The following is a 67,072-nucleotide window of genomic DNA, read 5'->3' on the forward strand; positions in this document are numbered from 1 at the left end:
ATTCCCTCGTCCGCTCAGTATCGTTTTTTATCGAAGGCAATCATTGCATTCAAATCGAATACAGTAAAATACTAAAATTACACTATCCTGTCCGTTGCCCGAAGGGATGATAGACAAACATCCACCACCGAAATGACCTGACCTACTTTTTATTTATTAGATCCTATTAGGCTTTTTTATGTCAACGTTTTATTTTTATTACTTTTTTCGATATGTATAATCCCATTTCATCATGTGGAATATTGCAATAAAAATTATTTCTAAAAAAGTTTTTAAAAAAGTTATTTTATTAAAATAACTTTAAATTAAAGAATTGTATTACTTTATATTAAATTAAATGTAAGTATAATTTTTTGTCACGCCTGCACCGAAAGTTTAGTTTTCAATAACAACTGAAGCATTGGAAAGTAATCTTTTTCCGTTCAGCAGGCTGTAAAGTGGGAATCCTCATAGTGCCAGGTGGTAAAGTGCAAATCTCCAAAAGTGCCGGGGGGTAAAACGGAAATCACCAAAAGTGCTAGGCGCGCACATCACGCGTAATCCTTACACAACCAGACACTGAACTTTATATCACTCTCCTTACAAGACATTAACGTTTGGTTACATCTTATATTAATATTAAAACCTCCTTACATAATGCGCAAACATTTTTTTGTCACGCCTGCACCGAAATATTCAGGTATTGTTTCAATTAAATTGTTTGTAACTCAAAGCTAGCTTTAAAAATTAAATATAATAAAAAAGCCAATGCGATGCTCTAGATAATAATCGCACCTATAAATTCTATAAATGGTCCATTAACTCTAATTTTTAAACCAACTAAGCTAAACGTGATCTGCTTGGCTTGAAATGTGCTGGCCGCTTTCGCACTACGCACATGTGCTATGAATGGAAAGCTATGATGCAGGTCCATAATAAAATAACTGCTTTTAAACAATTCCTTAAATACACACGTATATTCATAAATATTCTTTATAACTGACTGAATAACAACTTAAAGGGTGGCATCCAAATAATAGATCCAATTATTAATTGAAAATATATCATTAGACCTTGTCAACTTTTTGCTTGACAATCTAGAGTTCACATGATTATTTCTGATTTTAAATGAAACTGACGGAATTTACTATGGCAAACTGATTGGTTGGTGGAAGAAAGGAAGTTAGCCTCCTATAAATATTGAATAACTGTTTGAAATAGTATGACGTCTGAATTGATGTCTGGCATGAGAACGTCTATGTTTGGTCGTTACAAAAACAATCTAAATGACATCACAATCACACACACACACACACACACACACACACACACAATTCCGCACGCGTGGTACGATGAAAGACAGTGGTACCATCATACCAGTGCCCCCCTTTTTATATACTGTTATGATTGTACCACTGTCCTTCAACGTGTGTGTGTGTGTGTGTGTCGAGGCTAGGACGCCATTTAGATTGTTATTGTAACGACCAAACATAGCCGTTCTCATGTCAGACATCTGACGTCATACTATTTAAAACGGTTATTCAAAAACGTTGATCTTTTATATTATTAAGGTACTTACATCGTCTCTTTAGAAATTTCGATTCTGTGACAAATGTGTACGACCTTTAATAATATAAAAGATCAACGTTTTTGAATAACCGTTTTAAATAGTATGACGTCAGATGTCTGACATGAGAACGGCTATGTTTGGTCGTTACAATAACAATCTAAATGGCGTCCTAGCCTCGACACACACACACACACACACACGTTGAAGGACAGTGGTACAATCATAACAGTATATAAAAAGGGGGGCACTGGTATGATGGTACCACTGTCTTTCATCGTACCACGCGTGCGGAATTGTGTGTGTGTGTGTGTGTGTGTGTGTGTGTGATTGTGATGTCATTTAGATTGTTTTTGTAACGACCAAACATAGACGTTCTCATGCCAGACATCAATTCAGACGTCATACTATTTCAAACAGTTATTCAAAAACGTTGATCTATTATATTTTTAAAGGTTGTAATAATTTGGCACAGAATCGAAATTTCTAAAGAAGACGATGTAAGTACCTTAATAATATTTATAGGAGGCTAACTTCCTTTCTTCCACATATATTTTCAATAAATAATTGGATCTATTATTCGGATGCCACCCTTTAAGTTATTATTCAGTCAGTTAAAAAAAATATTTATGAATATACGTGTGTATTTCAGGAATTGTTTAAAAGCAGTTATTTTATTATGGACCTGCATCATAGCTTTCCATTCATTAGTGACCGCTTTCGAGATTGAAGGTAAGGACATAAGTGGAGTAGTAGTAAACACTTGTGGAGGATTGCTTAAAACTATTGAAGTAGACTTTGTTTATATACGTATTGAAAAAACCCAGCTACTCTTTGATGAGATCTACAAGACTCCATTAGGTATGTGACAATTTTAGTGTAAAACTAAAAAACCTACATTATACCTATACTTTATTGATTATTATAATGTAATTGAGTATTTTTTAGCTAAAACTGGACCACCTGTACATATAACAATAACTTATGATAAAACGCCGTGTAATGAACAGCATGAAATTCAAAAACTCAAACTCCCCGTAAAGGTATACCTAATTAATATTTTTAATTGTTAATATTAGTAAAATTTAATATTATTGATTTTAATTTTAGACTTGTTTATTTTCATCTAAATTTAACGTAAAAAATATAAAAAGTGAAAAATTGTCCATAAGATATCGATATATTAATATTTTTTTCACATTGTTACAACTTTTTTGGTCTGAATTAAATGTATGTTTTTACCAAGACATTAAACAACCACAAAATAAATAAACAAAAAATGTGGTTTCGGCTTTTCATTTGAACATATATATACTTACAAGACTGTTGGTTCAACCCCCCTCCCAACTAGGAATTCTTTTGGATTATGTACACTTAGAAATAATTAAGTATTTATTTAAAAACTCTAACAATAAAGTTCTACGGTTTTCGATTTTTATAAGTGGGTATTCTTATGCAGGTATAGTAGGTGTCGAGTGTGTACTAGATGTGATAAATTATTAAATTCGATGATTTATCTCTCTGTACGAATAATGATTCTGAAGAATCTATGTTTTTTGATATTGCTTTTAAAGAAACTTATTTTCCCATTAATATTACGAAAGATTGGTTTAAATTTTCCCAAAACCGATGCATTCATTACATATTTGTTTAAAACAATCAAGAATCTTACATGCCTATAAAAAGTTCAAAAATAGTCAATATATTTTGAAAATTTTTTTTTGTATGGAAAATTGTCATATAAACATTTTTTGAAAATTTTAAGTATATACGAATATTTGTTTTTGAGTGAATATAAAATCAAAGCATTTTTACTCCACCAAATGGTGATGAGAAACAGAACAAAAAGACACATCATTATGAAATCACTCCGCTCAGAATCTAAATATATATAACTAAATAACTATGTGGGTTTTTGAGGCTTTCAATTATATTAAGGTACCATCAGAATTATATTATGAGTTTCAATTCAATGTACTATTTGTATTTAAAGATAACATACCTAGATAACTAAATTATTACTATACAAAAATTGATATTGTATGAATTAAATATTTACAGTTCCCAAAATAATGGAGTAATACAGTATCCAGATAGGCGTTAACAGTCAAGCAATTACAATTCAATCAATCACTGCAAGATCACAAAGAAATGTCATGGAAATTATAAAATGTTTAAATAATTATTTACATTAACATATTTATTATGTTCAGTTTTAAACTTCTGTATTGCTAAGTAATATAATATTTGTTTTGGGCTATTTGAAAAATTGAAGTTAAATTACTTTTCTTTTAGGTAAGAGTTGGTATTTTAATATTTGTTTGGTTAGGTCAATAACCGTCCTAATAAGTATAAAAATGTTGCACACTTCCCTCGATGGCTCTCCAACTATCATTTAATATTATTTTACAATTAATATCAAGCTATTAATTAATTCAGATGAGTCAGATCAATATATACTTTACTTAACTTGTACTCTGCAGAGAAATTGTCTATAGATCGTATGGAACAATTTTTAAAAATTAAATGTTATATTATTGTGAACTGTAATTGAAAACTTGAAAATAATTTGCAACGCTGAAAGAATAGTGATTTAAATCAATTGTTTCATTATATCATTTATAGTCATTATAAATAGGATTTTAAATTAATTTTTCTGTTTCAATCTTACATTATTCCTAATATTTTATAGTTTACTTTTATTTGCTTAAATTAATAATTTAAGTACCATTTCACCTTTGTTTTATTGTAAATCTGGTTTCAGTCTGACTTATGTCATTATTAAATACAAAATAATAGGTATGTAAATACTCGTTAGTATTGCATATTTTAACTACTTGATAAAATTCAGGTACCTACTTTACATTAAAAAAACAATTAGGTAATACTTTTGAGATAAAATTTATTAATACAACATATTATAATATTTAACAACAAGGCACTTTGATCTTGAATTTTGGTAGAAATCCATTTTACGTACAAAACGTTTAAAACAACATGACACAATATTATAATTAATTATAACATTAAGAGGTTACTGACACTAATTTAATCATAACAATCTATAAATAGTTTATGATTATAATAGGTATTGATAAAAATACTAGCATTTCTTATAATAGATACAATACTAAATTCCTGATTTTATATATTTTTTTTTTGTGGCTGCCCCAAGTAACCTTTGAAAGAGCGTATCTTGGTGCAGTTATTTAATTTAGATGAAAAACTCATTATAACATACATTACACATACATAACATAACATACACTTACAACATTTAACATAGGAATGTGTCATTAAAATTGTACATAATTTATAACTATGTATTAGGTAAATAGATTAATAGATACAACTAAAAATGCGATTTTATAAATTGTAATTTTGAATATTCAACTTAAAACAAGTACGTAAGGTAATATCAAGTCAAATTAAAAAAATTACGCTATGTACATCTACTACCCTATGAAAATAAACATTGAATTGTCACTTTTAAGTTGGGTAATAGATTTAGTTAACCATATTTGGGATTCATGACTGTTAAATGGTCCTGAAATAAAATACAATTGTTTTTAATACCTGACTATTAAAATTTAGTTAGGAATATTTACCATCATTATTAATATTATTTTTCAAACTGTTAACTTCTGCTATTGAAATGAAATCTGATGTATTATCATTGTTTTTTTAGAGCCTTATAAAATGATGATAATATAAATTACAAGCTAAACAAAATTATCAATTGAAATTCAAAATAATAAAAGTACCTGGTTCAATTTCAAAGGGTAACTGATTAATATCAAGACCAATATCTTCAAATAAATTTGGCGATAATAAAGACAATTGTGGAACATTGAGTTCCGAGTTTTTATATCTTAATAAAATCATATAAATTACTTAACTTAAACATAACTTGCATAAATTAAAAATATATTACTTGAATCCCTTGAGGTACTGAGTAAAGGTGAAATTGAATCATTAAAAGTACCAAGACATTTTTTGATTTTTTGGGATGGTGTACTGACTAATATTGACTCTATAATAGTTAAATATTGAAATTAAATAACTGTAACATCATTAATAACTACTAAATATTGTATGTTACCTAAATTAATTAAACGTTTTTGAGATGAAACAACTGGAGAACATACTTGGTAGGCTGGTTTCTGAATTGATGTATATTTTTTTTTTACCTATGAATAGTTTTGTCATTTCTGTAGTATTATATTATATAAAATTGTTTTTTAAACAAACGCTTTTCCACACAACTATTTATCTGGGTAGATGCATATATTTTTTCTTTTGTTAACCCTAGGTTACGCGCATTAAAAAATAATATTCACGAGATTCCACGCACACGGTGTTTTTGACCGTGTATTGAAATATTTCCATTAAAACTCGATAAATTGAAATAATAATTATTTTATTGATTTTATTTTAAATAAATAAATATTTTCAAATGATTTAATTGATACATAATATAAAAAAATTAAACTTTTATTTAAATTGTATTACATATTAGATTATTAAGTAAAATTATTTAACTTTTTAAAAATCAAATTATTATTTTTATTTGTATGAGTTATGTATACAATTGCCAGGTGGATTTGGAAATGGTGGAATATTATTACTTGGATCAGAATTTTCATAATTTTCACTTTCAGTTGATTTTGCAAACCAAACTTTGCGCATTTTTATTGCAGTACTAGAATCACTTTCAAAATTCGACCTTTACTCGGCTTTACTTAATATTTCCTTAGCTTAAATAAAATCGTCTAGTAATAAAAATATTAAATTTCAGCGCATATTAATAACAATTAAAATATATGAAATGCATGACAGACCTGTTTTTTTTAAATATCTTGTGACATCCCAAGTAGTTGTGGGTGTGTTTGGAATTTCCGTTGATATAACAGCACGGTCATACAATTTGAAATTTTTATAATTAGGAAAGAAACTAGCAATATACAACAGTTATTTTTTGAGTTATTTGATATTAATGTAAATTGACGTCCCGGGAAGAATTTTGCTATGTGGGTGTAACCAGGATTCTGTTTAAGATTCCGTTTTATTTCTTTTATTTAAATAATACATGTAGGGTGCTCTTTATTAACATTCTCACAATGACCTCATTACACAATAAAGTCCAATAAGTACTTAACAAATATAAATAATTTTGATTCATCAATAAAATATACAAAATGCCGTCCCACTTAAGATATCATTAATTCAAGAATGTATAACCATCATTAGATGATAAATATCCTTGAATTAAAATCAAATATACCAGACAATATTGTTATAATATATCAATTGAACAAGCATGATACACTCTGCATTCAGTACTAGGATCAGTCTTAAAATGCAAGCTGTCAACTGTTGTAAATCTATGGTATATTTAATCTATGATTGTTCTGAGTTCTAGACTTCGGACTGGCAATCATACAAATCAATACAATTTATATTAATATTATATAAGCTGTGTAGATGTGCATAATTGGTGTGGTTACATTTTGTACATTAATTGTGACAAATCAACTGTTAAACTAAAATTAAATTAAATAAATAAATAAAAACATATTAAAATAATAAATTAAATTCTGAAAAACGATATACAATTCAATACCATTTGTTCTACAGTAGTCAAGTAAAGTATTTGCTTAAAACTAAATGTATTCAAATACTTTCTCAAAGTATTTATGATCAAATACTAATGTTCAAATACTTATTTTTAGTTTATATTATATTTTCTATTTTAATTTCTATCATGTTAAATAAATATAAAAATTGAGAGCAATGTTATATAATATAATAATATGTTTTTTTAACTGAGTATTCAAATACGCATTTTAAGTACTTTTAAGAATCTATATCTGTATTTAAATACTTTTAAAAAGTATCTTTTACCCTGCACATATTTTACCTGTTCTACTGGCATAATAGACACAGAAAATCACTCATAGTCATCAATCCTATCTCCTTCGGGGATGCAATTTATGGCAATCCATCTACAACACCGTGTGCATGACACCCATTCCACAACACTTTGGTCTCCCTCGCATCGGTGTCTGTTTGATAAGGTGTTGCAGTAAAGGCACATATAGGTAATGTCCTCAGATTTTTATTGATCAGTACATATAGATATGACAGTACGAGCTTTCAGGATAGTTTACCGACCTTACGTTGATAACACACGTGTCTATGGACAATTTTTTACAAGTAATTTAATACAAAATAATCTGTGTCAATTGAAATTAAAATTTAATTTTTATTCCAAAATCGGTAGTTTTTTTTTACACATAATGACTTTATTATAATTTAAAAAACTTAACATCAAACAATTAGTTATTATATTATTAGTATATTATAAGTATTTTGTACTTGATGCATTTAAAGATGTTTTCCTAAAACTTTTATACAACACTCTTTAGGTGAATTCAGCTTATATTATGTAAAACGCAATGTGGTGTACCAATTTTATTTTGCATTTATTGCATTTTTTCAGTAATTTTTGGTTAAAACGTAATTTTTTTGTATTTTTCTACTTTTTGTAGATATAGTTGCAATTTTCCTAATTAAAAGTCACACTTTTTTTACTATACTACACTCAATATCAAAACAAAATTATTTACCGTCCAGAAGCAAATTTTGCATATTAAATAAATTGTTGGAGAAAAACCAAGAACGGAGTACAAGTAACCAAGGCTGGGCATTAGCAATTTAAAAAGTTAAAGTTAAGTTACTTTTAACTAAGTTAGCTACTTTTATGTCCATGTTATTCAGTAATTTATGAGTCAATTTATTGTATCGTCATGTTAAGTTAATTTTATTCCTAAGCCACAGATGAAAAATATATTCAATTTAGTAAAATTATTTTTATATAAAAAAAAAATAATAATAATCTGAATCATTAAATTTATGTATGTATATTTATTAAATTAATAATTAATAATATTTAATATATTGAAATATCGTTCTCAATCTTGTTTTTATATTGCTTTCTGTGGAGCTGTGTAAACAATTAATTATATTCTAATAATGAATTTGATTATTATAATATTAAATATAATTGTGGACCATTACGTAAAAAAATACATTACAAAAACTAATTATTTTGTTTAGATTCAATCATTGATAAATACCTACAGTAATTAATTTTAATACATACATTTATTTAAACATTTTATAACATTTATTGAATTATTACTATGTTATTTGTTGGCTTTAAAAATGTACTTATGTATAGGTACATAACTTTGCCCAGCCTTGTAAGTAACATTATTCATGTAATTGCTAAACCGTCATGCGTCATTATCAACTAATATTCCATTGAAAAAAATACAGAGTGAAACATTTAGAAATTGTCAACTTTAAGAAAATGTCATGTTTTTCAGTGCTACCAGGAAATTATCTACAAAATCAGATCTTACGTAGAAATTATGATTCCCAGAAAATGTAATGGACATTTTTTGAAAATGTTATTTCTAGATCATCAAGTTCCGTGCCTTATTACTAAGCTTAATTAGTTTGGAATTTTCCTCAAACTGTATTTTTATATTTTGGTTTTTTTTACCGATTACTGTTAGAAGGAATGTTAGCAATTAATTTACAATTACAATTAATTTTGTATAAAAAAAACACACACATCATTTTAAAATTTCATACATCCATCGCTTCGCTCAGAATCTAAAAAACAGAACAATTTCGACGGGAGCTTACGTTACCCCGTGATAAACGTGATAAATGTGTATAAACACGCAACACTATACCAATGTGATAAATATAAATATAGTAAATAATAGTATTTCTTTATGGAACCAAATAAGGGGCCGTCGGTCCTGTGGACACGATCGGACAATTACCGACAAAATAATACATATAATATAATAATAATACAGTATTCACAATTTGTGGAAATACTAACAAAAAGCCGGCCTAGGCATACAAATAAACACATACATTGTATATTATCCAATGGAGGTCTACGCGCCTCCCCAGTGTTTCCCCTTAATCTTGCCCGTCGGCGAAGCTCACAGCGGGAGGGATTTCTTGGTGTATGGTATAGACGTATAGTATAAGAAATGTACATTTTATTCAGAATAAAAAAAAAATGTCACACGCAAGATAGAGCACACGGCAATAACAAAATAAAACTTAGCCAGCGTATAGTGGACTACTAATTAAAATATATCATAAGGCTAAAGGCCAAGTGTGCGATCGCATAGTCACGGTAATCCATATACAGTAAAGCGGTGGGAGGTTTCGGATATTGTTCCCAAGTCCGTTTGTGTTCGAGAACACAACACCGGGCAAGTAGATCACGACATCGGTATAATACACACGCTCATAAAAATTTAATTTGACTTTCTTATGGACATTTTCTTTTTTGATAAATGTAGATAACCTTATAAGGAATCTTGTATTACGTTTTAAAATCTTAAATTCAAAAAGAAAATTTTTTAGGAATTTCTAATCAAAATAATTTGCACATTTTCGTGATTTATACGCCTTTTGTCAAAATTTGAACTACAAATGCTTATAAAAACATTGTTAGTATGGATTTTTAATATTTTGCAAATGTCATTGTAACAATATATTAAGTGCCTTGTATTAAACTTCCAAGCTTCTTTATTCAGTAAACAAAATTTTATTGGCGTTAATACAAAAACTAAAAAAGTTGGAAAATGTCAAGTATTTGTTTTAGAATTACACCAAAAACCAAAATCGATTTTGTCAAAAACCGATTTTGCGTAAAATTTCCTGGTTTTCCTTAATTTATTAAAACAATTGAAATAAAAACTAAAAAAAGTGGGTAAGTGGGTGTCACTCTGGCAAGTAGGTGTTAAATTTGAATTCAATGATACAATATTATGTGGAATTATTATTAAATTTGAAATTTGTTAAATTTAGTCAAAATTTTAACTTTAAATGCTTTTAAAAATTTAATTAGACTTTCTTGTAGAATATTTTTTATTTTTGTTTGAAAAAGGTAGACAAACTTATATTCTTACAGACGGTTTTTGTCGATTGAATGTTTTTTTTCTCCAGGAGACAGTTTATTGTCGACGAAGATCGAAAAGATACATCTGTAGTCGGTTTCACTATTAGCCATTTATAGTTTATACTTTATACTTTAAAATTATATAATTATACAAAAATATTATTACTAATTATTAGTACCTACTAAGTATTTACCAAGAAAATTGTTATCAATAATTATCATTATTGTTTATCGTCGACGACGATCGATGACGGTATGAGATATGGATATCCAAATACATATAGCTTTAAATTAATATAATATATCAGCGTTTCTCAAAGTGTGGGTCGTCAGTCAATTTTTGGTGGGTCGCGAACATTTTTTTGAATTATATAGATTCCAAGAAATGTATGTTAAATTAATATTAACTTTATTATTATATTATTAAATATACTTAAATTATTGTAGTAATGTATTATTATTATATAATTATATATTATTCATAAAGTATGCGTGTAAATTACGTGGGTAATAAATACTAATTCGTTGTATATTTATTTATTAATTCATCACTATCGGAAGAATTCCTCGATAAAATACGATAAGTCGCAGCTCGACAACGACGAATATCAGTCGTTGTTGATTCAATATTAGTCATTAAGTTGTACCAGCGCTGGGTAGTTGTTATATTATTTACCGTTAGTGCGTTCGTTTTGGTGCTATTTCTGCGACAAATTAAAAACAAAAATGTGATGATGGATAAATGGTTAACGAATAAGCGAACATTTGAAACCAATGAAGATGAACCTTCAACATCGAGAATTTGAATTTAAAACGAAAAAAAGTGACGAGAAAGTACGATTCAGAATACCTAAAAATTGGTTTTTCTTGGAATGAGGATAATGATGATCCACGACCACAATGTATTATTTGTTATGAAATACTTGCAAACGAGAGTATGCGTCCTAATAAATTGCGTCGACACATTGAGACCAAGCATCTTGATCTGAAAGATAAGCCACTCTAAAAAATTCTTTTTACTATATAGTAAAAAGAATTTTTTTTTTGTATTTAAGATGATCTCAAATACTTCTGAAAAGTATTGAGTATCACTCAAACACTTTACTATTTATAGTAATTGGGTGGTATTTAAATACTTTATTTTAAGAGTATTTGAGTAATTACTTTAAAACGTATTTTTTACAACACTGCAAGTGGGTCAATGTAAAAGGATTGTATCAAACTTAAATTCAATGATATAATATTATCATAGTATAAGATAAACGATTTTGAGCGAAGACGTCAGTCGGCATATTTTATATTGTTATTATTGATTATTATAGTTTGTAAGTTTAATTGATATTATATTATTATTTTTTGTTTGTTTCTATTGTGATATACAATGCTCTAGAAATTAAGATCAAATTTTTATGGGTTTTTCGTAATTTGTCGGTGGTTTTTGCAGTTTTTATTTGTATTATGGTATAAATAGTTATGTTTTTATTTATTTATGTAACCTTTATAAATATTATTTATTTTCAACATGGTTATCATAATATATTCATTTATCTGCAGGATATGGTCAACAAATAACAATATATAAATAGTAATAAAAAAAAAGTGACAATATAGAGCCTATAGAGTTAAATAAAATTAAAACAATTTTATGTATTTATATCATTGTAGTTGATTAAAAATTTATTATTAAGACCATGTACCATATAATATTTTCACAAAAACAAATCAAAGCTCGTATATCAAATAAATTTAAAAAAATAAAGAAGAGCGGAAAATTTTGTTTGCCCGAAGCGGCTTAGTTCTCATTGCGGCCCTGTCTACAGCACTAACAGCAACAGCTGCAGACAGCAGTCAGATAATCTGTATTTAAATAATATATTATTTAATAAAAAAAAGATTATTGTTATTTTTGTGATTTGTCGAGTATTTGAAAAAAATATGTAGGGGAGAGTGGGACAGATTTGAATGCGGAGTACATATGAATTTGACTAATATAATTTGTTACAGATTGTTTACATTAATAAAAATAATAAACTAAGTTGGTGACAATGTTTTGTATACCATATGTGATTATCAGGCATTTTTGAAAAATTTTGTGATAAACAAAAATGATAATGTGATTTTCTGGCTTTTTTAAAAAAAAATTGTTGTTTCCATAAGAACTTTTTAGAAACTAAAATTCAAAATCATAAGTTTATAATTAAACATACCTATTTAAAATAATTTTTAATGTACATACATTATTTATAATTATTACAATTTATATTACGATTATTATTGACTATTTTAGCATGGGGTAGATTTGAATCTTCATTAATAGGGTAGATATTAGGGTATAATATAGGTTCCTCCTTCTTGAAATACCTATCTTATGGATGGAATAGACTATTTTACTGGATTTATGTCACAAAATGTGAATTCATCTATAAGAGAACCTAAAAAACTAAATTTTCACAAGAAAAAAAAAGTTGACAAGAAAAAATTTAAACATAATTATTGTAAAAAATTGTTATTATATTATATTGAGCTATTTTTATTATTAAAATAAATAAAAAGTTTAATTTAATTTAATATTTATTTATGTTCAGCATTCAAATGTGGCCCTTTAATTATATAAGACACATATTTAAATCTACCCCCTGCACGTTCAAATGTACCCCATGGGTGGGGTAAATTTGAATAAAAATATACTTAATTTTATAATGAGAAATTAAATTGGTTATTTAATATATATGGTTGTTATGAGTCAAATAGTATTCACAACCATCTAGACTACAGATTGTAATTATCAAATATAAAATTTGTCAAAAATTAAAAAATTAAAAATATTAAATGTAAATTTCATTCAAATCTACCCTACTCTCCCTTCACTATGGCTTACGTAATATACCTACCTACTTGTAAGGTTTTAATCAATATAAAATTTATGCTTAATCAGTTATGACTTATCATGAATATAAGAGTGTTCAATATTTGAACCTAAGTAAAATGACAGTGAAAATCTTACTCGAGGTAAAACTTTTTATTATTTTAATGTTTATACTTTATTTATATTAAAAATATTAAAACGTTGAGTCATACGTAATTATCTAGCCATATCTTTGAGAGTCACAAATGCTGTTAATGTATGTTATTTTATGTTATATACTGCTATGAAATAGTACTAAGTATTGTATTAACTATTAAGATATTAAAGATGAAATAAAAAACAAATTATTAAATATTGATTGGATCAAAAGATATTCCATTTGTCATGTCTTCCTATACACCCTATTTTCTACACAATACATTACTAATATGAGTGAATTAACATTATGTAGAAAGAAATGGATAATCATGAAAAAATGTTTGAAACATAAACTTTTTATACCAAAATATTATACTGCAATACAAATTACTATTACATACCATACAATATCATAATATACATTAACATAATTTAGGACTTGCAAATAGATCGCTTGATAATAACGGATACAGACAATGCTTGTTTATTATTCTCCGATACATCATGGAAATGTGTATATACTAAAGAATCTACTGGGCTATACCAATTCTTTCAAATTCATTCATTTTTTTGTACTACTCTATAGTATTACACTAATATCTACTCTGAAAATAAATTAACCTTATTTTCACTAGAATATTTAAAGAAAATATGTAGATGATTTAGTTAGAAGTTTACTGAGACGCAATATAATAGTTAACTAAAACCATTTTATTCAAACATTCACAGAATCAAAAAAAATATTATATAAAATACTTAATACATGTTCGTTCATGTATTATATTTTATAAATTAATATGAATATAATATACAGCAACCAAGAATGAAACCATGTAATCTAATCAGTTTTCAAATGTGGTGACCCATCGACGACTACTGAACCATAAATTACCTCAACACTTGTTGACAATGTATCCAAGGTCCACGTGTTGGTTTTGGGGTCGTATATTTCAATAGAGTCCAACCAAACGAGTAGTTCCGTTAAATCCGCCCATAACATACAATAAACCATTAAATGTGACAACTCCTATATTGAAAATTCAATTTAATTTCAATAAGTCTACTAGAAAGATTTATTATAGTTACTTGGATCGGAACGGCACCGTTGCATATCAGCAATTGAAGACCATATTTTAGTAATTGGTGTATAGGCCTCAACACTTTTAAGATACACTGAATTATCATATTCCTGACAGTCACCACCAATAGCGTATATTACATCGCCTAAGATTACTATACCAGGGCCTCGGCGATTTGTAGACTTTTGTGTGACTGGTATCCATATGTTAAGGGTGGGATCATAACATTCAACAGATTTCAAAGCAAATGGGTATTTATAACCACCTACCTACAGAGTTTAAATAAATTAAATGTAAGAATTAAAAACTAATAATTTAAAAAAAAAAATTTTACCACTTATAAAAGATTATTGAGTACTGCAACACCGAGGTTCATTCTCCCAGTAGACATATTGTCGCCATTCTTGAACACTCACGTCAAAAACCTCTGCACTATTCAACTGAGAATCACCAATAATGTCTCCGCCTACCTAGCATTGAATAATAATATTTATTGAAATAACACAAAATTGGTAATGAGTTAGGGAACCTAACCTATTGGTATACTTACAGCATAAATACGATCATCTAATACGCCAACTCCGTAAAAACTTTGATCGACTAACATGTCAACTGTTGGTTTCAATTGAAGTGATTGTGAAGATAAATCAAGCATTTCAATGCATATTAAATTAATGTACTTATTACCCAAGGCAAAAACTAAATGATCCTTTATTAAGACTAGAGCACATAATTCAAACTTCATATTCATTTTTATTGTCTTATGCAATAGTTTGATTGCTGGATCATACCAGCTAGTGTAACTATGTCCTATTCCTGATGAATTACAAATGGCAAGAAGAAACTGCAAAAAAATAAGTAAACAGAATGATATTGAAAAGATAATTTGAAATCTGAATTCAATAATACTTTAAGTCCAGTCAGTCTAGGTGAATTACAAATTGTTTGTGGCATAGTAATGTGCCGATGTTTCTTTACAATATGGAAATTTGAAGCTTCATTGACAAAATCTTTACCTAAAAAATTTATAATTATTATATAATATTATAAATTTACAGTAAAAGCATAATGGCGAAAAAAAAAACATACATTTAGAATTATTTTTAATAAGAGGATTCTCGTCTACTTTTAGTGATATATACTCTTGGGGTAATTAAAGAAAACTTACAAAAAATGTATTTTTATGTATTCTTCAGAACTTGATAACAACTCCATACAGTTATAAAAGTCAGCAAATTCTTTGATTTTATATTGGCATTAGTATAACTGCCTTATATATCATACTGTAGCAGTATAGCCTAGCAATCAGCAATCAAGCTGTAAAATTAAATATTTAATTTAATAAACTGCCAACAACTTATACATAATGCAAAAATGTACAAAATATTTAGGTAAATTATCTACTCAAACGAAAACCCATCTATAATTAGTATTTTTGAATCATTTGATTCTATTATTTTCCTTACAAACAGATAAATAAACTTCCCATATTATATAATTAAATAAAATTATTAATTTTAGTAGCCATACTTTTTCTTCAAACGGAACATTAATGTCATTACAAGAGATTAGATTAATAATTTCTTCAGAAGACAAAGATAGAAACTCATCTGTTTCAATAAATTTTCTGAAAAGCGTGAGTGATCATAATGTATACAATTCACTGATAGTGTAAAATTAAAGAAAACTTACAAAAAATGTGTTTTTATGTATTCTTCAGAACTTGACAACAACTCCATACAGTTATAAAAGTCAGCAAATTCTTTGATACCAAGACAATTTGATAGATTCATTTGTTTTTTTAAAAACTCAACATATACGCCTTTTACATCATCCAACTGTAAGAGCATAGAAGCTGGTAACAAATCCTAAACAAATAAACAATAATAATGAATTTAGATCATTTTTATTATAATCTAAAATAACTAGGGTATCAAGTTTTAAAATTTCTATGTGCTAGGAACATTTGCAACTTTTAAAAATTTTAATGATGTAATGAATATTTTTTTAAAGTGTAAAATAAATTTGTAGAAATTGATTGACATTTTCATGTTATAGAGCGTTTCATTTTTAGACTTAAAGAAGAAAATGAATAGTTCAGTTGGAAATTCATAAACATTATTCTTCAAATTGTAAATAGATAATTTCTTAAAAAAAAGCAGTCACAATTGCATTTAAAAAACGTAGTTTAAGGATTGAAAATTTAAAACACGATTTCTCAGATGTACCCATTTTATTGTGTAAAAAAAAATTAAAAAAATTATATAAAAAGTCTTTTCATAAGATAATTTAAACTCAAACTTAACCGTAATTAGACATATTTTAAACAGAGAACAAAATTTTAATGAATATTTTTTTAAGGTGTAAAATATATAAATAAAATATAGGTAATAAATCAAAATTTCAAAACAAATCTTTTTTATCTTTTAAACTAACAAATCTTGTTATTTTTTAAAATAATTTCAAAATATAGTTATAATTATATAGACTGACAGACTGTTTAGCTCAAAATTGTTTTCTTTATACAATGATTATTATATATATATATATATTTATTTATTTTGGAATAAATGACAATCTGAAATATCTATTTGGATAAATATTATAACATAAATTAAACTTAAGAATAGTAAAATATGCTATCTTCAATATTATATCATTGAATTCAAATTGAACACATCCATTAAAATGACCCACACGACTCCTCATACGTAGAGCAGACCAATCCCCACTTGCCCATCTCTTTTTTTTTTTTAATTTGTATTACCCATGGTAGGTATACCGAAAACACCACATAAAAATCTATATTGTGTGGCAATTTCATCACTACATGTCTACATCCTTTTATTTGATACATAGCCAATGGCTATTAAAAATTTAATAATTATATTATATACCTACCATTACATTTTGTTCGGTCACCATTATTTTGCCAGTATAAATAAAATCAATCAAGAGTTGTAGAATGTTAGAATCTAACATCTAAACTCTTATATTTACAACATATTTTGCTCCTTCGGCAAAACTGGTGAACATTAAACAGAAATATGGACAAGCTGATACTAAGACAACTTTATGCCCACATATTATATTACTATCATCTGTTTTTAACCTAATATCACATAAAACTTCTTCTCTAAAAACATAAAATACATTATTATTATTATTTATTTTTATAGCAACTAAAATGACATACTCAAAATGTCATACTTTCGTAAACATTGTAGTACTTCAAAAAAACTGTGAGTATCACGGCTATTTTTATATATTTTAGGTTTACATCCATTGAATTTCAGAACTTGCTTTTGACCATTTCTCCATGGTATAACATGTTTTATGGAATCCATCTCTTTTATGGACATAACACCTTAAAAATATAATAAAAATGATAGATTATTTATATTATTTTTGTGAATAGCTACTAAATTTTGTTATGTTATGTTACAGTTTATAAATTTATTACTCAAAAATAATTTAAATCTAATTATAATTATTGGTATCTACCTAATAAACAAAAACATGTTTAATGTATGATTTAATATTATTAAAATGAATAAGGTAATTACTTAGTGCCTACAAAATGTATTATTATATTTCATGCTTGACAAAATATAACATTTTATTTTTATTTTTTTAATTTTTGCTTCAATATATACCTAATACTTTTGGAATTTTGTCAAAATAAACAGAAATACAGAATAACTATTAAATATGCAGTAATAATCGAAAAAAAATCGACATTTACTATTACTATTAGTATTCGTAAAGATACTAACAAAAATTCCAAAAATGTGATAATGAAAATATGGGATTGCATAAAAATATTGCTCTAGAATAATAATGACATTAGCACAGACGTAATACCACAAATGATAAAATACCAATTAAAATAGTTAGTAATTACTGTTATAACTATAATAATATTCTTTATAGTAATAACATAAATAATATTTTAAAAATGTTTTTAAGTTAATTCACAATTGGCCAATAAATAGAGACAGTATAATAGGTACATTTATATTTATTAATGATTAAGTGTATTATTAAAGTATTTATATAATACACAGATTTCTATATAGCACAGAAGTGTAGTAAAGTGTAGTGTAGTGTAGGTAGTGTAGAAGTCTGAGATGTAATATCATCAAAAAATAATAATTTTGCTAATTTTATCAATTTGTATTTGTATTATTACATCACAATCATAATATTGTTTAGAGATAGTATTTAGTATATTATAAATGTTTACATTTTTTATATTTTACGGCCTACGATAAAATTGTTAACTACCGAAAGAACATGATATATTCTTATAAACGTTATATTTTTATTATATTTTATTACAGGAAAGTACCTGCGACTTGAGTTGTTACAGTAAATAACATAACATATTTTATGTCATAGAAAATTATAAATAATTAATACCTACATTATTTGATAACTGGTAAATATCCACCAAGACAACGATAACATACTTCTTCTTTACGTAAAAACAACAACATGGTACCTTTATGGATATAACAATATATTATATACATTTAAAAATACCTAAATGATGACCATCAGCAATAGAGATTAGTAAGTTTTGGTTTAATAAACTGTAATTAATTAGTAGCTAGAATACACCGTTTTTGGTAGATAAATACATATTCTGTACAGTTTTTTAGAAGGTAGCATACGCGAGTACCACCTACCTACCTTAAAATATGATAAAGTACTTGATTGAATATAATACACATATTAATAATATTAAGGATGTACTTACCTATTATGTTTTGTAGTTAACTTCAGTTAGTATTATACGTATCTATACTCTATAGCCGCGGTCCATAGTCTATACTCCATTACAGAGACAGCTGCATGTCAAGAGATGTTTATTTCTTATCACCCGCGTGTCGCGTAACTGCGTAAGAGAGTAGGAGACATGGCCACTTGGGAATGACTGAGTGACTGTCCGACAGAAATACAGAATCATAGACCGATAAACTTAAGTCAGTTATAAGTTATAAGCGAGGTTATAAGTTAGTTGTAATGTCTAATGTCTATGGACCGAATATTATATGACAATATTATGATAATATGATTTATGACCGAAGCCGACGTTTGGTTATAATTTATTTTTCTTATCAATTATCATAAAATATCACGATTACGAACTATTTATGATAGGTATCGAATTATAATATTTGTTCAAACTTTATTTTTCAGAACACAGAGATAATTTTTAATAGAATAAAATATATGGGTACGCTACGTACATATTTACACGCATATATTATGTAAAAGTGACAAACAAATTGAACTAAAAAAATATATTACTCCATAGAAAATTCGCTCGGTACGAATTCAGATTCACGAGACCTACCTCCAAGGTTGACGCCCAGTCCGACGTCCGAATTAGCCTGTTAGTGGAAAAAAAAATGTAGTACAAGTCTCTTAATATATTGTTACAAAGATATTTGAAAAATATTATAAATCCTTGGTCACAGTTTTTTTTTTAAGCATTTAATGTTCATATCTTAGCAAAATACGGAATTATCACAAAAATTAGCAAATTATTCTCAGTCAAGAATTCATAAACATTTTTCTTTTTCAATCTAAGATTTTAAAATGTAATACAAGAATCCTTATAAGGTTATTTGCCTTTATCCAAAAAAAAACCTATCTAAGAGAATGTCAAATTAAATTTTTATGAGCGTTTGAAGTTTTTACAACAATATGATGGATATTCACTCGATTTCTCATGTAGTGATTTTCTTATTTTGTTGTTATTCAAAAACGAATAGCCGTAGACACTTGAAATTTAAATCACATGTTTATTTTATCAATTTCTATACGGCTGTACTTGATAACATTTTCAAAATATTTTGTCTAGTTTTGAGCTGTTTACGGACAATTTCAAATTTCAATTTTTTTAGTTTTTTATACTTCAAATATCGATAAAACTATATTTGTTAAAAAAACGTCAACATTTAATACAATGCACCTGATATATTGTTTAAATAACAGTTGAAAAATATTAAAAATACATTGGTACAATTTTTTTTTATAAGCATTTAAGTTCAATTTTTGACAACATTTACAAATTAAAAATTAAAAATGATTTTGTAGTTAAAAATGTATGAAATGTTCAATTTTTATAACTTAAGATTAAAAACTTACAATAATGTTGCACGTAAATATGTTATTCTGTAACCAAAAAATATTAAAAATATAATTCATGTTTTTTTTTTTAGTTATTTTATGTTCAAATCTGGAGGAAATTAAATTAAATTAATTGCATATTAAATAACCAACAATAACGTTTTCAATTATATTGTTGTAATTTTATGATATTAATTCAACTTACCAGCTACCGTATTAATAATAAGTAATTACAATATATAAATATAATATAAAATATCCACACTGACAAACCGTCACCGCTCAAAATCGTTTTTCGTATACAATGATATTATATCATTGAATTCGAATTTAATAGTATCCATCATACAGTGACCCACTTTTAAGGGGAGGCCGTAAATTTCTGGAAAATAATAGGCCGGAACGATAAAAATCCGGAAAGTAAAATGTGCGGAACGTAGGATTCCGGAAAGTAAAACGCCGGAAAGTAATATCCCGGACCGTAAAAATCCGGAATGTAACACTCCGGAAAGTAAAAGATCCGGGAAGTAAAATATGCGGACCGTAGTATTTCGGAAAGTAAAAATCCGGAATTAAAAATCGCGGACCGTAAAAATCCGGAATGTAAAGTCCCGGACCGTAAAAATCAGGAATGTAAAATCCCGGACCGTTATATTCCGGAACGTAAAAGTCCGGAATGTAAAATCCCGGACCGTAATATTCCGGAACGTAAAATTCCGGAATGTAAAATCCCGGAACGTAAAAATCCGGAAAAAAAATAAAAACAATGATTCTCAAAATTGTTTGGTTATATTATTACTAAATACCTTTCATTTCATATTTAAATAACGTAGTAACTAAAATTAGTAAAAAGTATGATAAAAAGGTGGATAAGTGCACCATGGGTACCACTCTTTTGTACCTATAGATCATAGCATAGAACTATACAAAAAACGATTCAGAGAGGTGACTGTGTGACAGTCTACATACCTATACTTAGATTATTTATTCAAATTTTATAACTAAAAAAATGGCTATACTAAAAAATGGCCATTACTTTCCGGAATTTTATAGCCCCCCAGAAGAAGTATCCTTCATTATTCATTTTTATTATAACTATTAAATAATTCAATAGTTGGCTCTTATTTACTGAAACGATTAAATTTTCTAATTAATACCAAATCCACCAGAAATCAAGAACGTTTTTTAATCAATAATATTTCTAAAACGTACTCAAAATTATCACCTACAAATATACTGATGTCTATAGGAAACACTATGGATATTAATTTTAGTTAATAATTAATTATGGTTGTACAATTATATACCTCATAATAAGTTCTTTTTTATAGATACAATTGAATGTAAATTGTATATTATTGGTACCTAATTCTATTGAATCTGTGTCACTACACAATTTTATATATATTATTTTGTAAATGGAGTTTTTTCCGTCAGTTAAGATAATAATAATAATAATTATTATTATTATTATAATAACATATTATTATTATTAGTTTTTTTTTATTATTATTATTTCTACACTACTAAATTGTATTTGTAGAAACTTGAAATTGCAATGATAAATATTACTTATTAGTTACATAAATTGAATTTCTAACGAGTGGTTAATTAATATTTAGTTATAACTTTAAGTGTTTAAAGTTAAGGAAAAACCTAAATAATACGACATATGGTAAATAAATAAATAACCTGCACACTCAATATATTAAATAGTTACTAATAATTTGTTTACCTAATTAGAAATAGAAAATAAATAAATATTTTACATGTTATATAACAATCTAGATTACTATAGTAATTACTATATTGAGTACTACCGATACCTCAAACGTAATTGAATTGGACTAAAAGTAGGTATTTGTTTTAAATGGTCGTATTCAATACGTTTCTTTCTCCAATAAGTACAAAAACAAAAGTAAAATTTAATGAATGAAATTGAAAAATTGTATAAATTGTTTTATAAATGGGTAAAATCAACGAAATTGTAATAAAATTGAAAAAATCCAAAAATTGCACTTGAAAATGTGTACTTTATTATTACCAACTAATTTGTTATATTTTTAATTGTTTTTAAAATATTAAATTATTTATCTACATGCTGCTTTTATAAATACCTACTAGAGAGTAGAGGTGGGTCGAGCTGTTTGAAGTTCAAAAATCAAACCAAACTTTAGGTGTTTGGTTGGAGTTTGAAAGTCAAACCAAGTTTTAAAAAAACCAAACCAAACCAAACTCGAACAAAAAAGTTTGAAAATCAAAATAATTTGAAAATTAAAATAGTTTGAACTCAAAAAATGTACGAACAAGCTGCAGCAAAAAATTCTAACATGTCAAACGTTTTGAACTAAAAATGTTCATGGTGTTTATTGTTGTGTTTATTTTATCTTTATTTTGTCTATTTCTATATAGTTATATACTAAGTGCTTAAATTTTAAATATTATAAAAGTAAAATTAAAACCACGATATTGTCCGGGCATTGATTATTTCTTGTGCCATTGAATTTTTTTTTTTTTTTTTATCAGGGTTAAGGCTTTGACTACTAGGTCATTAGCCTGTGGTACTGTAGGGGAGGGTACTGTAGATTAGTTTACACGTGCGTGTTTGTTTTGGCAGAATTTTTGATTTGGGCCTCCGTTGGTATTTGCCATGCCCGGGTGAGGGATGGCGGCACTTGTTCTCCGGACACTATGACTTGCCCGAAGAAAAATGCCGCCCGCGACTGAGGTATCGAACTCGGGTCGGCCACTCCGTCCCCCGCCATTGAATTATTTATAGACTTGGATAATTATTTTTGTCTTGTACTATTTATAATATTCATAATTTATGTAATCGAAATTCGTAACACGCTGAACAATATTAAAAGCTAATATTAATATTGATTATAGTTATTCATAAAATTAAAATATGTTTATCATTAGTATTTATTATCATTTATATGACTGAAATCATTTTATTACATTTTTTAATTTTTAAAACATTTGATAAAACCTAACAGTTTTTACTCTACACAAAAGAGATGGGTATAAATGTATAATACTATAATACTTTAATTCTAAAATCTAAACTAAAGTGTTAGAACCGATAAGACTTCAATTAAATTAAAATTTGAATAGTACTAAATTGGTTATTACTTATTTTAGTTTGACATAATCATAGGCGTGCGCAGACTTAAACTTCTGGTCGAGCTTAGGCAATTATAGTGCCCTAATATTTTGACAGCGTCCATATTTTTTTTTAACACATCAACTTGATGTATTAAACTATTAATGTCTATAGTACCTAGTACCTACTATAGTTATTGTATTTGCATAAAGGTTTAATGTTTGTATAATGTTTTTGTTAGATTAATAAAATGTAGATAACGGTAGATACAAACATTTTTTTTTGATTTTATTATACTTTCACGACAAACAAAATTTCCATGATCTCTCCGAACATATTATTATAATAAAATATATACGCACATTTTACTATATGCCCTTAAAAAGTTTCAGGTCCAGCCTGGGCTTGACCGGCTCGCCCAGTGCGCACGCCTATGGACATAATAACTCACCAGTGTTCAGAATAGGTAATCTTATTAATTTATCTATATAAACTATAAAGAGAAAGATAACTATAATATACTTATAACTTATATGTAAATATAACATAATACATATATTATATAGTATACTTAAACCTACTCATACCTACGACTATAAAGTATAAATCTTTCATATGCCATTTAATTCAAAAGTTTATTATGTGATCAGTTTGGTAATAAAATATAATAGTACCGGTGTGGTCCGATGTTGAATAAAACTATCGGTTCGAGTTCGACATCACACTAAAAAGTTCGGTTCGAGACCATATTTTTGAGCTCGACCCATGACCCACCTCTAATACCTACTAAATGTATATAGTTATAATATTATAGGTAACTGCTCTGCTGAACTAAGAAGGTACTACAGTAGGTGTGGAGTGTATCTCGTAATTGAATAAGTCACTATAATGTATGTATTAATTATAAATTCAATAATAAATCATTGCTCACGAGCAACAATTTTGAGCAAAGATGCTATATTTTATTAACTACTAAATTATTTCATGATATATTATTTACATTGGCATTAAAGTAATTTATTTTATTATTAGTGTTGGTGGTTGATAGCTGTCAAGGCTGAACACAATTAATAATATGTATAATAGTATGCCAAATAAGCTAATTTCGCCAAGATCAGGTCAAGGTCGCGTTTCACGACCATCGATGTCCCGCGCCTTTTCTGATCTACCGGTCATTGCCGTATGTTGATTAGCAATATATATAATAATATTATTATATTATCACTACCAATTATTATTATAATAAGCACCGGTTTATTGTTTTATTATTATTTGAATTATTAGCGTATTTATACCATCGAGATTTCGTGCAACAAAAATTTACTATTTTATATTATTACTTACACTTACACTTTTCACTTTCCATCGTATTGTGATATTTTCACTTTCACTTTTTCCGTTCACGTATAATACTATACAGTCCACTATCATCGCACTGCCGTACATCGCCGCGGGTCAGTAACCGTACGCCAGCAACAGCCGGCAATACCTGACGACACCCACTACTCCGTCGATCTGTCACGGCTGCTCAAACCTTGGTTGGTACTGTATTGAGTTTATGTAAAAGTTAATGTAAGCTTTTTAACTTTAAATTTGCAGATGCAAATATCTAACTAATTATTCTCTAATCTCTATTAAATATGTAACTAATATTAAGTCTCTATATGTACCTACATTGTTTTAAGTTATACCTATATAGGTAAGTAGTGGAAATCCAGCAATGAGTGATATTTAGAATTCACTGTTTTATGCCTAAATGATTGGTGCTATATTTTATATAGTTAATGAAATGGTGTTACAGCTTAAAGATTTATTTGTAAATACTAAAATAAGAATGGATTCCTATTGTATAGTATACCTACCATAATATTTTATAGGTCGAGAGTGAACATTTATCTGGAGTGAGTGCGTGCTAAAGGTATAGTATAAAAGATGTCTGTCCATTATTCCAGGCCGCGATCCATCTTTTAGTAGGAACGAAGGAGTGGTCTATCCATTCTTTTATTACCTATCTATATGTTTTATACCCGCCCACTTAAACGGCCGATAAACAAATGCACGATGCGTATTAATTCGTCTCTAATCTATTTGTAAGCCTCGCTATAGGAAGTATTCAAATGCAGTCTCGGTTACGGGCTGGGAACGTCGATGGCTGGTGCGTGACGATGCCACTTCTCCGTACTATGCTACGCCCCGGAATTTGACGACCACGTAAAATATTCTTTTTTCTACGCTTTCGTTAATGTGAACGATTGTTATAATATATTATTATGACATTTATAATTTATACATAGGTACCTAATACGTAAAATATAATAATATATAAGTATACTTATTATACACATATTACCTATATATTGTGTAAGCTGTATGCATATTTGTAAAATATTCAAAGATTATAATATTTTATTTTATTAACATATTACCATTGATTATAAATAGGTACTATTGATCATGTAATATAGATATAATAATAGTATATAGTAATAATGTAATACCGTTACGGCGTTACATAACTGTTCGGGTTTCAATGAACTGCTTCAAATTTCGTTTTTTTTTTATTTTTAAAATATACTTCTGAAGTTTCCGCTTAGTTAAGGTAAGTAGGTAGTAGGTACTGCATAGTAATAAGATGCTGAAATTTGTCGTATCCTACACCACTGCCCCAAAATTATTATGGATTATCCAAATAGATGATCATGTAAAAAAAATTTAACAAACACTTAAGTTTATAGGTCAATGTTTAATCAGCAGAATTTTTCAGAACGACGATAGACAACGCAAATTATATGTATACAATATTATAAGCGTAATATAATATTGTTAAATTAAAACGGTGATTTTTACCAGCTAGATATAGTTACCTACATTTAGCGTTAAGCATCACTGGTGATACTGTAGTATAAGGATTAAAAAATAAAAAATCAAGACTTTATAATTATATAATACAGTAAAACTTCCGTTAACAGTAACCTCTATGTAATGGTCAATTTTTTTGGTCCCGTCGAGTGTTATCCTATAGTGTTGTCCTACCTCTGTAGGACGCAGTGGTTGATTTGAGGTGGGAGGGGCGACGTGACGACCCCCCCTAGGGCTTTTTTTTTTACTTGAATTATAGCACTGTAAGATATAATGAATATGAAATTCATAAGTCATAAATATAACTTCAAACTTAATAAATTATATAAAAAAGGTATTTTTTTTTAATATCTTGTCAATTATATTGTTATTTGATTACCAATACAAATTATCAAATTTAAATAACAAGATTATGTTCAAAACAAATTTGAAATTGGTTATAACCATAGATAATAAAAGAATATTTTTTTGGTTATAACCACAGTTGACTATTACTAATATGTATATATTGAAATTCTATGATACCAATTCGCCCTCTCCTTATAAATGAGCTTTAGATCCGCTACTGGGAGGACGGACACCTCTAAATAGCGGTCATTATTTACAGTCCCTTCGGTGACTGTTATATGGAAGTTCTACTGTGTATAATATTTCTATACTTAAATAAAAACACAGGATAACTAGTGGCAATGGCCGTATGGAATGGGGGTAATCCAATATTTTAATATACATATACACGCAATCCTTTTATTTACACAGTTTCACGCGACACATGCAACACATAAAGTATAGTATTCAACACCTCTCCGATCAGACGTTTAGTAAAATCAAAACAATCAATTATCATCGGCGCCAGACGACACCGTTGTAATTCATATACCTACATATTATATTGTATTATACTATAAAACCCCCTCGGCCTTCTAAAATTCTACGATCAAGACATTCGGTAAAAATAACACAATAAATTACCAGTGGCACCTTTGTCACACATCACAAAATAAAATAAAATCTTAAACACATCAATACTTTAACATTACGTATTAATCGATGCATATCAAAAAAAGGTATTACATAAATATCATTCTATAATATAAGGATCATACAGAATCGTCGTGTCAGACGGTCTTTTACACAAGAGGATCCGATGCACACGTCCATGCAAGTATATGCACTTCGACGATATTTTTTGCGATTCAAAACGAGTGCGTTCATATATTATGTAGGTATGTATATTGAGTTATTCTAGCATGCGGCATGAGTGTATGACTGTCTAAGTCTCGCATTATCGAACAAATTCACCTTGTTAATTATTCATTCACCTATATATATTTACTTTTTGCAATATAAGGTTCTACACTATTACTATCATCGTATTATAGGCCAGATATATTATCATTACACAGTTATACAATTATCTATTTAGAATATATGTGTAATAATAAATGCTCATTAACTTAAATTACATTTGGTTGGCGAATTGACTATTTGTACTCTATTGCTACGATGCTACGAATGTAAAAATTTTGAGAGCATACGCGCGATTATAGTCACGTCCCAAATCATAGATAACAAGTTCATATAATACTGGTGTTCGAATCATATCAATATCATACATAGAAAAAAATATCCCTTAATATACCTCAGTGGCGATCAAATGGGGGGGGGGGGGGATAGATCCCCTTCCATGAATTTTTTTCAATATTTGTAACAGTTTATAATTAATAATATTCTATAATGCATTAAATTGCGTTGTATTTTTTTTCTTAAAACAAATTGTCAACTATTGTAAATTTCGACAGAATGACAGAAGATGTTTATACGTGTTTATATGACGTGATTATATTATTATCTAGACTCATATCTAGGAACAGTAGGAACTAGGATACTATTATTATTATTAATATTTAGTTGTTTACACAAAATATAATTTGGGAATTATCCCACTCGATGATCGAGAATTCTCAATAACAACCAGCTCTACACTTTCCCAGAACATTGGCCCATATGGGCGATAGCGCGATCGGTAGGAATATTTTACAATATTACGTAGCTCCAGCCCCAAGTCATTAGTTGGTTGAAAACTTGAAACATCGATTGCTTATTATTTGTCATAACCAGGGCTCGGAACTTTATGCGCTAAAAAACAATGAAATATGTGCTAAGTATGCACTAAAAAAACACAAATATGGAGTATACTATGCATATATTATTATTTTATAAAAAAGATATGTTTTAAAGTATAATTATAAAAAAAAAAAATATTTTTGAATCATAAATATTTTATTTTAATTTTTTTTTTTTGATGACTTGAAGCTGTCATACTGAATCTATTCCCAGAATCCTAAATTCCTAAATTTAAAAAAAAATAGAATTTATCAAATACAGCGATTATTAAATAATGTTAGGTATTAATATTGGTATTTATCCAACATATTTACAACATTTTCATAGTATTTACAATAATAAAGTACGGCATTGATCCAGGTACCCCAGCTGGTTATGATTAGTTCTGGAGGTAAAGGGATCTTTTGCGCAATTTTTGAAAATTTATATACGTGATGGTGCTTTTTTTAAATATTTTTTTTACGTTGAATACGATATTATGAACAGTACCAAACTGATTTTGTACTTCCTTCGAAACTCTATGGAGGCCATGAGCAGCACATGTACCATTTTAGAGTACAGTGCGTTCAAAGATTTCCCACACTTTATATCATATACGGTACTATTTATTTGTAAATTATTTAATTTACAATATTCAACAACTTGTTTATAATTGATTTCTCGTACACTTTAATATAAAATGCATTTATATACTAAAAATCTTTAAATATTCAAAACCATATAAATTTTATAAAATATACAAAAATATACAAAATACATTTTTGTATTTCAATAGTATGGTTCATGAAACGAATTTGTATGGAATCAGACTTGAAATATGCAGCTTCCTGAGAAAGATGCAAATGCATACAGTTCCGAGCACTAGTCATAATTCATAATAGTCATAATATTTAGTTTATTAATTATCACCGTGATTCTTCTTTGTTCTTTCGTACTCGTGTTTTCTACTGTGTGTCCGTGTAGACATTTAGTGCACTAAAGTGTAATACTATATTATACACCATACGGTCGGTGTCTTTTGTAATATTGACTATTTTGTCTATTTTACATTTTCACAACTACTATGTCTAATAAAAGGAAAATTACTACTAGTAGTAGCTATTTTGATGCAAATTGCTCTACTTCTAAACGCGGATGAAAAAATAAGTAAGATCACTATAATATAGTTACAGAAAATCAAGTTGTGGAATTAGCGGTAATATTTTTATTATGGCTGTTCATTGTGGGGTTATAAATATAACATCCAACGAAGTACTGTACGAATTAGCAAAATAAAACAAAAAAAAAGATTTACTAATATAGGTAATCAAAATATTGTTAATACTATAATATATTTGTAAAGTCTGTATACCTAAGTTATAAATAAAGTTTGTATATACCATATTTTTATAAACTGATATACCTAATAAGTGTTAAAAATATACAAATCAAAACACGTAACATATACGTATATACGCCGCAATGACTTCGAGCGTCGAACTCAACCCCGTATCCACGAATACCTATTATTACATACTCAGGTAAATTAATTATAATATTTTTAAATTATTATTGTATATCAACGTTTTTCTTATGAAAACATAGAGTAGCGATCGTTGAAGTTTTCTCGGCAATGCCCGCGGGAAGAATACGTTTGGTGAAAAATGATGATCAGAAATATGTCGATATCGACGGGTGTCTGATCCCTTTTTTTACTATGCACGTATTATTATTATTTTTTATGTATCTGGCCAGTACAATCCGTATAGTGAATTATACATTTATATATAATATACGTTCTAAGCGAACGACCGGTACAGCCTAGAGGAGCTGTTGGGGATTATCATTTATTCTTACTAGAATTATTACTAAAAATATCATCGTTTGGTCAAATTTTATTATTGTCTTTGTTATTTTATAAGTCCGAGTTTTACGCCCGTTAAGCTTTCTAGACACCAACTTAATATATTTTATTTTATTTACCTAAATATTGTATATTGAGTTCTATTTTGTAATTATTATTACTGCAATACCTGTGATTCCATCCTTTTGTCCCGGGGCCTCTCATTATATTATTACAGTATAAGAAATCCACGATGCTCCGGCTCTTCGGCTCGTGGTTGACGACTTTGCTCAAAGCGGTGGGCAACCACATGACTCTCGACTCATGAGCAATATGTCTCGAGTTGTCACAGACCTTGCCAGGATTTTCGAAAAACATACAACGAGTCTCAAAATATAATTTCCTAATATATATAGTAATAATAACATTTGCTTATAGACCACTTATAATGGCATCTGTATATAATATATTATATACAATTTTTCCGATCACGTAATTAATGACGACGAGATATGATATTATTATAATATAAAAGATTATAACGATACCGTCGATGTTCGGTGCAAACTATTTAAGTGCGCACGCTATAGCCACGGCATTGCCGCAGCGTTGCATTGAGAATTATTAATGATTATAAATTAGGTATAATATTATATTATATTAATACTATATTACAATATTATCCGCTATGCATAATGTCTTGAATATTAGGAAACACAGTACGTCATACTTACGTGCTGGATTGTACAATATATTTTTTTTGTCCAAACGGAATAATGCCTGCTTTTTTTCAGAAATTCATCCACCCAATAATATTGGTCACGGACAAAATTTCAACCTCCACATTGATTGCTATAGTTGTGATGGCATATATTTGCGTCGCAGAGTTGGTGTAAACCCGTACTGTCGTCCAGCGTCTACTGCTGTCGTTGAACGGGTGCTGGAGTGCGGTTTCTTCTATGCGGTGGTGATTTTCTGTATTGTTTAAGTTAATTTAAGTAAACTGGTACCATGTACATGAATGTTGTCTCTCGATTAATGACCAATATGTCTCGAGTTGCACAGTATATTATAAAAATAATGTAGGTACCTGTTTAATGTACAATATTATTATCGATAATGTATAGCAGCCATTATTATCATTTATGATATCGCTATGGATCGGGCAATAACACCTTTAATATTAAGGCACGGGTCGTCAGTTCGATCTCAACGACGCGTCGGTGACAATGCCGGTCAATGTACGCGACGTAATGTAATATTCACATTATTATAACAAATAAAATAGTGTTTATTATTTAAAATTATTATTCAAGTATTATTAATAAAATATATCAATCAATTATACAGTCCACTAGTATTTCATTAGTTTTTTTATTCAAATTGAAACTGAGCCGAAATATTGGTCCAAACGAACCGGATCGTAACGTACGCGTCAATATTATTACACGCATTGTAGTATTTTGAATTACAAGTTCACGGAAGAAGATCAGTAAAAAGCTTCAAGAAAGAAGACAGCATCAGGTGAGTGAGTCTCAATTTAACACGTATTAAATAAAAAGTGGCCTCCTATAAGTCTTATTAATTCGTCCTTGACTCAAAATAAATCCGTTAGGGAAATTTTGCTTAATCCTATATCCAAAATATTATATCATCATAACATTATAAACGGTAGATAGTGGGTAGAGGTCGATCACAATGGCTAGCGATAATAATGAATTAGCAGCATTCGTTCTACGTCGCGGTCAGATCAAAGGGCAGCTTACACGATTTCAAACATTTCTGGATGACCCAAAGTCCAATGTTACAACGCAATTAAGATTACGGGCTGAAAAGATACGTGAAGCATGGAGCGAATTTGATGCCATACAAAATAATATAGAGATATTAGACGTTAGTAATGAACAGGTACAATATAGGTCCACATTCGAAGACTTATACTATGATTTATTGTCAAAAGTCGACGATAGATTAGAGGGAAATAACGCACTCGCGCAAGGTCGACAGTTAATACAGGCTGATCAAAGTGAAAAAACAAGTCACAAATTTTCATTTGTAAAACTTCAGCCGATCGAAATTCCTACATTCACGGGAAAATTTGATGATTGGGTAACGTTTCATGACATATACTGTGCAATGATACATACAAATAATTGTTTATCAGATATCCAAAAATTTTATTATTTAAGAAATGCGTTAGAAGGCGAAGCAACTTCATTAATAAAAAATTTGGAAACTCCCTCATCGAACTATGAAAAAGCGTGGAAAATAATTACCACAAGATACAATAATACACGTATGTTAATACAAACGCATACAAAACGTATTTTTGATCTAGAGCCAATCAATAAAGAATCGGCAATCAAATTAAAACAATTAACTGATTCGATAAACGGACATATGCAAGCATTAAAAGCGCTAAACCATGACCCATACAATTGGGGTGCGTTGTTATTACATGTAATTTACACGAAACTTGATACGAACACTATCAAGCAATGGGAAATAGAAACGTCCAGTGAAGAACTACCTAGTGTAGAAATGTTAGTGGAGTTCTTAGGTAAAAGGAGTCAAATGTTAGAGTCAGTCGAAAATGCTAGATTACTAACAGGCAAGCAAAACGAATCTAATTATTCACTATCAAAAATCTCAAAAGTTGGAACATCAAAGAAGGGTGCGTCAACATTTTTATCTACATACAAAATGAAATGTTACATGTGTCAACAACCACACCCAATCTATAAATGTACCATATTTCTGGCACTTGACATAGCGTCCAGAATAAAGAAGGTCGATGAATTAAAATTATGCAAAAATTGTTTAAAAAAAACAGATCATCATGTAAATTTATGTCCATCGAGAAAATGTATAAAATGTCAACAGTTGCATAATTCACTTTTACATAAGGAAACAAGTTCAGTTGACGAAAATGTCAATATATTATCAAACAATGCATCAGTATCTGCGCATACAGCAAAAGTCAACATTGATAGCGAAGTGTTGTTAGCTACGGCAATAATTAAAATATCGAGTCCCGCTGGCAGGCATTCGCATGGGCGAGTGTTGTTAGACAGCAGATCACAGAGCAATTTTATAACAAACAATTTGGTAAACAAACTCGGACTTCAGCGGGAAAAAGTAAACATTCCAATATGCGGTATCAGTGAAACGAATAATACAATAAAATATAAGGTAACAGCTGTAATCAACTCATTAAATAACTCGTACTCTACGATGATTGACCTATTAGTGTTATCGAAGATAACGGGCCCATTACCACGAACGTCTATACGCAGTGTGAATGTTCCGAGTGATATGTATATGGCACAGTGTTTGGAAGGAACGAGTTCCAAAAGGAACGGATTCCTGGAACGAATTCTTTTTTAAGGAACGGCACGTTGAACGAATTCCTTTTTATAAAAAAAGAACGAGAAAATGAACGAGTTCTTTTTTTCAAGGAAAAAGAACGAAATTTTTCGTTCCTTTCAAGTTCCAATTTACACAGATATATAAATAATTGATATTGAAATATTTTTTTTTTTTTAGTGTGTATATTTCCAATATTATGATCGTTATCGAGTATCCGAGTATCAAACTTCACCGTTAAAGTGTTAGTCCTTAATCATTAGGTAGGTATTCTGGTACAGGGTACTCATTACTTATTGGTCATTAGTAACTTTATTAATATTTCTCATAAGTCATAACTCATAAGTTATAACTTAATATATAGAAATGGGTATAATATACTATTATATTACATTATTACGATATAAAATATAAATCCTTGTCGTTGCGTCGACGGAAAATAAAATAGCACGAACACCGAAGACTGAACAATAAAATCATTTATGAATTACGATGCGGGTCGGGACTATTGTAATACCTAGTACTTACCTACAGCTAAAATGTATAATAATATATTATCATATTAATATGACGTTACGATATTATTTTAATGATAATTATTTATAACAACAATAAATGATAAGATAGTTGACATACGAATAGATTACTAAAATACGTCATTTGATGATTATACCGAAAACCCCAAATGTCTGAAAAGTCAAATAATCGTATAGTCGAGAGTCGACAGCCGGTATCAGTGTTTCATTTTCATATTGTGAATAATGTGAAGACTTGAAGTGAATTGTGATTTGCATTTGTTATACAGTACTACAGTAGTTATAACCGTATAAAAAAAAAAAACTGCAGTCAGTATTATTTTCTTAAACTTAATAGTAAATTATAAATTTACTTGTAGGTATGTATAAGTATAATTAAAAATTAAAGTACCTAAATATATCTGTTAAAAAAAAAAATTGATGGTTAAATAAGAATTTTAATTTTATCTGGAACTAAAAAAGGAACTAGTTCTTTTTCCAAAGGAACGACAAAGGAACGAATTCTTTTTTTTTAAAAAGGAACAAGGAACGGAACGAATTCCTTTTTTTTTAAAAGGAACAAGGAACGGAACGAATTCCTTTTTATAAGGAACTTGACAAACACTGATATGGCAGACCCGTCGTTTAATTATCAAGGTAATATTGATATACTTATCGGCGGAGACACTTATTGGGACATAATGTGCGCTGATAAAATAAAAATCAATGATGGACCATATTTACAAAAAACATTGTTCGGATGGGTAGCAGTAGGTAAAACGACGAATAATTTAAGTATGACAAGACCAAACACATGCTTGTTAGCAACTCGGAATCAATATAAAATATTAGAAGGTAAAATCGAAGCGTTCTGGAAAATGGAAGAGGTGTCGTTAAAACGTAATTTCACTGACGAAGAAAATACATGCTCCAAACATTTTATTGAGAACGTCACGAGAAATAAAGACGGTAGATTTGTGGTGAGGTTACCATTCAAGGACAATTATCGGCAGTTAGGTAACTCACATGCATCAGCATTACGAAGATTCTTATCATTAGAAAAACGATTACGCAATAATACCGAGCTATATACGAAATATAAAATGTTTATGCTAGAATATGAAAACCTTAAACACATGGAGTGCGTATGCGACGCAGGCGGTGATAAACAGGTAATCGATGACAATAATTGCTTTTATCTACCACACTCGTATGTGATAAATGACCGCAGTAGAACAACAAAGCTTCGTGTTGTTTTCGACGGGTCAGCAAAAACAAGTACCGGCATATCATTAAATGATACATTAATGAATGGTCCGAAAATACAGCCTGATTTGTTAGAAATCGTCATTCGGTTTAGAACACATAGATATGCGTTCTCGGTCGATATAACAAAAATGTTGTGACGTCCAACGCAAACGATACTACCATCGTTTATAATTGTACTAGCAGGTACCGGAGAGCGCGAAATGCGACGAGATAGATAAGGAATACTATCCCCCGCGCCTCAGTCTCCGCCGATCTACACCACCGTTCCGGCAGTCGCACAGACGCTCCCCTCCTAGTACCCACGGCCCAGAGTACCGGCCACTCACGTTATCTGTACATATGTGCCCCCCTCCCTCACCTGTCGTGTCCCGTGCCACCAAAGGTCGCAAAGAACTGATCGACACCAGCAAAAGCCATCACTACCTTTTTTCCCGTCTGAGCTCCCGGTACCATGAGCGAGTAGCACGCGTTTCGCTGATGCGCCGAGGGGCGGCACGGGACCCACACTAATCTACTGGTAACGTTTTGGGTACATTATTATTATATTATTATTATTATTATACTATTATTATTATTATATTATTATTATTGTACTTGTGTTATTATTATCTTTATAGCTTTACTCTGACCGAGTTTTATGCCTTCGGCTTTCTCGGCACCAACTTAATACAAATTTACTAAAATAAACTCATATATATATATCTTTCCCCAAATTGAGGTGTTATTATTTCACCGTCGGTCACCTGTCCTATTACTGTGTCAAATGTATTCACGTTTCTTAAATAATAAAAAAAAAATCCACGGCACTCCGACTTTCGGGTCTCGGTCCGTGGTTGGCGACCGTGAAATGTTCGAGGCGGCCACATGACTCTCGAGAACATGAAAAACATGATCGAGCAGTCACAATGTATCGACAGGTATTAATACACAAAGAAGATCGCGATTATCAACGCATATTGTGGAGATCTGATCAAAATGATGAAATAAAAATTTATAAGTTGTGTACTGTAACATACGGTTTAGCACCTGCAGGATTTTTGGCAGTAAGTTGTGTTAACCGCGTTGCTGAGGACGCCGTCAACGTAAAATTAAAAGAAATTATAAAAAACGATTTCTGTGTAGACGATTGTCTTACCGGAGCCGATACGTTAACGGAAGCAATACAATTACGTAATGAACTGATTTCAATTATGCATAAGGCAGGATTTGAATTATCTAAATGGACAGCAAATCATAAAAACCTAATCCCGGACACAAATGAAAACGAAGCATCGTCAGTATCAATGGATAAGGAAAGTGTGAAGACCTTGGGTTTGTATTGGGAACCAAACAGTAATCATTACACTTACGTTGTTCAACCACCGAAAATAAACATTGAGGTAACCAAAAGAGATGTTATTGCTGGACTAGCGACATTATTCGACCCATTAGGTCTAGTAGGTCCAGTAATATTAGTGGGCAAAATATTACTACAAGATTTATGGCGTGAGAAAATTGAATGGGATAGTCAAATTCCACCACACATGCAATCGGTGTGGAACGGGTATATCGATTGTTTAAATGAATTAAATACTTTTAATATACCACGTTGGCTTGGATCCAATAATGATAAACAAATTGAGATACACGGGTTCGCAGATGCGTCCATGAAGGCGTATGGCGCCTGTATATACATGCGTACGTCAGATAAGGACGGTAATATTACATGTCAATTAGTGTGTGCCAAATCTCGTATTACGCCAATAAAGGTAATTTCTATTCCTAGATTAGAGCTATGCGCGGCGCTACTTTTATCACGTCTAATGTCCACAGTTATACCAGCACTTAATATAAGTGTGTCAAAAAGATATTTTTGGACAGATTCCACTGTCACCTTAGCTTGGTTAGCTGCAGATTCAGGCAGGTGGAAAACATTCGTTGCGAATCGTGTCAGTGAAATCCAAACATTAACTAATAGTTTGGAGTGGGGACATGTGAAATCGAACGACAATCCAGCTGATGTATTGTCACGAGGGTGTACGCCGAACGAATTAAAAATCAATACGCTTTGGTGGCATGGTCCGGTATGGTTAAAAAATAATGAATTTAAACATTCAACAGCATATATAGAAGGTTCCGCACATATAAATGATATCAAAAATGAAGAAAAGATTACGCCTATTATAGTGTGTACTACAAAGGTGGGCGAGTCGTTTGACATTGATAAGTACTCGACGCTGAACAAATTATCGCACGTCGTTGCGTACTTATTACGATACAAAAACAACTCATTATCAAAACGTAATAATATTCCGCGAATTACCGGCCCGCTTAATACAGACGAGGTATTAACTGCAATAAAATCAATAATTAAACTACTACAGGGCACATATTTTTCCTCGGAAATTAAAGATTTAAAAAGCAAACACTATGTGTAGTTAAGTAGTAATATATATAAATTAAACCCGTTCATAGACGATGATGGAATCGTGCGCGTGGGCGGTAGACTAACCAACGCGACACTTATTGATACAGATCAACGATTTCCAATTATTATACCTAAGGAGACAAACTTTTCGAAATTAATTATGTTACGCGAACACGAAAGGTTAATGCACGCTGGTCCTCATGCTACACTTGCAACGGTGCGATTAAAATATTGGCCACTCAATGGGCGGAGATGTGCGCGAAAAGTCGTACATCAATGCGTAAAATGTTTTAGAGCACGACCGAAAAATGTGTCACCTTTAATGGGTAATTTACCCAAATTTCGAGTCGATCGGGCAAGTAGATGTTTTGAGAATTGTGGGGTAGATTACGCAGGACCGTTTCTATTGAAATGCAGTAATCGACGAAATGCCGCAGCTCAAAAAGCATATATATGCGTGTTCGTATGTTTCGCGACGAAGGCTGTACATTTAGAACTAGTGTGTGATTTAAGCACAGATGCATTTATCGCTGCTTTAAAAAGATTCATATCCCGCCGAGGTTTATGTAAAAATATATATTCCGATAACGCCACTTGCTTCGTAGGTGCGAACAATAAATTTAACGAATTAAAACAATTAATGTCGGTGGAAGACCACAAAATACGGATTAATCAATTTATGACCAATAATGAAATGACATGGCATTTCATTCCTCCACGGGCCCCTCATTTCGGCGGACTGTGGGAGGCGGCGGTTCACAGCATTAAAAAACATTTAAATCGCAGTATAGGATCCGTAAAAATGACCTACGATGAGTTCTATACGCTAATAGTACAGATTGAAGCGTGTCTAAATTCACGACCACTTACCCCGTTATCTACTGATCCTTTTGATTTATCCGTCCTTACTCCTGGCCATTTTTTAATAGGAGACTCACTCTCAGCGTTGCCGGAACCAGAAATAAATAACTTAACCAATAATTTGTTGTCACGGTGGCAAAAGGTACAACACATTACGCATCAAATTTGGAGACGTTGGAGCTTAGAGTATCTAAGTCAACTCCAGGAACGTTCCAAATGGAATAAGCCAGACAATTCCGTTTTAAAAATTGGTTCCATGGTTTTGATAAAACACCAAAATTTGCCCCCGTTACAATGGCACCTGGGACGCGTGAGCGAAGTATTTCCGGGCAGTGACGGCGTCGTACGAGTCGCAACGGTCAATACTCCAAGTGGGCCGAGGAAGAGAGCGGTGAGGCTATTATGCCTATTGCCAATACAAGATAACGATGAATCAAGTCAAAAAAAATAAAAAGTTGTAAAAAAAAAAAAAAAAATGTATTATTAGGGTATTTTTCAATTAATTATTGTAATTTGTGTTTATATTATGTTGAATTAACGAATTATTTATTATGTATATTATTTTTAGTATATTATTTAACTAATAATTATAATTTTGTATTTATATTATGGTGAGTTAACGCAAACTTTATATTATTTTTAATAATCTTTTTGATTGTGGGCTAAATTTATTAGTTATTAATTTAATATGTTTTTACTTATTTTTGTTCCATTCAGAGACCGTGACCTTAATATTATTTTATTATATCATGTTGAAGACTATCCTTCAAGGTGGCCCCTATGTTTAATGTACAATATTATTATCGATAATGTATAGCAGCCATTATTATCATTTATGATATCGCTATGGATCGGGCAATAACACTTTTAATATTAAGGCACGGGTCGTCAGTTCGATCTCAACGACGCGTCGGTGACAATGCCGGTCAATGTACGCGACGTAATGTAATATTCACATTATTATAACAAATAAAATAGTGTTTATTATTTAAAATTATTATTCAAGTATTATTAATAAAATATATCAATCAATTATACAGTCCACTAGTATTTCATTAGTTTTTTTATTCAAATTGAAACTGAGCCGAAACAGTACCTATATATTTTTTTTAATTTTGTGCCTCCTGACCTGGGTCAGTCTCGCTAAGTCTTTGCTACAGTTCTGCGCGTCATAATTATACATACTACATAGGTAATCGGTATGAGTATATACCTATACATTATAATATACAGTATTATCAACAAGATTATTTTAAGTGGTTTTTTGTTATTATTTAGTATTATTTTACAGTAAGTATTTACGTTTTTGGTCACGCGTAATCGAAATAATAGTAACTTAATTTCGCTTCAATCACAATTTTCTCTCCACAGCTAAATCGACCATAAGTCATAACCAGGGCTAGGATTTATATGCAAAAGCATGTTTTTTTTGCGACTTCTGATTATTGATTTTGTCAGTAATGTCCACGAATCACCTCATGATGAGATAAATGGTGGTATTTTTATTTTGCATGTTTTTGCATATTTTGGATGAAATGCATATTTATGCATATTATATTGAATAAAATGAATATTATTGTACATTTTGATTATAAGAATGCGAAAAATAAATGTTTTATAGTAAATTTCATAATACTTGGTTATTTGTCAAACATAAATTTTATTTTTATAAATACAATCCTATGGTACAATAGGTATGCGATAAAAGATTAAATAATTTGACATTCATTTTCGAAAATTTGACAAGATATGTGATCGTAGCATGTAACACTCGTAGTGAATGTGAATTATAAAATTTATTTCTAAATTATTTTTTTTTCTCAATTATATTATATTAAGGCGCCCGACGCCGATGCCATTTTGTCCTCAAAAATATATTCTGCGGGAATAATGATACCACCTTATAGAATCAACCAAATTTCATAATTTTTTATTTAATTGCTAGAGAGAAATATTCTACAGCCCGCATCGATCTCTGTTTTTCAATATTTCATTCTTAAACTTTATAATATGTCTAAAAAAATACAAGACAAAAAGCATTTTTTTTACAATTTTTTTAATACAATTATTTGAAATAAAATACAAAATCAGAGATTGGTGTGGGCTGTAGGAAGTCTTCTTCTTTCAGATAAAAAAAAGTCATCAGAATCCGACAATTCTACAAAGCTTGAGCGTTATTCCCGTAAAGTCGTTTTTTTTCGATATAATACACTCTATCAACCCCCCCCCCCCTAAATAGGTATCAGGTAGTAGATTAGTGTAAAAGTCTTATAATTGAAGTGGCAACTAAAATATAAAATTTAATTTTCAAATTTTATAGAATTGTGAAAAATTTGAAAAACTGGTTTTTTGTTATTATTTAGTATTATTTTACAGTAAGTATTTACGTTTTTGGTCACGCGTAATCGAAATAATAGTAACTTAATTTCGCTTCAATCACAATTTTCTCTCCACAGCTAAATCGACCATAAGTCATAACCAGGGCTAGGATTTATATGCAAAAGCATGTTTTTTTTGCGACTTCTGATTATTGATTTTGTCAGTAATGTCCACGAATCACCTCATGATGAGATAAATGGTGGTATTTTTATTTTGCATGTTTTTGCATATTTTGGATGAAATGCATATTTATGCATATTATATTGAATAAAATGAATATTATTGTACATTTTGATTATAAGAATGCGAAAAATAAATGTTTTATAGTAAATTTCATAATACTTGGTTATTTGTCAAACATAAATTTTATTTTTATAAATACAATCCTATGGTACAATAGGTATGCGATAAAAGATTAAATAATTTGACATTCATTTTCGAAAATTTGACAAGATATGTGATCGTAGCATGTAACACTCGTAGTGAATGTGAATTATAAAATTTATTTCTAAATTATTTTTTTTTCTCAATTATATTATATTAAGGCGCCCGACGCCGATGCCATTTTGTCCTCAAAAATATATTCTGCGGGAATAATGATACCACCTTATAGAATCAACCAAATTTCATAATTTTTTATTTAATTGCTAGAGAGAAATATTCTACAGCCCGCATCGATCTCTGTTTTTCAATATTTCATTCTTAAACTTTATAATATGTCTAAAAAAAATACAAGACAAAAAGCATTTTTTTTACAATTTTTTTAATACAATTATTTGAAATAAAATACAAAATCAGAGATTGGTGTGGGCTGTAGGAAGTCTTCTTCTTTCAGATAAAAAAAAGTCATCAGAATCCGACAATTCTACAAAGCTTGAGCGTTATTCCCGTAAAGTCGTTTTTTTTCGATATAATACACTCTATCAACCCCCCCCCCCCCCTAAATAGGTATCAGGTAGTAGATTAGTGTAAAAGTCTTATAATTGAAGTGGCAACTAAAATATAAAATTTAATTTTCAAATTTTATAGAATTGTGAAAAATTTGAAAAACTGGTTTTTTGTTATTATTTAGTATTATTTTACAGTAAGTATTTACGTTTTTGGTCACGCGTAATCGAAATAATAGTAACTTAATTTCGCTTCAATCACAATTTTCTCTCCACAGCTAAATCGACCATAAGTCATAACCAGGGCTAGGATTTATATGCAAAAGCATGTTTTTTTTGCGACTTCTGATTATTGATTTTGTCAGTAATGTCCACGAATCACCTCATGATGAGATAAATGGTGGTATTTTTATTTTGCATGTTTTTGCATATTTTGGATGAAATGCATATTTATGCATATTATATTGAATAAAATGAATATTATTGTACATTTTGATTATAAGAATGCGAAAAATAAATGTTTTATAGTAAATTTCATAATACTTGGTTATTTGTCAAACATAAATTTTATTTTTATAAATACAATCCTATGGTACAATAGGTATGCGATAAAAGATTAAATAATTTGACATTCATTTTCGAAAATTTGACAAGATATGTGATCGTAGCATGTAACACTCGTAGTGAATGTGAATTATAAAATTTATTTCTAAATTATTTTTTTTTCTCAATTATATTATATTAAGGCGCCCGACGCCGATGCCATTTTGTCCTCAAAAATATATTCTGCGGGAATAATGATACCACCTTATAGAATCAACCAAATTTCATAATTTTTTATTTAATTGCTAGAGAGAAATATTCTACAGCCCGCATCGATCTCTGTTTTTCAATATTTCATTCTTAAACTTTATAATATGTCTAAAAAAATACAAGACAAAAAGCATTTTTTTTTACAATTTTTTTAATACAATTATTTGAAATAAAATACAAAATCAGAGATTGGTGTGGGCTGTAGGAAGTCTTCTTCTTTCAGATAAAAAAAAGTCATCAGAATCCGACAATTCTACAAAGCTTGAGCGTTATTCCCGTAAAGTCGTTTTTTTTCGATATAATACACTCTATCAACCCCCCCCCCCCCCCCCTAAATAGGTATCAGGTAGTAGATTAGTGTAAAAGTCTTATAATTGAAGTGGCAACTAAAATATAAAATTTAATTTTCAAATTTTATAGAATTGTGAAAAATTTGAAAAACTGGTTTTTTGTTATTATTTAGTATTATTTTACAGTAAGTATTTACGTTTTTGGTCACGCGTAATCGAAATAATAGTAACTTAATTTCGCTTCAATCACAATTTTCTCTCCACAGCTAAATCGACCATAAGTCATAACCAGGGCTAGGATTTATATGCAAAAGCATGTTTTTTTTGCGACTTCTGATTATTGATTTTGTCAGTAATGTCCACGAATCACCTCATGATGAGATAAATGGTGGTATTTTTATTTTGCATGTTTTTGCATATTTTGGATGAAATGCATATTTATGCATATTATATTGAATAAAATGAATATTATTGTACATTTTGATTATAAGAATGCGAAAAATAAATGTTTTATAGTAAATTTCATAATACTTGGTTATTTGTCAAACATAAATTTTATTTTTATAAATACAATCCTATGGTACAATAGGTATGCGATAAAAGATTAAATAATTTGACATTCATTTTCGAAAATTTGACAAGATATGTGATCGTAGCATGTAACACTCGTAGTGAATGTGAATTATAAAATTTATTTCTAAATTATTTTTTTTTCTCAATTATATTATATTAAGGCGCCCGACGCCGATGCCATTTTGTCCTCAAAAATATATTCTGCGGGAATAATGATACCACCTTATAGAATCAACCAAATTTCATAATTTTTTATTTAATTGCTAGAGAGAAATATTCTACAGCCCGCATCGATCTCTGTTTTTCAATATTTCATTCTTAAACTTTATAATATGTCTAAAAAAATACAAGACAAAAAGCATTTTTTTTACAATTTTTTTAATACAATTATTTGAAATAAAATACAAAATCAGAGATTGGTGTGGGCTGTAGGAAGTCTTCTTCTTTCAGATAAAAAAAGTCATCAGAATCCGACAATTCTACAAAGCTTGAGCGTTATTCCCGTAAAGTCGTTTTTTTTCGATATAATACACTCTATCAACCCCCCCCCCCCCCCCTAAATAGGTATCAGGTAGTAGATTAGTGTAAAAGTCTTATAATTGAAGTGGCAACTAAAATATAAAATTTAATTTTCAAATTTTATAGAATTGTGAAAAATTTGAAAAACTGGTAACGTGACCCTAAGACGAACAGCTAATCACTGATGTATTTCAACAAAAAAATATTTTTTTTGTAACTATATTTTTGTGTTTATCTTATAAAAATTTAAATGCATATTTTTGCATATTTTGGTAAATAAAATGCATATTTTACCGTTTTTTATTGCATACAAATCCTAGCCCTGGTCATAACATTAAACATATTATGTTCTTCCGGCATTCTGTATTTTTTAAACTGGTGTCCTTGGTGTTAGTATTGTTGGGCACGTTCTCAGTAGTCACTATACTCACGATATAGCCTATTATAATATTATACTATAGTCGGTAACATACGGTTTCACACTTCCACCTTCTTCATCGGTATGTCCTGACATTGTCATATTCGTCGATTTTCAATCGATCGTTTTCGATCACATATAACTTGTATTATTCGTGAGTATAAAATATATGATATAATAATATAATATACATTATTATACATTACGTCCATAATTGAATATATTATAAATAATATTATCTATACATAATAATCAATAATAATACGTAAAACATTAACACGCCATATGTTGTATTAAGCATAGTGTATATTATTTTCACTATTGTTATAATATAATACAATATATGTATTGTATATAAATATATAATACATGCCATTATATATTATATTATAATATTGTTATTAACTTTTGAGTCAATACTTTCTTATCATAGATCGATTCAATTTGGCAATTATTCTATCCAAAACCATGAAATGATGATGACAGCTATAGTAAATCTAATAATTTAGGTAGTTGTTTTAAAATATTTCATTGCCAAATTTAAGTCTAAATGCAGCTATTTTTTTATATTATCATCACTATGTTACGGATTGTTATCTATAACATGTATATGTATATACGAATTAATACGTGATAAACGATAGTTACATTACCAGCTATATCGTATTTCATAAAACAAAATATGTACCTATATAGATAATAATAATATCAAATATTTCTTAGATTTTTTCGTATCAGAATAAAATAAGCACCACAAGAATGACCTTGATATAAATATTTCATATATACTATCACTAAATATCCGCTAATCTGTGTAAACCACTTATCGTTCGTCAAGGCTCACGCGGCGTTCGAAACTGTCATTTTTTAAGGTTTTGTTTCTACGTATTTTCAATAGATTGTATATTCGTAAAAACTAAAAATTATGTTATGGCGAAGCGGTCGGCTATACGGGTACGGTGGACCTAGCTCGCAAATGGCATAAGTTCCAGTGACTCTTCGGGGTTCCGTGAGGAGAGTGTCCGATAAGGCACCCGCCTGGCGTGCAGCTACCGCATGGTCACAAAATTCCTACAGTGCTAACCCGGATGCGATTATTCGGTAGCGACAATGCCATGGAACTACATACGAATCTATTCGAAACGAAAACAAAAAAAAAAAAACATTTCGTCCGTCCGTTGTGGACGTCGTATTTTCTTCCCTGAATTTATAAAATATTATATTTTATTATAATATCTGAATTTCCATAATAAATATAAATATAAATATAAATATAATATAATATATTATAATTATAATATAAATATAAAAAATAAAAACAATAAAAATAGTAATAATATAAATATTATTATTAATTGTGACGTTAAAAAAACATAAACGCGTACGTTCAAATCAGGGTAATTAGGGTATAGTATATACTGTGTGTCCGTGTTGTCCATTTATTATGTCAATTATTCTTATAAGTGGCTTGTTATTTTATTTTTCAACTAAATAAAACAATTAATGTATCATAAGCAAATGTATATGACAAATTTGTATTTAAATTTAAGTTTACTATCCCCGTGCGCAAAGGGTGAATTTGAATTTGAATGCGATAACACGATGTTATTGGTCATAGACTTATAGTGTATATACATTATGTTGATGTGTTCATAATAAGACAAATAAAATAATTTATATAATATTTAAATTTTTATTTAAATTTTTAAAAAAAAATTCTTTCTACTTAATTCACAATGCAGTGATAATAAGCAATAACATGTTTGTGTAGTAATATGACTTATACTGTACACCTTTATTTTTTGCTCTTTGGCAAACGGCACAATACCGGTTGCGAATTCCAATAAACAAAATTTTTTTGAATTTATACCCAATAATAGTTGCCTATAAAAATTACAAATTAAATCAGGTCATAGTTTTATATTATATTATCATGTTCACCTAACCACACATTGGCGTTCCATCCGTATCAATTGAACCAGACTCTAAGGCCAACCGTTTTTCTTCCTCGCCAGCAATTTGCATTTCTCTTTCAGCGATTATATGAATTTGCTGACTAATATCTTCTTGAACCGATAGAAATGTATTGGAAGACATACATGGAATATCCATTGTTGCACACAATTCTGATAATTGACTATAGCCAATACCAATAGCAATAGTGCCGCTTACTGCTGATTGATTAATTGGCATATAAGTATCAGGTTTTTGTATTTCTGATTCTATGTATGATATTGTGTTACACATTTTACAAATAAATTTAAATACTGTTCTAAATCCTAACTGTTTTTCATTTATCAAAGTCATATCTAAAAACGAACAACCAATATCATTTACGTGGACGGTATTTTGAATCTGATTGAAAATAAGATACACATCTACTACTCGTCGTCCTTTAAACAAGTTTTCAGAAGTTGTACTAAGAAATTATAAAAAATAATTACTTAAATAAACAAATCAAATCACAATTTTTTGAATTATATTTACCTATTAGTATGACTAGTATGACTGTCTATGTTTATAGTTGATGGTCCTTCAGTTATAGGGGATGTTATTGTCGGTTCTATAGTAGACAGTACATTACCTACACATCTAAATATACAAATCATTTTTAATATATGGCACATTTATTGTTTTTTTTTCAATTTAACTCCAAGTAACTTACAACAAATTAAAAAAAACTAAAAGGTATTTTTTGTGTTTGAATAAATGAAACAGACGTTTTTGAAGCAGATTTTTTTAATATTTTTAATTAAATTATTATGGTGGGTGTGGGGGCATCGCCCCGACGGGTTATTTTTCATGTAATATCAGGATTACAGCCCCCTCCCAACATTTTAGCCCCAGTTGTGTCACTGTATATAATACATGTATAATATAGTGCATACTTATCTGGTACTTCAAATGATATCTTCGGAGATGCATTAGCTTCAAAAGCAGACGACTCAATTACATCATGTTCATGTAAAACATGCTCAATATATCGGAATGGGTGGACAGCAGAGCTGTAAAACGATGAATGAGTATAGGAAATAGATAACTTAAAGGTAGAACATAATTATGTAGTATAAAATAAATAGTTTATTAGTAGGGCTAGGATTTTAATGACCCAAAAAACCTAAAAAAATGACATTAAAATAACCTAAAAATGACCTAAAAAAATGACCTTAAAATAACCTAAAAATGACCTTAAAAAATGCCCAAAAGATAAAAAATGATTTTAAAATGTTATAAAATGCATTATAATTATTAATTAATATTTCGGTAAAAAATTATTTAAATTATAATATTATAAAAAATGTTAATTTAGGATTTTCTTGATATTATTAATAAAGTTTGAAGTTTGGACTTATCATGCAACGGCCAGCTTAAAATTTTCTGAAAAAAACAACAAAAATACTATAAAATAAAAAATATATACGTATATTTTTTTTATTCTGAAAATTACGTTTAAATTGTATTGTTGCATTGGACAATCAGTAGCTCCTTCAAATTTTCGAATACAAATGACCGCCGATTATCTGCTAGCAATGTTTTGTAGCATGAAAAACTTCTTTCCACATCCACAGAAGTAATCGGAGCAAATTTCATGTACGTGATATCTTCGATATTGAACTCATCAGGGAAATGAGCCGTGTCTGATTCATTTCCATCAATTATTTTTGATATTTTACTTAACGTTTCAAATCCAGTATTTTTCTCCAACACCATTTTTAATTTGTTTTGTATAGCTATGCCAATTTCGTTTTTAGATTGTTGAATTTTCTGTCGGAAATCGACCACTATTTTTATAGAGTCTTTTAGTGACAAATCCGAAGTTTCTAAACGGTTGATAGACTCGGGCAATGAGCTAAAATTAGTTTTTATGTAAATTAAATTACATTTTAGAGTTTGATTGTCGATCAAATCTTGGACTTTAGCTATGGCAGTGGCTTCTTCTCTACTCAATTCTCTCATAACATTTTTGATTGAACTTAAGTGTTCACAGTAATATAGAGATGCGTTTATCCATGTTCCCCACCTAGTTATCACAGGGTTAGGTGGTAAAGGTATATTGGGCGCAAAAGTTTTAAAAATAAGAGTACGAGATGGAGCTTTTAAAAATACTTGCTTCATATTTGATATGAATTCGTCTACTAAAGGGAAATATTTTCTAATTTCTTCCGATACTCTATGAAGAGCATGAGCCAAACACGTAACATGTTCCATATTTGCATACAATAGCTTTAAAGATCTGGCCGCTTTCACCATGTATGGAGCTGCATCAGTTACAAATAAAAGTACATTTTCACGTTTTACTCCATCAGGCCATAAAAGTAAAAGAGATTTATCGAAAAATCTAGCAATTGTTCCATGATTAGCTTTTTCCAGGCATTCGGAATTTAAAAGAAAAGTTTTACCTGGATGATCAATTTCCAACGTTCCAATTATTGCATTAGCAACATATCGACCAGCTGCATCCGAAGTTTCATCTATTGAAATCCAAATTTTTTTCCCCGAGGCATATGTTTTTATTTTATTCATAGTTTCTTCGTAACATTTATTTACGTAATTTTTTCTTAATGTAGACGAGTCCGGAATTGTTTTATTTGTATAGTTTTCAAGAAAATTTCGTAAAATCGGATGAGATAATTTATGTAACGGTATATTTGCACTTAAAAATGCCCTGCACAAATCTAGATTAAAATTAGAATTTCCGTACTCAGAATACATTGGTTGTGTTAAAGAAGTCGTTTGCTCGTTTCGTTTTTGAATACCACGTAAATGTTTATCGCGTGTAATATGTTGCTGAATTGTATATTTTTTATCTGCTGCAACTTTAACTTCACAGACTTTACAAAATAACACCAAACCATCGGTAGAAAAGACGTCGGCGCCAAATTCCGAAACATAAAGCCGCATACGACTCGATTGCGATGATTTTTGTTTCGGCATATTTCGTTACAAGCACGATACGCAATCCCGAAAGTAAAGACACTAACTAAATAGGTATTTAACAAAACCATACGTAGGTACACTCCACACCACTGTCATCTAATTTTACGATTAAGATAACTCGTGGTATCGAAGTTTATTGTTGTAATATATAAGTGGTTTTATTATCGATAACGAGTATTAACACACTACTACACACTGTACTCTCCACATCACTGTCATTTAATTTAACGATTAAGATAACTCGAGGTATCGAAGATTATTCTCTATACTATCTCTATAACTGAAATATTGAATAAGATATTATTTCTGTTACAAATTCAAAACTTTTATCGAGAACATCTAGTGTAAATGAAAATGTATAAAAATATTACCTAGATTTCAAAAAAGTATAAAAAATGCCCGTAAAATTGAAAAAATGACCTAAAAATGCTAAAAAATGACCCTAAATCATTAAAAGTACAAAAAATGCAAAAAAAAGCAAAATAAAAACTATAAATTTGGTCTCGTATATGACCAAATCACATTTTGTGCTTGAAAAGCTATGTCCTGTAAATCCTAAAAAAAAATGCAAAATCCTATACTATCCTAGCCCTAGTTATAATCATAGACCTATAAACTAATGGACAGCGATTAGAGAGAGGGGTCAGGGGTACGATATAGAGTAAAAGAGAAAAGAGAACGTGGGGGAAATATAGTATTAGTTTCATACGTCAATGATTACCCCCTTTATGTTCTTTCTCTCTTTTCTCACTTCATACTTTCTCCTTTCTGTCTATTATATGATTCCCGTGATTTTATGGCAGGGCGGAGTAGAGTAGAAAATTTTCTGTGCATATTTGGTAGGTCTGAGAATACGTTTTAGGCTAATTGAAAAAGGGAATTGATCATATTTGGTGTTTTGTTATTGTTCACAGTGCTCCATTCCTTTTTCAGTCATCATATATACCAGTATAACACATCAACACACAATTACAATAATTTAGTTATTTTTTATTATCAAAATATTCATTAGAAATAATTTATATGGCATAAAACAACGTAAATATCTATATAATTAATTAATGAATAAATAATTTGTCCAGATATTCCTGTATCGTGATAATTGTTTTAATTCAAATGATCCAGTACAGGTCAATAACATGTTTGTTTTTGTCAGTAAAAAACACGACATTCGTATTAATTTAAAAATTATGCCTGTTGAAAATTTCATTTCATTTCATTTCAAGTGAATCGGACGGGTAGTTTTCAAGATTTCGAGTGTGGAAAAAAAAAAGCGACATTCATTTTTATTTATATAGATTTACATATTTTACTATTTACAAATTATAACCTTTAGGTTATAACACCATTTCATCAACTATATAAAATAAAATAGCACCAATGATTCAGGCATACATTTTAGAAAGCGCATAACATGTTTGTAAGTCCGAGACAATTATTGCGGGTGTATAATAGTTAATAACAAATGCTGCACTACGGTTATAGCCTATACAGTATTATAGGTACACGTATATTATACAAGCAGCACTCGTAACGCCTGCACGTTTGTGCATTAATTGTAAACTTATATAGATGACGGGCCTGTAAAAAATAATCTAATAAATATATGAACTTTTTTTTTTGTAGACACTTTAAGTTATTCATATTTTGTCAACATTTAATATTTAAACAAAAATTACGATTTTAGTTATTTTTATGTTAAATAATATTATTATAAAATATTATTCATAGGGACTTTCAAGTTTCAAACGCAATATTTTCAGCAAAAATTAATTTGACAAATCGTATAAAGCGTCCAGCTTTACTACCAGCTTTACTGCCGGACGTAGGTCGGCGTCTGACGCGGCGTCGGCCCGGCCATGCTGTTCCACTGTTTGACGCTGCAAGGAAACCGTAGCTTTACTAATTGTGTAGAGAGCAACCTGGTTTGAGTAGCCGTGATAGATTGACGAAGCAGTGCGGGTGTCGTCAGGTAGGTATTGCCCGCTGACGGGCTGTTGCTGGCGTACGGTTACTGACCCGGCCATGTAGACGGCCGTGCACTGATAGTGGACTGTACCTATATATGAGAACGGAAAAAGTGTTAAAAAAGGGAAAATATCACTGCAACATGATGGAAAGTGAAAAGTGTAAGTAATAAGTATAAAATAATAAAACTAATTACTTTAACCCTTTAACGGGCAATAGTTTCCCACCTAGGGAATACTATAATTATACCGTGTATAGCCGGGTTAAGACGTCGTTTATAGATGCAAATTAAAATATACAAATATATCAAATAAAATACAACAAATAAACGCGTCCGTCGGACAAACGACCCGTAACGGGTCCTCGTCTGACGATTACATAATTATTTTTTTATATCGTTATTATTATATTTTGTTCTGTAATCCACGAGTCCTCGGGCGATGTTGCGCGCGGCGTTGGCGTCTCGATTCCAAGTGATTCCACATTTTGGGCAAAACTGGAACCTGTGATCGTGGCGTCTGCGTCGTGGTCCGTCGCTGGAGTTTGGTTTTTCGTGTTTTGGCGGTAGAGCCATGCGCTCCGCGCACCTCGAACAGCTTTGCGTAGTTATGACGTATTTGTCCGTGTCCACGATCTGGCAACGATCGCGCCGGCGGTGGAAAGCTTGATGCAACGAACATACCGTAGGTTTCTGATTGCCTACATAGCTCGTGTTATCCTTATAACGATCCGTCTCAGAGACACACCAATATCGGTAGTTTAGTTTTGGACATGTCCTACAGGCGTTCGACCAGTCGGTCTTCGGCGCTCCGCTGCTTGCATGTTTTGGCGTACCACGACAATTTGACGAGTCGGTGTCTCGAATACGCCAAATGCGACCGTTCGTGATGAACGAATCGGTGAACCGTATACGCCAGACTGTCAACATAATCCAAACAGCATTTTCACGACATTTTGTTGTTTTTTTCGATAGTCCAACAACGCGCGTTCGTGCAGGCCGACGATTTTTTCGCGTCTACGTTTCACGACGCGTCTTCTGATATTATTTTTGAAAGCAGATTTGAATTCTTCACTAAATTATCTATGCACTGACAATTTTATTTTTCTGATTACTATTTTTTTTACTTGAAAAATATACTGACAAAAAGAGTAAAAATAGATCATAATCATAATTCAAATTTAAATACATTGATATAGAATATGAAAAATGTACGACAGTTAAAGCATAGTAAATTTAGAGGAAAATTCAAATCTGCTTTTAAAATTTAAATTGGAACATCCTATTGAGCGTAGAGATTGAATTCACTGGCAGTATTTTTTTTAAAAAAGTGTTTGTTATTGCATAAAGTAATATTATGTATAATGACTCGTGCATGCACGTAGGTGAAATTATGCACATATCCGGTCACTATAATTGTGTAGCATTTGTTTTTATTCTTTTAACACTTTAAACACTTTATATCTTTATATCTTGGCGCTGCAGGTTAATTAAAATACAATTTTAAAAATACGAAATAATAATAAAGTTTTATAAATATGTTTAATAATACATAATTACATGGTTAAACATGTGATTTGATAATAATTATTAAAAAAAAAACTATAATAATAAGTAGGTAAAATTAATTTAAAAAATAATGAATCAATAATATTTTAAATGAAATGTTAATAATTTAAAATTGAAATTTATTTTAAAGAAATATTATGTATGATTCCCTTTCAATACTCAATGCAATTTCTTATATTATTTTCGCTTACTATTTTATATAATCGACGATTTAGGTCAGTAAATTTTTTTCAGTTTTCCGGGGACTCTCTCCAGCAGTTAGTTGCGCTGTATAAATATCGTGGCCTGTTTGAACTCTTCTCAAGCAATTTATAAATATTATCCAAATTGTTAGGCCGCACACTACCATTTCAATATTAATTAATCTCCTATTTCCTATTTGCAGTATTGATACACTACACGTCTACACATTCGTCGCTTTATCTTATAACTGCTGTAGGTACCTACCTTTATCTTACCTATATAGTTGGTTCTTACGTTACACGGGCAACAGCTATATTGACTGGATTGTAGTACTGACGATTTTATTATGGTTGTTTTTAATAATAATAATAGTTATAGTAATATTTTTTTATTACAGTTATTTTGCATAGTGTTGTATTAACAAAAAAAAACGCCGCGCCAAAATTGCCAGCGCCGATATGTCTTCGCGCCGATACAGCTGTGCCGAAATGTCCTATACCCTTCAGATGTCCAGTGGTAGCCTGGCCAGGTTGGCGAGACGTAATATTAGGAATTGGAGATGGGGATAGTTAAAAAAAACTATTTTTATAAAATATAATAATCCGTAAAATTGTCAGTAATTTAAGATTCTTAATAATAAGATTAGTAACCTTATGATAATATTGAATAGAGTACCTAATGAACTAATAACTAAATAACTAGGTAATTGTACAGGCAGTGAACGTATAGTGCCTTGATTTGAAATTTATGTCGATTGTCGGTTGATAAAAATAAAAGCTACCATTTCTCAGTGAAATCGCACGGGACGATCACACGACCACAGTAATATATTATTAGGCCGGGGCTATATACGGCGTATTCCGCCGCGTTTTATATAAATAAATAGGGAATACGCCGTGTATAGCCCCGGCCTTAGACATAAGTTATTATCCTCGCGGGATTTATATCTTATAAAATTAATACTAGATAATGTACAATACCTAAATATAAAAATATTTTTCTTGATTTTATTTTATTAATCGTTATCGAAACGATGTGTTCGCGACTCGTGTTATATAATACAGGGGGTTCCGTGAGAATTTACCCATTGCGATATCTCCTGAAAAAATGGAGAAATCGTAATTCTGATTTTTTTAGTAAGACTCGTAGGGACAATAACTACAAACAGTTCATGTTTTCATTTTTCTCATGTTTTGGTAAAAAAGTTAAAAAATATATTTTTTTATTTAATTGTTTTAAAAAAAAATCGAAGATAGCCATTTTGTAGAGTTAGTTTTTCTGATAATATTGACGTTTCAACATTTTTATTTCGTTTATCTCCTGATTTTTAATATTTTTTCTAGTTTCTAGAAAAACAGCGAATTATTTAATACCATAGTGTATCAAATATGTGGCCTGTGACCCGCGTGCTTGGACGGCCCGCGAACGCTTTCAGTGTGGCTCGCAATAAGCATATTATTTTACTTCTTCAAAATGTATTGATGACATTTTAAATTATTATTGTACGAAAAATCAATATGTACATCTTTGTAATGCCTATAGTATTAAATACGGTTATATTATAATAATTATAATCAATAGATAAAATACATTTATTTTGTTTATTTTGGATTTAGTAAAAAAAGGTGTTTTGTCCGTAAACTTATAAATACGTAATAGTTAATATTATTATAATTTATAATATTATTTGATATTATAATCTTGTATCGTTTTCTGATAAGATTTAATAAATAACTTATTGATTAACAATTAATTATCGTCTGGGGGGACGGAGTGGCCGAGCGGACTAAGGCGTCGGCCGCGACGCAGCCGACCCGAGTTCGATACCTTGGCCGCCGGCGGCATTCTTCTTCGGGTAAGTCACGATGTCCGGAAAACAAGTGCTGCCATCCCCCCACCCGGGGCACGGCAGAAACCTACGGGTGCCCCATTAGAAATTCTGCCAAAACACAACACACACGTGTACTAACCTACCCAATTTAAAAACCTACAGTGCCCTCCCCCACATCCTATGGCCTATGTTGCAAGTACACGTTTGTTACGAAAAATAATGATTGTCTAATGTTATATTCAATATTGTAATAACTATATATATAAAATATTAAGGGGATTCGATACCGTGATTTTCTGTTTTTGTCTAACACACGCGCGACATAGGATTTTAGAAGGATTCTTTGCCAAACATATCAATTGATCTATTAAAGCGATAAGAATTCTGAAAACAGATTTGAATTCGGCGTCAAGTCTACTTGAAATCGACTTTCCCACATTTTTGATATTATCCCTCAAATTCCAGAAAACGTCATATTAAAAAAGAGTATTTAAACATTATTGTATTTCAATTTTTGGAGAATCTAAAATCAAAAAATCAAAATTGTGGGAAAGTCGATTTCAAGTAGATTTGACGACGAATTCAAATCTGTTTTCAGAATTCTATTCACTTCATTAGATCAATTGATATGTTTGGAAAAGAATCCGTCTAAAATCCTATGTCGCGCGTGTGTTAAACAAAAACAGAAAATCACGGTATGGAATCCCCTTAACTAAAAAATTGCGTGCCCGACGCCCGTATCTTATTTTGACCCACGACGCACCTTCAATAGTGCTAATAATAGTTTATTATTTTATTAATAGTATAAGAATTTATCATTATGTTTGAAATTACGTGATCACCGATTTACATCAGGTCATTTATCCCGGAGCTGTTGCGCATTGCACTTGTCTAGTTGTCTCAGACCTCAGTTTGCGTAAAACTAAATATTATTTTCCAGCCAAAGCACGTAATTTATTAATTTTTATGATTTATATTATATGAATACAATCAGAATTATTTATTTTAAATTGTTTTTCGTTTTGTCATTTATATTTAAAACGTTCACTGCCGATCGCCAATGTCAACACATAGGTAGTTGACGTTCGCGATCTTGCCACGGTGACGTCAAGACATCACGTTTTTGACGCTATCCATGTTTACGTATTCATTGTATTTTGGTTTTTTTTGTATTCCTATGATATTGATATAAAATTATTACTTATTATCTGTAGATTATAATGGTACATCGGGTTTATGTTACATTGTTACGGCCATCACTTCTGTGTTTATTTTTAATTTACTCGCGACATACGTATTTTATACGTTTACCGTATAATGCAGTTTAGTTCCCACGCGATTTTTTCGATTATTTTTTTCCCGAAATGTGTGTTTTAAAGCAATGAAATACAAAAGTCTAATTCAAAAAATCTCGCATTTTTTTTACTTTAAAAGTTATACCAAAAAAAAACTATAAAAAAGTAAATTTTTCAAAATACGTGATATCCTTGATAAAACTTTTTGATTTTTTTTTAAAATTGTTTGTTTCTTATGATGGATGGAAATATGCAAATAGATTTTTACTATCATATTTGCTGTTTAAAAACTTAAACCAAAATGTACACAATATTACAGCTCGATATCACAATATCCCTCGGCAGGGACTACGCGTGTACGAGGGGCCCTTTTTTATTTAGCCGACCAAGTAATGTGTGACCAGGCTGCCACTGCAGATGTCATTGCACCCGATACCCCTGTTCTCTGTCTACGGAGTCGCTTTCCTTCTTTCTACGCATTATAATAAAAATGCATATGCCATGTAATAAACCGACTCAGTCGTTTTATTTATTACTATATTATAATAGTTATAACCGTACTCTCACACAAACAATTACACACACAATAGTGGGTATATGACATTTCAGCACCTGTACAGACTACAGTGATATCAGGTATCATTTGGGTGCAATAACATTTGAATATTATAAGTTATGAAAAACGCTGACGCACGAGTTCAAAGACCCCTTATAGTGTGTAATGGACTTACAGCATAATATTTATATTATATTTAATATTTTACTTTAATAATGTAATATATTATATTACATTATACCATTATTATAAAACTAAAAAACTATAAATATAGTGCACAAATATAATGGTAATTTAAAAACATTAGGAATTAGCGGGGAAGGGGCTAATACGTTTAGGTCGAAACGGTGTGTTGTCGTTGTATGCTGATATCACTGCGATTATAATATTATTTTAATTTATAAGAGGTATAATACATTATGTCGTCCGCTGCAATATTACTTTTAATCTTTTATTATTCTTTCTTTGTGCATCATAATATGCAAAAAAAGTTTTTCCCACGGTACAATATAGGACGTAAACATCAATCGACAAAAAAAAAATTTTGATTTTTTTATCCTACTTTTTGGGAATGATACATTTTAGTATTAAAACGATTCCGCCGAGGACAACGGGACAGAAAACCAAAATGCGGGACTTTATGTTCTTATATTATGTATACGATGGCAATGTAGTGCACAACGTGGGACTGTGGGACTCGAAACCACGATCCAGAATCTCGTGCTATTCACTGACGTAGCTGGGTATACACTATACACTCTATTGTATACAGTATAAAATTCTCATTAGATATTTTTAATAACAACTGACGATTAATAATTATTTAAATTAGTGGAAGATTTAAGGGGGTCGGAACCGGTGCGTATTTTGGTACAAAAACATGTCTTACAGGAAAAACTATTACGCCCTGTAGAGTAGTCGGATTTTGTTAATTTTGTTTATGTTATGCCCGATTTTGAAAATTATAATTATAGAAGCTGGAATATGCATTTGAATAATGCACAATATTTGTTCTTTTCAAACGTATTTTTCTACTACTATTTAAAGTAAAATACAAATTCGAGCTTTGATCCGACCTACAAAAACCTCTCATCTTTCAGATAAAAAAAAAAAAATTACCAAAATCCAACGTATCAACGGGGCATGAGAGTTTTTCCTGTTGAAGCATTTTTGTTCATCAAAATATAGTGCTTCGATAGTTAATAGTCATACAAGTCATCACTGACTTGTGCATAAATGACGTGAGCGTATATCTTTATGTGCGCGTGTAAGACGGCGTGTCTTGATAAAATCAGCTTTATAACTTTTGTAAACAAGTTTTGGGTAGGTAACATTTTTTTTTCGCTATTTTTTGTAAAAAGGAATAGAAATATTATTATTTTTTTGGTATGTCTGTCAGGATGTCCTGATAATCTCTAATATACTCAATTGCGTATAATATAATGTCTATATGTAGCAAGTTAAACATTTCTTTTATTAAAATGCATGATAAATTTAAATTAAAAATTATATCTTCAATTCAGTAAATGTTTTAACTATATATTACGTCTTCAGACTATAGAGATTACAAGTTTGAAGTGAAAAAAAATTGTAATATAATATTTCTGAAAATTGCAGAAAAATGGAGAAAACCGGAAGATTGTCCATACTGTCCGTATTAATTGCTAATCTAGTATGTAATTGTGTGGTTGATGTCTTAAAATGTGAATTCTACACATTTCGTGGTGAATTCAGTGTAGTACACAATTCTACACATTTCTACAGTTTGTTCACTCAACAAAAATTGCACCACTTCCACAGATGATTGTACTTCAGGAAAAGAGCCGTCGTATTGTAGAATATATCCAAAAAAATGTAAATCAAATTTTAATTTATTATTTTGAGTGTTAAAAAATAAAAATATTTTTTGTATAATATATGTGTAGCTTAAGTGGCTATTAATTATATATAAAAAAAATTTAAATATTGATTAAAACATAAGTTATTAGCAAAGTTTATTTTAACTAAAATTACAACTTTTCCAAACCTTTATTAATTATTATTAGTATATACTTACATTTCAATATCTTATAAGATGATGTCATAGTGCATATTTGTTTTCTCTCTCTGGCCCACGCGCAATATACACAAAACGCATTAACGAAAAATCATTTTTTCTATGTTTTTAAGTAATCTTAGAGTAAAATCACCTATTACAAAAAAGATAGAGAATAATATTTTTGAGGGAACGACTTATCAATTTTATATTTTATTGTTATTTGACTTTCAAAATAAACAAAAAAAAGTTGTAAGTTTAATTTGTTTTGTGACAATATTTAGACATATCGATATGTCATTCCCTCAAAAATATTATTTTCTATCATTTTTGTAATAGATTATTTTACTCTAAGGTTAATTAAAAATATAGAAAAAATGATTTTGCTTTAATGCGTTTTGTCTATATTGCGCGTGGGTCAGAGAGAGAAAACAAATAGTGCGCTGACATCCTCTTAATAAAATTCAAATAATTAAAAATTAATAGAAACAAATTAACAATGTTATATAATATTTTTTCATGATCACATTAGACACTATCCTTTATATACATAATACATAATTAAATAAGTAAACTATAATATACAACTAGAATAAAATTACTATTTTATTAAACTTTTATAAATGACTACAATATACTTACATTCAAAATAATAAACGAAAAAATCATAAAATCTTTTTCATTTTTCTTAATTTGATAAACACATTAGACACTAACCGTTAAATAAAACTTATTAAATAAGCTAATCAAATAATATCATATCTTACTATAATATACTTATTTTATTTTACCAAACACATTAATCCCATTAGAAATCAATACATTTTATTATTTAAACACCAGCACTTTAAAGTAGTTTAAACACTACAACAAGCTTTTCATAACCTATTGAACCACATTTAATTATGAATCATAACGGAATACCATACTTAATAATACTTTATATAAGTATATGTATAACGTTATATCTTATATTATAACAAATTAACAATAACAAAGATATCACCTCTATGATAGCTATATACCAAATAAAATATAATATATACCGGGTATATTCCAGGGGTATTTCCTTTATAATTCATTTTTCCTGACATTTGCTATGCTATTAACTATATTATTATTTATATAAAAGAAAATTATTATGTCATCATTAATTACACCTTGCCAATATTTTTTATAAATTTTGGTTAATGTATCATTAATGTATTATTTGTGTTTTTTTGTTTATCTTAATTTTATTTTAGGTATATAAGACCTATGTTTTATTGTAGTTTCTATGTTATAGTGACTTATGGCTAAAGTTTAAGAAATTAATGTATACAAGTAGTAAATAGTAATAATATAGTTAAGTTATAGTGGGTATATCAGAGGCGGATCCAGATGTAGGAAACTGTGGGTCAGGACATTTCAAGGGGCCACTTATTAAAACCAGATTAGAAAACTATACTTGTGTACTGGTTTATAAAACAAAAAATTCATTTATACTGTATGTGTGTTTATTCGAGGGTCCAAGTGTCCAACTACCCAAGATCTGAAAAGATTTGATTAGCAAATATTAACTGTGGGTCAGCTGACCTCCTGAACCCCCCCCCCTCTAGATCCGCCCCTGATATACCCACTATAACTTAACTATATTATTACTATTTACTACTTGTATACATTTATTTCTTAAACTTTAGCCATAAGTCACTATAACATAGAAACTACAATAAAACATAGGTCTTATATACCTAAAATAAAATTAAGATAAACAAAAAAACACAAATAATACATTAATGATACATTAACCAAAATTTATAAAAAATATTGGCAAGGTGTAATTAATGATGACATAATAATTTTCTTTTATATAAATAATAATAATATAGTTAATGGCATAGCAAATGTCAGGAAAAATGAATAATAAAGGATTAGCTAGTCGCAAGACATATTTAATTGTGGAACATTGTTTCAGCCGGTTGTCTTAGCGTCGTCTTAGTCCATTATCGTGTATATACCTACTGTCGTACCTCACTAAAATTAAAGCACTACAAAAAAGCACATAAAATAATTAAATTGTGAATAAATTGCCAGTTTGGCACAACCAATAATAGTAAATATTACATATATGTAAAATAACAATACCTAGACAAATAAAATTCACAGTTGTAGAGTACAGCTGGTATAATAATTTAATACAGCAATAATACAAGTTAAGACAAAATAATAAATATAAATCACTGGCTAAATATAATTAAATATAACCTATAATATAATATAATTAAATATAACCCTTATGCAAAACAATAGTAATGTAACAATACAAAATATGATTTCAATGGCAATCGCACTTACGACAATATTATAGCATAATTATTTGAAATAACCCGACGATTAGTGATTGTTTTATCGATATAATTATTTAGTTACAGTATAACTGATACATTAAAATTTTTTTGGTATGATTCATATGACCATATAATATGTAAAATCATATCAAATCAAAACATATAATGAAATTTAAAAGAATTTTTTTGTTTAAAAATCTTAACTAGTCTTCTATCTTAACTTATAATAATAAAATATATAATAATATTATCATTACAAAATGCTACCTGGGATATATTATATAATTACCTATACGTTCAAGTTTATTATAGCACCTAGTTGTATAATTAATTCTTTAAGTTGTTTTGATTCGATATAATTTTTCAGATATAGCGGGTCTCACTAGAAAAAAAAGCAGCTGTGTTTGTTTCTAATAAATATTTAAAATTTTGTATAGACTCTACTATATTAATGAACAAAATAAAACACACACGAAGTTTTTTACTTATGAAAGCCAGCATCTATTGTGTATAAAAAAATCGAATTTTCCCTATATATGATGACTATTTAGTCATGTACCATACATATTATCAAGTGATTTTCAAATTGTCTCGGTTATATGTATAGTATATATATATAGTATAGATAATATATATTTAAATAATTAATAATAAGGATACAAAGTATCACAGCGATTCACGAATTTTATCGGTCTGCGTAACCGTACTTAAGTAATCCAACGCGCAAAAAAAAAACATGTTCACGTCTAATGACATTTTTACAATAAACAATTTAACAACCAGCTAGGTACTGTTTTTTTCAAAGCCCTTAGGTAATAAAAAAAAAAAACGAAGATAAATAAGTGATCGTTTAGCTAAAAAAAAACAACCGATTTTAAAACCTCTGTGTGCGTTTTCGCGCGTATTTGTGGTTGTGTGCGTGAATGTTTCTACAGTTTGCGTCTTAAACGATTGACCGTACAAAACATCTACAGTTTACCCCTGTGTCAGATCACAGACAACTACAATCGATTTGCAACGAAAATACTAAAATAAATAAATAAGTGAGTGATGTCATGGGACGCCCGGTAGAATCGAAGTTTCTTTTCCAATAAATATTATAGATTACAAATACATTTTAGTGGAACCATTAAAAAAAAGTAAATATCAATAAGTACATGTATTTAAGTATTTAATGAATTTAAGTAGGTACCTAAATGTGAAAAATGAATACAAATAAAAATAATTATTATTACTATATTCAATTACTATTATATTAATCATATTCAATAATCGAAATTATAATATGATACGTATGTTTGTGATGACATTTTTTCAAAATATCTTGAAAATACTGCATCAATAGGGGTGTCATCTCTCGTTGTAGATTCTGCTGGATTGTTTATCAAATGTAAATTGAATGTGTCCAAAAGGACAGTTTTAAATGTCTCTGATTTCTTATCATTAAAATTGTTGTTAAAGTCACCACCAAATTGTTATAATTTAGAAATTATAATAATTATAAATGCACTATATTCAGACCTAATTAGGCTGTTTCAAATTCTATTAACTAGTCTATACCAAACGCGACGTACAAAAAAATGTAATTACGGCAAAGGTAATGATAGTGATATACTAGGTATATACTAGGATAATATACTGATTACTATATGCAGTAATATATGCAACAATCAGATTATTCTACGAAAAAAATTTCATAAAATAAAAATGTGCACGCGTCATGCAAGGATGTTATAATATGTATATAAGACGTAACCAAAAGTTTGTGTTTTGTAAGGACCGTGGTATAGATTTCAGTGTCTGGTTGTGCAGGGAATACGCGTGATATGCGCGGCCAGCACTTTTGGGGGATTTCCACTTTACCGCCCGGCACTTTTAGGGATTTTCACTTTACTTATACTTAAATATACTTATTACTTACCTATTACTTATATTATATTTAATATATATTTTATTAATTAAAATATTTATAAATGCATAATATATACGTAGTGTAGTTATATATTATCAATATATACGAAAGATATTTATAACCAATTCATCGCGGACCGTCACTCCAACTTACTGCTCCCGAATTTTTTTTTTTTTTTGTTCCATCCAACCAATCGATTAAATAATGCGATAATATTTCAGAAAATTGATCCGAATTCGTTTAAATGTTTATTTGATATCGGTCAATCCGCATTTTAATATTTCTGTTTATATTCCGAACAAATCCCGAATAATTAACGTTTTAAAATTTCAAAATTTCAAAATATTCAAGCTAAATAATAGATATTGGGTGGTAAAATTGGGGAAAGTAGACTGACCAATCTCAAGTAGACATAGCTAATAACAAATTCAAATCAGTTTTAAAAAGTATTATCGTATTACTAGATCGATCAGTATGAGGGAATAAAAATTGGATGTTTTGGCTAAGATAACTGTTTATTGTATTATAAATTATAGTATTTTGTCAGGAACGTTTTTTTTTTCGGCCAGTCCGCATCGTGTCATAAAAACTGCGTTTCAATTATTATTGAAATATGGACTCACGTCTAAAACATGTAATGAAATACGCAACTCAAATATTTACATTTTTCCATTAAAAAAATAAAGCAGTATATTATAGTTTTACAATGTAGATCATCTGTGTAATATAATACATTTATAAGACTATTTTTTTAATAACTCCATTAGTTAATGGATTTTACGTATAACAAAATGTGTTGTTATAAATGTTTTTTATTTGATAAAATAATTAAAATAATAATAAAAACAAATTTAATGTATTATTATTTATAAAAAAATTTTGTAGATTGTAGGTATAAAGTTACGCCTAATAGCGTACCATTTATTTGGCACGTACTACTCTACTATGTGTGCTGATTGTTCAATTGCAAATAATCATAATGTACTTATTATCGTGTTAAATAAAACATGTTTATCTATGTTACACTATGAATTATGATCTCAATAGAGTAAATATATATTTATTCATATGTATCCTTGTTTTAACTTATAAAAACTAAATTCGTCAAAATTTGAACTATAAGAGCCCATACAAATTTAAACGACTATCCTAAAATACATTTTTATTTCTAGTAACAATAATAACTTATGCATTACATTTGTGGAGTTTTTTTTACCCTGAAACCATCTTAAATATTGAAAATGTTTAAGAAAGATTTTTTTTTTTACACAATAATATATACAATCTGTATAGTTGATGCACAATAAGCATATTAATTTTGATAAGGGTTACAATAATACACGAGTATTTGATAAGAAACCACCCACTAGTGGCACTTGACTGGGTAAGAAAGATTTTAAAATCCATATTTTCTGGTATAAAAAGTGATAATACACAAAAAACACATTATTATTCACGTACATAATTTAGGTGTCAATAATCCGTGTTGCAGACAACCTATAATATTATTATGCAATATGACACTTATTTAATGCCACATTGTTGTTGTTGGATTAATATTATTATTATTGTTCATTATTATACATATTATTATTTTATTCACAGAGTGCGTATATATATATTATATATATACGCTAAATGTTGCTAAAGTTTATTCAACCGACCGAATGGTTATAGAGTGCTGATTTGAAATGTAATTGCATTATATAATATTATACGTAAGCGTAGTGCAGATCATGAAGATTGTTAAGGTCATCAAATTTCCTAGACGATTGTCTTGTAATAAACGGCAGCAGATATTAAAACTTAATAATGATAACCACGATTGGCCATATACGCGAAAAAGCATAGTGATTTGTCAAGGTCGCTTCAAACCCACGATTAGGACATATATAGGTACATAGAAAAATAAATAATGGGTTATATTGATTATAGGTATATACGTAGAAATAAAAATATTTATAATAATAATACGTGGTTTGTACATATTCAAATAAACGAGTTAAAAACGAGAATGGTATGAACTTAAGTATTTAATATTTATGGATTATTAACGAACTAAATTATTAAATATAATGAATTGAAAAATGTATTATTACCTTTTGTGCATCAGTAATAGATTCTGGGATAGGTAATAGGTACAACTGTTGTTAGCTTAATTTACACATCATTGTAAAATCAATAGGTACGTTCATTGTTCCACTCAGAATCTAAAATTGTATTAAATTAACAGATGTGTCTGACGATACACTGCGTAAGTTAATCGAATGTGGGTACTGAGTATATATATACTATAATATATTACACTATATTATACAGTATGATTTTTTAAGTATGCTCAATCTGTTTGTATGCTTAAATTATGCATGTATTCAAATTCTGATTTTTGGAATTTTTAAATATACATTTGAAGTTGAAGACCATATTTTCAAATATTTTAAATTCTTTTGCACCACTTAGGATGATCCTTCGACAATGCTACCTTTATTTTTTAAATTTGATTTCCCATTTTCAATTTTATTAATTATTATTCAGCATATATTTTTTTAAAGAATTTTGATGTATCTAAATCAAAATTTGATTAAGTAGTTCTTAAGTTATATACTTATATATAACTTAGGGCCGTATTCATGAAGTCGATGCTTAAGAATAAGTATTGCTTAATCTATTTTTTTTTTAATTATCAAATTTAGCTTAGGCAATACTTATTTTTAAGCATCGACTATGAATAGAATAAGGCCCTTAGTATACTAAGGATAATATATTATGTATAATATATATGTTATGGTAATGGGCTAAGTATATAACTATGGGATTGGGGGCTTAAATGATTTTAAAATGTTGGTTATTACTATTGATCTAACAATATAAATAATTTGTAAAAATGATACTAATAAATACTACATAATTATTTTTATCTACATTTATCTAATATTACATATAGTTTATATTTTTGTAAAACCATTTTTAAGGATTATTATCCTTAGCATAAACATTTTAATAATTCAAAAACTATACCCATTAGAATTCCCGCTTTATAACTCCAAATATTTAAATGAACTATTTATTTAAATTTAAACCAACAAAATTCAAATGTATCTTACTTTCTGTAACTAATACATAAAAAAAAAATCTGTATATATATATATATATATAGCTAGTTTCATACAATTCCCAGTCAAGTGCCACTAGTGGGTGGCTTCTTACTCACGTTACTCATATTATTGTAACTCTTATCAAATATGCTAATTATGCATAAAATGTACAGATTGTATATATTATTGAAAAAGAAAAAAATCTTACTTTCTAGTCCTATGTTTATTAATATTTTTGTATAAAAACTTTTTTAAGGTAAAAGACTAGTTTCAATACTATAATAATTTCTTAAAATTAGTCGAGCTCAAGATTATTAATTGTTATTATAGATTATCATATTAATTTTGTTAAATTTCTTAGTTTCTTACAAGACTATACTAGTTTA

General features: G+C 29.3%; 4 protein-coding genes and 2 pseudogenes across 4 annotated transcripts; 4 read left to right on the forward strand and 2 right to left on the reverse strand.

The window, feature by feature from the left end:
• The first annotated feature begins 1,891 nt into the window (after nucleotides 1–1,891).
• Nucleotides 1,892–4,023, forward strand: LOC132937004 (uncharacterized). The gene is made up of 4 exons (XM_061003830.1): nucleotides 1,892–2,046; nucleotides 2,199–2,407; nucleotides 2,495–2,589; nucleotides 3,608–4,023. Coding segments are annotated over exons 1-4 (318 nt in total). The 5' UTR covers nucleotides 1,892–2,044; the 3' UTR covers nucleotides 3,620–4,023.
• A 10,215-nt stretch (nucleotides 4,024–14,238) lies between these two features.
• Nucleotides 14,239–19,787, reverse strand: LOC132932582 (kelch-like protein diablo; annotated as a pseudogene).
• Nucleotides 19,788–32,380: 12,593 nt separating this feature from the next.
• On the forward strand, nucleotides 32,381–33,947 carry LOC132953581 (uncharacterized). The gene is made up of 2 exons (XM_061025966.1): nucleotides 32,381–33,874; nucleotides 33,933–33,947. Exons 1-2 carry the CDS (start codon nucleotides 32,381–32,383, stop codon nucleotides 33,945–33,947), a joined length of 1,509 nt encoding a protein of 502 aa, XP_060881949.1.
• Nucleotides 33,948–35,192: 1,245 nt separating this feature from the next.
• LOC132953583 (uncharacterized) lies at nucleotides 35,193–35,969 on the forward strand. Its single transcript, XM_061025968.1, has one exon. It carries the CDS (start codon nucleotides 35,193–35,195, stop codon nucleotides 35,967–35,969), a length of 777 nt encoding a protein of 258 aa, XP_060881951.1.
• Nucleotides 35,970–36,737: 768 nt separating this feature from the next.
• Nucleotides 36,738–38,249, forward strand: LOC132953585 (uncharacterized). Its single transcript, XM_061025969.1, has one exon. It carries the CDS (start codon nucleotides 36,738–36,740, stop codon nucleotides 38,247–38,249), a length of 1,512 nt encoding a protein of 503 aa, XP_060881952.1.
• An 8,461-nt stretch (nucleotides 38,250–46,710) lies between these two features.
• Nucleotides 46,711–47,937, reverse strand: LOC132953586 (uncharacterized; annotated as a pseudogene).
• Nucleotides 47,938–67,072: the final 19,135 nt, after the last annotated feature.

This window comes from Metopolophium dirhodum, chromosome 1, assembly GCF_019925205.1.
Source record: "Metopolophium dirhodum isolate CAU chromosome 1, ASM1992520v1, whole genome shotgun sequence".
NCBI lineage: Eukaryota > Metazoa > Arthropoda > Insecta > Hemiptera > Aphididae > Metopolophium > Metopolophium dirhodum.

Bases quoted from the DNA above. Each gene is read 5' to 3' on its own strand.
- LOC132937004 (XM_061003830.1), top strand. The intron at 2,408-2,494 runs GTATGTGACAAT...AGTATTTTTTAG, and splicing joins GATCTACAAGACTCCATTAG to CTAAAACTGGACCACCTGTA.
- LOC132953583 (XM_061025968.1), top strand. From the start codon at position 35,193: ATGGCAGACCCGTCGTTTAATTATCAAGGTAATATTGATATACTTATC.
- LOC132953585 (XM_061025969.1), top strand. From the start codon at position 36,738: ATGTATCGACAGGTATTAATACACAAAGAAGATCGCGATTATCAACGC.
- LOC132953581 (XM_061025966.1), top strand. From the start codon at position 32,381: ATGGCTAGCGATAATAATGAATTAGCAGCATTCGTTCTACGTCGCGGT.